At 39.3% G+C, this 72,089-nt stretch overlaps 1 protein-coding gene and 1 non-coding gene across 2 annotated transcripts; both read left to right on the top strand.

Annotated features, from left to right (window-relative positions):
* Positions 1-8,919: 8,919 nt before the first annotated feature.
* On the top strand, positions 8,920-9,026 carry LOC129085810 (U6 spliceosomal RNA). The gene has a single exon (XR_008530748.1). It is a non-coding gene; the product is annotated as a U6 spliceosomal RNA (small nuclear RNA).
* A 34,489-nt stretch (positions 9,027-43,515) lies between these two features.
* Positions 43,516-64,496, top strand: STMND1 (stathmin domain containing 1). The gene is made up of 5 exons (XM_054592070.1): positions 43,516-43,596; positions 50,833-51,010; positions 54,732-54,883; positions 63,467-63,598; positions 64,212-64,496. Exons 1-5 carry the CDS (start codon positions 43,516-43,518, stop codon positions 64,494-64,496), a joined length of 828 nt encoding a protein of 275 aa, XP_054448045.1.
* The last annotated feature ends 7,593 nt before the right edge of the window (positions 64,497-72,089 follow it).

The raw sequence follows: 72,089 nt of genomic DNA, 5'->3' as shown, positions 1-72,089 counted from the left end.
AGTTCTTATAGGCAAGTCAGGAAAATGCTTCCTCTCCCTTGCAATTACTATCTCTATTAAGCCTTGAATTGATTGACCAGTTTGCTACTGAATTCTTTTTTTAAACTAATTTTTTATTTTAAAGATTTTATTTATTTATTTTTAGACAGAGGGGAAGGAAGGGAGAAACAGAGGAACAGAAACATAAATGTGTGGATGCCTCTCACATGTCCCTTACTGGGGACCTGGCCCTCAACCCAAGCATGTGCCCTGACTGGGAATCAAACCGTTGACCCTTTGGTTGACAGGCCAGCACTCAATCCACTGAGCCACACTAGCCAGGGTTACTACTGAATTCTTTTGATATGACTCCATTAGTCTTTGATAACTCCCCTTGCCATCTGATATGACAAGATATTCCAGGAGCAATTTATGCATCTTCTGTTCTTAACCTAGAATCAGCCATTTCTCCAAGAAGCTTTGATATTCTTCAGTGGAAAATCAGGTGATGTTTCAACACCATAACCTAGGTGCCAAGGGAGCTATTGTTACTGGGTTCATCATTGTTTTTAAGGCATTTTTAGTAGATAAAGCTAGAAAAAATATATATGAGACAAAATATGTAATGAGTTCACGATAATACTTTCTATTTAAATTCAAGAATACAGAGTTTGTACTTAAACTTTTCTATCTTACATCTGTATCTCCTTCCTCACTAACAATTCTGGGAATGATAGAATTAAATATATATAATACAATTATTTCTTTCGGCTATATAGCATACACAACAGTCTCAGAAAGGCAAGCTGTCAATTTAATTACTGAAAACATTTTTAAAAATTTTCACTCACTTTCCTCATTTTTAATAGTTGTCCAATATCTAAATTATCATAGCATATGTCCATTACTCACTGTACTCTCTTCCTTTTGAGCCTCATTTAGTCTTGGTTCTAAAAGTAAAAATACACTTAATGTTCGTAACTGTTTTTATGTCAATGTCTCTGAGGTGGTTTTGGTTTACTGAAGATCATTCTTTAGTAGATTCCTCAGAAGGAGCTCATGTGCACAATATTAGTTGTGTTGTAAGCATGTTGATTAGTTTGGTCCAGTTAAGCTTGAAAGTTAGTTCTTCTGGATATAAAAATTCTTGGGTCACATTTTTCTTTCTTTAATACATTATATTGTATTATTAATTTTTATTTGCTGTTGTTAGAAAGTCTGGTGATGATCCAATTGTTTTCCTGGATAAATTGCATGTTTTTTTTGGTTAGATTCTGAAAGAGTTTTTTCCTTCAAAGTCCAGAAATTTTATTAGAATAGCTCTTGATGTAAGTCATTCTAGGTATACAGTATAGCCTTTCAATATGTGGTTTCAAATATTTTATTTCAAAAGAGTTATCTTGAATTATAGGACTTCTTTTGTTTTTAATCTTTTTATTTTTTTATTCATAAATCATGTTTATTTTATTACAGTTGTCTTAATTTTTCCCCCTTTGCCCCCCCTCCACCCATCCCACTCCCACCCCCCACTCCCACAGTCAGTTCCCACTCTGTTGTCCATGTCCATGCGTCATTCATACATATCCTTTGTCTAGTCCCTTCTGCTTTCCACCGTTGTCCTCTTTCCCCCTCCCCTCTGGTCACTTTCAGTCTGCTCCATGTTTCTGTGCCTGTGGTTTATTTTGTTCATTAGTTTATTTTGTTGAATAGAATCCACTTATAGATGAGATCATATGGTAATTGTCTTTCATCAACTGGCTTATTTCACTTAGCTTAATATTCTCCAGTTCCATCCATGTTGTCGCAAAAGGTAGGAGTTCCATCTCTCTCTCTTTCTTTCTTTCTTTCTGAAATGTAGATTGATTTTATTTATTTATTTTTTTAAATGTCAAAGTTAATTATAAAATATTTTTAAAAATTTAAAACCATTATAAAGTCTCAGCAATTAAAGCAACATAACACCAGCACGGAAATAATCAAGTAGATCAATGAAATATAATGAACATTCTAGAGACAAATGTATATATCTGATTAATATATGTATGATTAAGTTGATATTTCAAATCAATGTGTAAAATAAGACTTATTCCACAAATAAGGTGCATGGACCACTATTACTTTAAATAAAACAAATATAGAGCCCTATTTCACACATTGTCTTGTACAAGACATATTCAGGTGAGTTAAAAATCAATATGTAGAATTTAAGAAGTTTTAGAAGAAAATAGAACTAATATTTTTCATGACCTAAAGTAAAATATCCAATCCCAGAAGCTATAAAGTAAATATTGACAATATGACTATATTAAACATTTAACTATATAGTAATATACATATTTAAAAAGTTAAAGGACAAGGAATAGAATAGAAAAGTATTTGTAACACATCTAAAACATGGTTAATAGGCTTTTTGTTTCCTTTTTTTTTTTAGGGAAAAAAGTTCTACAAACCTTTAATCAATAAATGGATAAAGAATACCAAAAAGTCATTTAAAGCTTTTTTTAAAAAAAATAATAGAAATAGGCAAGAAATATACTAAAACAGGTTTAGTTTCAACAAATAGTAAAGGAACAATTATAATAACATCATTGTCACGATCAGATTAATGAGTATTAAAAATATTGGTGATATCAAGTATTGGCAACTCTGAAAAGAACTGAGTATTCACAGAAACTTTTTCTTCATCTTAAAGCAGTCCCTTTAGCAATTTTGCAGTGCTGGTTTGGTGGAGATGTATTCTTTTAGCCATCTTTTGTCTGGGAAACTCCTTATTTCGCCTTCCATTTTTATTGAGAGCCTTGCTGGGTAGAGCAGCCTTGGTTGCAGACCTTTGCTTTTCATGACTTGGAATGTTTCTTGCCATTCCCTTCTGGCTTGCAGTGTTTCTGTTGAGAAGTCAGATGCTAGCCGTATCGGGTCTCCCTTATATGTTACTACCTCTTTCTCTCTTGCTTGCTTTAGAATTCTCTGTTTGTCTTTGATATTTTCCATTTTAATGATGATGTGTCTTGAAGTGGGCCTCATGGGATCCCTCTTGAATGGGGTCCTCTGTGCTTCCTGGACTTGTGTGACTTTTTTTCTCCTCCAATTAGGGAAATTTTCCATCATTACTTTTTCAAACAGTTCTCTATCCCTTCCTCCTCCTCTTCTCCTTCTGGTACCCCTATTATACGGATATCATTATGTTTCAGGTTGTCCTGTATTTCTCTAAATGCCTCTTCATTCTTTTTGAGATTTTCTTGCTCTTTCTGGGAGCTGTTTTCTACCTTGTCCTCCAGCTCACTGATTCAGTCCTCAGCTTCATCTAGCCTGCTTTTAATTCCTTATACTGTGTTCTTCAATTCAGAAATTGTATTCTTCATTTCCTCTTGTCTCTTATGGACGGTTTCTATGTCCTTTTTCATGCTGATATAGTTTGCAGTAAGTTCCTCATAGTTTCCCTGTAGTTTTTGGTAATTCTCTCTGAGCTCACTGAGCTCATTGAGCTTCTTTAGAACCGTTGTTTGGAATTCAGTATCTGATAGTTTACTTGCTTCCATTTCATTTAGTTCTCTTTTTGGGGATTTCTCCTTTCCCTTCCACTGAGGGTTGTTTCTTTGTCTTCTCATTATTTGTGAGACTCTTCTCTTTTGCTTCTTCTTCTTAAGTTGATCTGTCTATTGAATTATAGGATTTAAGAAAATGGATGAAATCATGTAAAGTATTGAACACATTGCCTTACATACGATATATTAACATTCAATGTTAGCTATAATGTAAATATTAAAATTCACAATATCCTTGAGAGATAAAGAACATTTTCAGCTTCAGATTTCTAAGAACCTGAATACATTGTTTGATGGAGAGAGAGAGATGGTAGGTGAAGTGGTGATGCTCACCACAGGCTGCCGGGAGCTGATGTCTCCTGCGTAGGCACAAGATGGTGAATAGGTCTCTGTTAAGATGTGCTGTGATTTTTGAGCTTTAGAGCCAGAAATCCCCTGTAAATTAGCATTAGCCCTGAGAAATCTGAGACAAAGTAGAGTCGTCATGTGTAAAATGTATTGCCTCATTACCTCACGTAGGACTGGTCTTACTTAGTTGGAAATTAGAATCGATTAAGTCTATATGAGGTGCTGAATGTTTTGTCTGCCCCAACATGTCTCTCACTAAACTGTCCCAACATCTGAAATCACCGTGATCTTGCCAAGGATAGCTCAGATAGCAGACACACAGTTAGGACCTGAATCTTTTTAACTCTAATGACAAAATTCTCAGCATTCTGCTCTACTTAGTTGCTTTCACATAGTTTCAGGCACACATCAGAACTGCAGTGTCTTGACAGGACATGTTTTCCCAGACTGTCTTGGAGAAAAATCATACATTTGTTCCAAGCACTTTGCCTTTAGTTCCCTGGTGCCAATCTCAATAGTAGTTAGTTCTAAGGGTGCCTGACATTGCAACAACATGTCCTCTATCAACTCAAGCTATATTAAACCTATAGGAATCAATCTCAGATGGTAGAAGACTTTTGCCTATGTTGTCACTTTTGCCCTTAGTCCTATCCTGCTGCTTCGCTCCAACACTTAGAGTCCTCTTGAATGTTTTTCCTGCCAGGTTGCCTGGGTTGCAAAGGTTGCTACCCAGCATTACATAGTCAGGCAGCATTTTTTGGTGGTAGGCTCCAGTGTTTACTTAGAGTGAGGGTGGGGACATTTTCATGTAGAAAGTCACTGACCATGGGAAAAAGTTGCTCAGAGGTTACAAAAGTAAAGAGCAGATAAATATCAAATGTAAGCCTCAGTCAGTTTACGTATTAAAAATTGTTAACAGAAAAACAAATAAAAATTATTAGGCTTTATAACATGGCTCTGCTTAAAGGAGAAGCTCAAAGACAAGTGGAAGGAAGAAAGAAAATAATGTTGAAAATTTTAAAAAATACTGATGGGTGGAGTAAAATCCAAAGACTTCAAGAGAGTACATATATATATTTTATATATATACACACACACACACACACACATAAGTATATGCATACATATATACATATATGTATTCAATTGAATACTGTGATGGTTAATTTTATTTTCTATTTATATGCTGTTTATAAGAAACACATTCAAAACATAAGGATCCAAAAAGGTTGTAGTTGAAGGATAGAAAAAGATACTCTGTCAAAATATTGACTGTATTAGTTTTCTGTGCTGTATAAGTTACCACAACCCAAACAGCTTATAGAACGTCAAGGTTTCCTTGGGTCAGGAGTCCAAGCGCAGCTCACCTGGGTCTGCTGCAAGGCTGCTATCAAGGTGCTGACTAGAGCTGAGCTCCCATGTGGAGGCTCGACTGGGCAATCTGCTCCAAGCTAACCTCAGCTTGTTGGCTTGTTGGCAGAATTTATTTCCTTGTGACTGTAGGATTCGTGGAAGCTTGCTTTTTCAAACCAGGGAGAGAGAGAGCACAAGAGGGACACTAACTAGAGCAAGACTCCTAGGAACATGGAATTTTAGAAAAGGTAAGATAACCACAGGAGTGACATCGCATGTGATGATTAATTTTATGTGTCAACTTGACTAGCTCACCAGGATACCCAAATAGCTGGTAAAACACATGTCTGTGAGGTGTTCCCGGAAGAAATTAGCATTGGAATCAGTAGATTAAGTAAAGAAGATCACCCTTACGAATGCCCACCTGCCCACTCACAGCTGAGGGTCTGAATAGAACAAAGGTGGAGGAAGGGCAGGTTTGCTCTTCTGTTGAGCTGAGCCATCCATCCTTTTCTGCCCTGGAACATCAGTGCGCCTGGTTCTCTGGTATTCAGACTCCGGCCAGGACTTACACCATCGGCCCCCTGGCTCTCAGGCCTTCAGACTGGGACTGTATCACAGCACCAGCCTTCCTGGTTCTCCAGCCTGCAGATGGCTGATTGTGGGACTTTTTGGCCTCCATAACCACATGAGGCAATTCTCATTTAAAAAAAGCAAAACTCCTTTTATATCTATTTATCTATCTTATTGGCTCTGTTTCTCTAGAGTACTCTAACACAAATACATGTATTCAATACACATATTCAAATATATATTCAATTGATTATAATATTCAATATGCATATATGTAATCTACACTAACTTACGTACAAATGGTATTCCTCACAGTGTCCTTGATAGGTTCTGTGACTTTAAATGAAGTGATGTATGATGAGGGTGACTTACTGTAAGCTAAAAGATGTAAAGAAAAGTTAAGTTTCTACTGCATCTCATCATCATTATAGTAAAAAGATGTTACATGAGGTCCAGCTGTATCTATATGAACAGAGAGGGAGAGAAGAGAGAGAGAGACTCAATCAAAGGGGATATGCCCATTTCTCTGCCCCCACTTTGTTTTCTCTATTTCTCCCCTCTCTCGCTTTTTGGCTACTGTCCACTGATGCCCCACCTGCCTCCTAAGATTCCATTTGGCCAGGCTCCTGGGCAAGTTGTGAAAGCGAAGATAAGAAAGCCGCAACCTCATTGTTACCACTTGGTGGATCTCAGAATTGAATTGCAGGACTCAGGCGTCGGTTTCAGCTGCCCAGCCTCATCTGTTTGGCATCCCTGTGGCTCAGCAAGTCTCTGTGACTCCCTGGAAACCTGGAAGCTTGGGGAGGGGGAGAAGAAACAAGCCCTGGGTCTCCATGGTGCTTCTCCTCCCCACCCAGTTATGGACGGCACCAATATTTCACTCTGCCAGAGCGTGTTCCTTTGGATATAGTAGACTTCCTCCTTCAAGAATCAGACTACAAAGAGTTAATGATGGGGCAAGAGCTGAGGATTCAGAGGCAGGCCTTAAATTAAAGAGAATGTCCTCCCCTCTCCGAGGCCCAGGCTCTGAGATCTGGAGCAGTCTGAAGCTCTCCTTTCTGGGAGCTGACAAGCCATCTGGGGGATGGCTCAGACCCGAGCTGTGTGGTCAATTTCTCTGTAACCTGAGCAACTGCTGCACTGCTCTATTTTGTTCCTTCACTTGCTATCTTCGGGATCATTATCACAGCTCTTCCACAGTCCCTGGTCAAAGTAAACAGCAGTTCCTGAAAGAAATTATTAGCATGCCACAAGGCTTTCTTCAACAACGAGGAACATATTAAGGTCACATTTCAGTACAAGTAAGCCTCTAATTCAGATACATGATGTTTAAACAGCCTCTAAAGATGGACCTTGAAGAGCTTTCCTTTGACAAGAAAACATAACTCAAAAATATTGGTTTTAAAATATATTTACATAAGATGCAATATATACCATTATTCTCTCACGTTGAACCCTTTCATTTCACATTTATTTGAGTCATTCATGTCACTTTGATTTACAATAATTTCATGAGATTCTAGCAGAGAGATATACATCTTTACAACACATTACTTGCAGTAGGGTAAGGGTACTTAACTACATTAAAATTGTGACAGTTTTTTACACATTTTAAGCACCTTTAAAATGAGAAGAAAAACCACTCCAAACCCAAAATTGCAGCCCTATCCTCTGCATGTGAAGCAGAAGATAATTTGGTCATTTGTCCTCGTGCAGTGGGTTTTCCAAAGTTAAAATTCATATAGCATTTGTGTGAGTGTAATCTCTCAGTTGTCTTGCTCTCTCATATTGCAATCTTATCACATTTAGGTGGAAAAAACAATCAAGTCAAACAAAAATTATCCGGGTCCCCATTATTAAGATGGTAATTAGTCCTTCATCTAGATGTTATGAAGGGTAACAAAATATCTTCTCCTTTTACCAAGTCCATGCTTAGCACAGGTGATTGAGATGTAGGATAATACAAAAATTGCCTTTATGCCACAGGAACAAACTTAAAAATAGTTTATTAAACTGGTGTAGAAGAATTTCCCTCCTAGTTTTTATTGGTTAGTTTGTTTCTCTTTGCCCTGTCCTGGGAGGAATTTTAGGCAGCTGCTTACTACTGCCTGTCTGATATGATGTCCCAGATATTATTAATAAAAATCCTTCCAGTGCACACTTGGGTGGCTTGAAGTTGGGGATAAAACAAACATTTTTGAGTTTTCTTAGTACATCATTAAGATACCTCCAGAGCCTAATTCTGACTCTTGCTGCCATGTCTAAGTTTTTAACCATTACATATGGATTTAAAAAAATATTTTGTATTGTTGCTCAATTACAGTTGTCCCCATTTCCCCCCCATTAATCTCTTCTGCCCTGACCAACCCCCATCCCACATTCAGTCCTCTCCCCCTTTGTTGTTCTTGTCTATGGGTCCTTTATACATGTTCCTTGACTTGACATGTTCCCCCCGCCCATTTTCTTCTTCCTCCCTCCCTTCTGGTCACTGTCGGTTTGTTCTTTATTTCCATGTCTCTGGTTCTATTTTGTTCACTTGTTTGTTTTGTTGATTAGGTTCCACTTATAGGTGAGATCATATGGTATTTGTCTTTCACCCCTTGGCTTATTTCACTTAGCATAATGCTCTCCAGTTCCATCCATGCTGTCACAAAGGGTAGGAGTTCCTCCTTTCTTTCTGCTGCAAAGTATTCCATCGTGTAAATGTACTATAGTTTTTTGATCCACTCATTTACTAATGGGCACTTAGGTTGCTTACAGCACTGGCTATTGTAAATCATGCTACTATGAACATTGGGGTGCATAGGTTCTTTTGAATTGGTGTTTCAGAATTCTTAGGGTGTAATCCCAACAATGAAATTGCTGGATCAAAAGGCAGTTCCATTTTTAATTTCTTGAGGTAATTCCATGCTGTTTTCCACAGTGGCTGCACCAGTCTGCATTCCCACCAACAGTGCACTAGGGTTCCCTTTTCTCTACAACCTCACTAGCACTTGTTGATTGTTGATTTGTTTATGATGGCCATTGTGACTGGTGTGAAGTAGTATCTCATTGTGGTTTTAATGTGCATTTCTCTGATGGCTAGTGATGTTAGCATCCTTTCTTTTTAAATATAGATCTTGTGTTCACTTTGGCAGCTCATATACTAAAATTAGAACAATACAGAGATTATTAGCATGGCCCCTCTGCAAGAATGACATGCAAATTTATAAAGTGTTCCATATATTTGGAAATATGGAGCAGATTGAAAGTGACCAGAGGGGATGGGGAAGGAGGACAACGGTGGAAAGAAGGGGAAGGGACTAGACAAAGAACATGTATGAATGACCCATGGACACGGACAACAGTGTGGGAATTGACTGTGGGAGAGGGGGCGGAAGGGGTGGTGGGATGGGTGGAGGAGGGCAAAGGGGGAAAAATTGAGACAACTGTAATAGACTAAACATGATTTTTAAAAAAAAAAACAGGAATGGTTTACGCAACATCTATATAACGTGGCAGCCAAGGGGAATGGACTGGAATGCGCATATGTGGAAAATGATGACTTCGCTCACTAATCAGTGGGGGCAGTAGACTTTGTTGAGTGAGCATATGCACTGTGTGGCCATCGCATTCAAAATGACTGAGCGACTAGAGCAATGAATCTGCATCAAATTTTGCATTAAGATGGAACATTCCACTACGGAAACTATTTAGATGATTCAGAAGGCTGCAGTTATAGACAACTGGTGATTGGCAGCTTCACATCAACACATCTGCTCATGCATCACAACTTGTGCAGAGATTTTTGATGAAACATCAAATCACACTGGTGATTCAGCCCCACTGCAGCCCAGATTTGGTGCACTGCAACTTCTGGCTTTTCCCAAAACTGAAATGATCTTTGAAAGGGAAGAGATTTCCCACCATTGATGAGATTCAGGAAAAAATGACAGAGCGGCTGATGGCGATTGGGAGAACTGTGTGAGGTCCCAATGTGCCTACTTTGAAGGGGACTGAGGCACCATTGTCCTATGTACAATGTTTCTTGTATCTTTTCTTTAATGAATATTTCTATTTTTCATAGTAAATGGCTGGATACTTTCTGGACAGAAAAAATATAGAGATCCTACTGTTTTCATTAAATGGCTAGGAATTTTTTCATGTTCACAGGTAATGCAAAATATTAGGCTGAATATGGGAAGGTATTGATGGAGGTATTCTTTGTAATTCTGTCCCCTGGGCATATTCACCCGAGGGGAGCATAAGGAAACTTAGAAATGAGGAACAACTTATTTACCCAATTAATGAAGACCAGGAAATGGTGATTTATGTTGCATACACTTTAGTGATAATATAGCAGCTTCCATTGATTAAGCACATATTCCCTATCAGACTGCAGTAGCAGGTGTTTTATATACATTTGCCCTTTACAGTGATCCTATTACTATCTCCAACTTACAGAAGAGGAGATGGAGGGGAGAGGAGCTGTGGACGCTGCTCTCGGTGCTTCAGCAAGGTCAGGCTTCCAACCCAGGCTAGCCTGGCTCCAGTCTCTTTCCACCATGGTGATTCTGCCTCCCACCCGACGCTATGATAACACACCCTTGGCATCGTGAAGTCCTTGTCTGACTTGGAGATTGCCAAAAGAAGCTAAATGTCACTCACACCCACACCATAGCTAATTTAGGTCTCCATTTTTTGTGGATAAGCCTGGAGTAACTGCAACCCTCTGCGCTTGCCTGATTTTCATATGGATTATCAAATATTTCAAGCTTCTTAGAGAAAGTGACTAAGTCACAGATATTGTCATGCAGGACATGGCTGGCAAATATTTCCCTTGCAACTGCCATTCAGTAACAGAATTACGAGGATTAAAATTGAGGAGGCCGACACTTGGGATATTTGGTAGAGAAGATATTTCAAGAACAGGACCTTAAAAACAGCAACAAGAGCTCTCTGTCACAGTCCACCCCTTTGGCTAACCACTATTTTTATGTAATGATAGTGCACATTTATCCCATCTCCTTGAATATGTCTCATGAAATTCTGACAACAAGCTCAAAGCTAAGTTTCTGAAGTATCAAAGCTTCAGTTACGCCTATTCTGGTACAATGAAGAGAGGTGTGATGAGACAGTTATGAAATTCCCTTGGAAAGTAGAACCACAGGAAAAGAAAAGAGACGTGTTTTAGTAAACTTAGTAAATTTTAGCAGACCGAAGAGAGAGATAAGAGAGGGCAAAATGAGTGGAAAAACAGCAAGACCCTGACCAGAATATGCTAAAGGGTTCTGTTTGCGGCCACGGACACTCAACCCATCTGCAGGCAAAACTTAAAAATAAGGGGCATTGATGTTTCATAAAATGTACTTTAATATATTAACTCAGAAATAGTAACTCTTTATTCTGTATTCTTTATTCTTTATTCTTATGGTCTGGAACTCTTTCCTATGCAAATAAGAATCTTCTTAAGACTAAAGGATAAATTACTATGGAAGAATATGGTAGCAGACAGTGCTAGTTAGCCATTGAGTCTTCCTCCTTACTCGCAGAATGTTGTTTATCTTTGGGCATCCACCCCCTCTCTTTGTCACTCAGGAGTAAATCTTTATTAGCCTCAGACAATCATGGCGATCCCATTCCACCTTGTCAATGACTGATTTGGAGGTGTGCATGTCACTCAGCTCTAGCTCAAGGAGACATGGGAAGACATCTGCTAGAGGCAAGGTGGTTTCTGGAAAAACAGATCATTAAATAGGAAGAAACAGTCCCTCTTCTGATTCATGTTATAACAGTATCTGGATATAAATACCTTGAACAGAAGCAATTATCTTTTGATCGTGACGAGGCTAACCAAAGACAAGGTTGACCCTCTGAGGAAGTCAGAGCACAAAGGCATAATTTCACCATTGAGTTAGCCAAACACAAGATTTGCTCTATCTAACAACTTCTTGTTATATAAAATATATTATTAATATTTGAGGCATTTGAGTTGCTGTTCAATTTTAATGGTACCCAGGATTTGTTTTAATCATGTGTGTTAAAATATGCAGGCATGGAAATGATTACTGTGAAGGAAGAAATTTTTATTATGCTCACAGTCCTCTAGAAACAGTAGGCACAGCAAGCAGTGCTGGGCCACACAGGGAAGCACAGAGGCAAGATGAGGGGGCCGGCAGGGCTGGGGGGAAGGCCACAGCGGGGAAGAAAGGAATGGGCGAGGCCAGGTAAGCAGTTTTAGGATTGGCTGGTTTGAGTAATTTCAGTGCCCCCCAGGGCATGTCCCTAGATGTATAGCATCTGGCCCTGGGGTGTTTAGAGCAGGGAGTAGTGGCCTGGAGTATAAGAACAGATCCCAGGAGATGGTTGTGGGTATAAGTACTGGATTTGTTGGTTTGTATAGCAAGGTCATACTCAACAGGCCAATTGCTGTCTTTAGGAAATAGATGCCCCTGGGGGAGGCAGTGCCTCCCAAGTCAGCAAAGAATACAGAGCATCAAGAATACAGAAAACAAGAAAAATAGTTAATATATTTTCTAACTGATGCAATCATTTCCAAAACATTGTAATTTAAAAAAGGAAAAAACAGTGATTGTTTATTGGATTATCTCAGGAATCCTCAAAGAAGTAGAAAAAGTTATTTAGTTTTACCCAAAATTATCTCTTCACACTTCCTCAAACATTCCATACAGGTAGTAATACATTCTGCCGATGCTAAAACCAAACCAAAGAAAGAAAGTCAAACTTACAGTAGGTTAACCTAACATCATTTTATGTTCTAATATATCAACTATCTCAGAAGTAGATGTCCAGGGCTTGTACGGTAGCTCTGAAATGACATCTTTCTTCTCAATCATCCTTAAATGACTTCAGCCTCATGCTCATTGCTTCATGGTCATGAGAGGCTGACTCATCTCCTGCACGGTGTTTGTATTTCAGGCCAAAAGAAGGGAACAAGTATCTGCTATCTAAATCTTTCACCTTTTCAAGAGCTTTCCTGTAATACATCCAGCAACTTCTACTTACATGTCATTGGTCAGAACTGCTTCATATGGCTCTCTCTCACTGCAAGGGAGGCTGGGAAATGTATGTTTTTAGTGGGGCATGCCATTTCAAGCAGTGCTCAAATTCTGATATTAAGGAATAAAAAGAGGATGGATATTGGGTAAGCAACAATTCACCCCTTTGACTAACCAATGTTTTTATATATTTATTGAAAACATTCATCCCATCCTTATGAAGATTATCCCAAAGTCTCTTCAAATCACAGCAACCCACTCAAAGTCCAGTTTCTGCAGTGAATTAAAACATTAGTTCTATACTTCCCAATGCAGAGAGTATGGTGACCTTAATCTTTCATATCCAAATTGAGCTGAGACTCTTGACCGATAAATACTGAGACATTGCATTCTTTTAGACCAAACCTATATTACTGATACATAAAGGAAAGTATGTTTTCACCATGAATCCCTTTTTTCAAACTTCAAAAACTTCCTTAGAAATAAATCATTTAGTCTAACCTATTTCTTCTTCTAGGTCAACAACAAAATGAATACAAAAGAAAATTTCTAAGGGCAATTTAGATGGAAATGCAAAAGTCTCATATTCTCTATAAGTAATGTGGTTAATATAATTAGTAGTTAAAATTTACTAGCAATTATGAGTAGAGAGGGTTTTGTGAAACTCCAAAAAGGGCTCTTTTCTGTGCAAACTAGCTTCATGAAACACATATATATAGAGAGAGAACACTAGCTTCCATGTAGATAAGATCATTCTGAATATTACGGGCACAGACTGGATTGTCTTTCAATAATAGGATTTTACAGGTAGTTATAATGGCTGCTAAAATATCACTGGTATAGTACAATAATATTCCCTCCCCCCCCATCCCTGTCCCCACCCCAACCCAGGGCCAGCTTCAATTCCTCATTTCCCAATATTGTATTCTGCTACTTTAGGATGCAGAGTCAAATGATAACAGCAGTGCCAATAATCATAACAACGACAGAAGCTAACATTTATCAAACATGTGATCAGTCAGGCAATGTTCTTAGCACTTTACATGTATTAGCTAATTTATTCCTTGAAGAAACCTCAAGAGGTAGGGGTACATACCTGGGTTGAGGGTTTGGTCCTCAGTCGGGGTGCATGCTAGAGGCAACCAGTTGATGTTTCTCTTTCACATTAATGTTTCTCTCCCTTTCTTTCTCCCTCCCTTTGCCTTTCTCTAAAAATAAATAAATAAAATCTACAAAAAAAACATGAAAATTGATGAACATCACTAAATATTGGGTGAGCCAAAAAATTCTTTTGTTTCTTTTTCATAAGATGACTCTAGTAGTGCTTAGTTGTCTTTAATGTCATTTGAAGCAATTTTTGTTAGGTTATACTGTGACAGCTGTCATAACAGTGTGCATTTAAAAAATTATCAAAATTTTTTTTTTGTAGCCATTTTAACAGTGAATTTTTGTGTAGCCATTTTAACATTGAAGGTAGAAGAAAATATGCAACATTTTCAGTATATTATGGTTTATTATTTCAAGAAAGGTAAAAACACAATTGAAATGCAAAAAAAAAATCTGTGCAGTTTATGGAGAAGGTGCTATGATTGATCAAATGTGTCAAAAGTGGTTTTTAAAGTTTTGTGCTGGAGATTTCTTGCTGGACGGTGCTCCACAGTCAGGTAGACCAGCTGAAGTTGATAGCGATCAAATCAAGACATTAATTGAGGACAATCAATGTTATACCATGTGGGAGATAGCCAACATACTCAAAACACCCAAATCAATGAAGTTATTTGTGAAAATGAAGGCTGTGTCTTTTATTTTACAGAAAAAATTAAATGAACTTTTTGGTCAACTCAATATTAGGAAAAGGCAGGTTAAAACCAAAATGAGTACTACTAAATACTCATTAGAATGGCTTGAAGTAAAAAAGTTAACAATATCAAGTGTTAGCAGGAATATGGAGGAACTGTAATTCTTCTACATCAATGATAGATGTGTGGGATACAACCAATTTGAAAAACTAGCCATTTCTAGTAAAGTTAAACATGACCTAGCAATATGTGTATATTTAAGGTAAGTAAGTGGGCAACACTAAAAGTCTTGTACAAGAGCGTTCATGGTTTTTGTAATCATATAGCCCCAAAGTGAAAGAGCAGATGCCCTTCCTTGTACAGGAGAATAAATAAACAAATTGTGGTATATTCATAACATGGAATATTATTCATCAAAAAAGGGATAGGCTACTGGTGCATGCAATTATGCATGATACTCAGAAATTATGTCAGGTTAAAAAAAAAACAGACTCAAAAGAGTGAAACTGAATATCCCATTTATTTGGAGTTCAAAACAGGAAAAACTAGTTTAAGTTGATAGAACTCAGAAGAACTGTTTATTTGGTAGAGGAGAGACTGTTAACTGGAAAGAAGCATTCATGAGGAAACCTACTAAGGTGATGGGAATGTTTTATATCTTGATAAAATAACTATGAACAATTTAAAAATAAAATAAATAATTCCATTTACACTTGCATCACAAAGAATAAAATAGTAAAAAGTTTAACAAAACAAGTACAAGCGTTGCATGCTAAAGACTAAGAAACATTGTTGAAAACAATTAAAGACCTAAATAAATGGAAAGAAGTCCTTTTTTTTTTTTAACAATATTAAGAAGACTTAATATTGTTAGGGTGGTAATACTTCCCAAATTGCTGGTAATTGCAACATAATCTTTATCAATCCTTATCATCCTTATCAGCTGGTTTCTTTGCAGAAGTTAACGAGCTAGAATTTATACAGAAAGGACTCTCACTTCCCAATTTTAAAATTTATTACAAAGCTACAGTAATCAAGAAGTTGTTCTTTGCATAAGAATAGATATATAGATTAATGAAATAGAATTGAGAGTCCAGAAATAAAATCTTACATTTATGATCAACTGATTTTAGACAAGAGTTGTAAGATCTTTCAGTGAGTAACAATAGTCCTTTCAACAAATGATGCTAGGACAACTGGATATCCATGTATAAAAAAATCAGGTTAGACCCTTTTCTTACACCATACATAAAAATTAACTCAAAATGGGCAGAAGACCTAAGTGTAAGAGTTAAAACTATAAAATATTTAGGAGAAAATCTAGAAGTTAAACTTGTGGCTTTAGGATAAGCAACACTTTCTTAGATATGACACTAAAGCACAAACAATAAGAGAAAAATAGATGAATTGAATTCCACTAAAAGTAAAAACATTTATGTTGCAGGGGTATCCAACCTGTGGCCCGGGGCCACACTCAGCCCAAGATGGCTGTGAATGCCGCCCAACACAAAATCGTAGATTTACTTAAAACATTATGAGATTTTTGGGGGATTACTTGTTGCAATGTATTTAACGTGTGGCCCAAGAAGGACAACTCTTCCCCTCCTGGTGTGGCATAGAGATGCCAAAATTTGGGACACCCCTGCAGTTTAAAAGATACCATCCAGGAAGTGAGAAGACACTCCACAGAATAGGAGAAAATAATTGCAAATCAGATATCTAATAAGGGGCTTGTATCAAGCATATATAAAGAACATTTACAACACAATAATGAAAAGACAAATAACTCAATTAAAAAGTATGCAGCAAAGGATTTGACTTAGAAATTTCTCTAAAGAAGATGTACAAACACCCAAAAAGCACATGAAAAAAAATATTCAACATTATTAGAATTAGGGAAATACTAAGATACACTTCAAACAGGTGAATTTTATGTATACTCATTTTAATCTCAATAAAGCCGTTTTTTGAAAAGTACAAATAATGTCTGAAATATTTATGGATAAAATAATACACTGTCAGGAATGTGTCACAAATAATCCAGAAGCAGTGGAAAGAGGATGGGGGTAAAAATGAGATAAGGTTGGATGTGAATTGATAATTGTTTTCAAAGTTAGAGGATTGATACACTATTTCCTCAACTTTGGTGTATGTTCGAAATTTCTCTTAATATTAAGTTAAAAATATATACATCAGAAAAAGTCCAGACTTTGTTAATATAATGAGAATAGTTTGTGCAACATCAGTGTAACCTGGCAGCCACAGTGTGTGGACTGGCATGTGCGTGCATGGACAAGGATGACTTTACTGTACTAGTCAGTGAGGGCGGTAGATGCCATTGAGTGAGCATGTGTACTGTGCGGCTGTCGCATTCAAAATGACTGAGTGAGTAGAGTTTTGTTAAAATTTTTTTTCTGCATCAAATTTTGTGTTAAGCTTGAACGTTCCTCCATGGAAACTATTTGGATGATTCAGAAGGCTGTAGCTGTGGGCAACTGCTGATTGGTAGCTTCATCATGACAATGTGCCTCCTCATGCATTGAGTCTTGTGCAGGGTTTTTTTGGTAAAATAACAAATCATCCAGGTGGCTCAGCCCCCTGCAGTCCAGATTTGGGTCCCAGTGACTTCTGGCTTTTCGCAAAACAAAAACTGCCTTTGAAAGAGAAAAGATTTCAGATCATTAATGAGATTTAGGAACTCAATGGGACAGGTGGTGGCAATTGGGAAAACTGTGTGAGGTGCCTACTTTTAAGGGGACTGAGGTGTCATTGTCCTATGTACAATGTTTTTGTATCTTATATCTTCCTCAATTTTTCCTCAAATGCCTCTATTTTTCATAGGACACGGCTGGATACTTTCTGGACAGACCTCCTATGTGGGAAGTTCCAACATATGCACAAAATCTTGTACACAAATGTTCATAGCAGCATTATTCATAATATCAAAAAAGTGCACACACTCAAAACATCTATCCATTGATGAATATATAAATAAAACACGGCACATTCATATAATAGAATATTATTTTGCCACAAAAAGGAATGGCGTTCTAATAAATTCTACAGCATGGATTAACCTTGAAAATGTGCTAAGTGAAAGAAGCCAGGCACAAAAGCTACACATTATATGATTCCACTTACATGAAATCTCCATAAGATATAAATTCACGGAGACAGAAAATAGAATAGCGGATGCCAGGGTCTGGAGCAGGAATTGGGAGTGACTGATAATGGGATGATGAAAATGTTCTACAATTAGACCATGATGACGGATGCACAATTTTGTGCATATGCTACAAACCACTGGACTGTATACTTTAGAAGGGTGAACTTAATGGTATGTGAATTACACCTCAATAAATAAGTTATTAACAAGAAAACATCAAAGCAAAGAGGAAGTCTAACTAGACCTTGAAGATAAACTTGAAATAAATGCTGAATCCAAGTTAAAGATAAAATAGCATTTAAAAAAAAAAAATTCGAGGGGAAAAAGCACAGAGAAGTGGTTTATAACTGCAGAAGGTAAAATGGTCCTGCTCTGGAGCCCTCAGGATAATGCTTAGTCCAAGGGTTTTGTCTGCTTCTACGTTAGGTTTTGGGTGTAACAGGTAATCTCTACCCACCCCCAATACATTAATATCCCTAACCATATTCTTGAATTGCCAGTTGATTGTTGGTTTCCATTCACTCATTAAATATTTTAGGATTAAGACACTGAATTCCTAAACAATATTGAGGAACTCTGCCTCTTTCGATCAAGCCTGATAGGCTTCCTCGCAGCGGGAGGGCGCCTGGGGAGGACAGATAGTAGACTCCCTGCTGCAGCAATGTGGCCAGACTTCCTGAAAAAGGTGGCCGCAGGGTGGTGATGATGTAGCAACCCTGGGAAGCCTCCTAGAGTTCTAACATGTTGAAAGAGGAAGCCTAGAGTTGCTTGAGATTGCAGGAGCCATAGATTGGTTTCAAAAGGAGGCTGATAGCAAGTCAAGGTCAGGAGTTCACTAACAGAGTTAGCAGTCAAGTTCAGGTCATCCAGTGGAGGTGGACATATTGAAGCAATTATAATAGTTCCCTTTGACACAATGTGAACTAACGTCCTTTATGAGACAAACATCACTGAAGATCAATCCATGAGTCTTCAGTTAGCATTTGTCTTACATTTGTCTTAGCATTATGCTAACTTGGCGAGATGCTGTTAAGCTAGCTTGTTGAGGGTGGATACAGAGGACTGAGCTGCCAGTGACAAGAGGAAGGTGAAAAATCGTAATGAACACTTGTTACTTCCCAGACTCTGTACTAAGGGCTTGAAATGTTTTAATTCTTTTAATCCTCACAATGACCCTACAAGAGAAATAGTATTATTTTTTTATAGATAAGGCAAGTGAGGCTTAAAGGGGTTGAGTCACTTGACCAAAGGGGAATGGAGCCATAATCTTGAACCAATGTCAGGCACCTGCAGTTTCATTCTTGCTTCCTACACTCCATGACCCCAAGGCAATATAAAGACCAGAGGTAACCTATAGAGATCATCTGTTCTAAAACTCTGACATTTGTATGGGAAGGGTCAAAAAGACAAAATGAGTTATGAAAAAGAAAAGTTGAACATGAATACGTTACAGGTTCTAGTACTTTGTGACCTATAGGAGAAATAAAATTTGGAAGTAAATCTGAATTCACATGACAAAACATGCATAAGTTATCAGATGAAGTAAAGACAAGTAGGGCCTATCAGCGATCACTGTAATTAACCGAATAAACAGAGTATACTCCATAAGAAGAAAGACATTCCTGAATCATTAGCGGGACTCAGTAGGTGAAGGTACATGCTGCTGGACCAATCAGAAGTTAGAAAAAAATATGCCAGTCATTGTTTACAAGCATATCCAATTTTAACTACAATGAACACTCGTTAGGTTGATGCTATTGTTTTGGAAAGAGAGCAAACTTTTAAAAAAGATTTATTTCAACCTTTTTTGAGCCAGGGTCAACTAAGAGCAATAAAGCATTTCATAGCACCAAAAACTCTTGGGTGGAAATATCAGATTTCTATTGGCCACAGATTGGCAGTAGTTATCAAGACCAGGACTAATCAAAGTTGTATATCGTAGTGAGGTCACTATTAGCTTCCATGCAAAAATTTACTAGGGCCCAGAGATGTTGAAGCTGCATATGTTTAATTGACAGTTCATCCTAGGAAAGGCCATCTGCCTACCGACATGCAAGTGCCCCGCTTATCCTAGAGACTGGCACAGGCTGCTGGGTTTTCTTCTACCCAGTACCTACCCTGTTCCTAATAACCTATTTCTCAGAGCTCAACAGCATGTTTTTTATATAAAGAATGAAAATAAATGTGCAAGATATAGTCCCTAGCTTTAGTATGTTTCAGTATCCTTGCTGAACATAACTAATACGCATGGAAGAGAGAACCACAATAAAAAAAAGTATAATCGAGCAGTAAGTATGTTATAGGTTTTAGATAAAGGAGAAATTAATGAGGACTACCATCACTAATGAGAATTTGACAGGGAAGCTTGCACCTAAAGGGATTTAGTTACGTATAGACCAAAGTTTGTCCATCAGTTCACATTATATCTTTTAGTCCCTTAGTTTTCATATTTGAAAAAAAGTGGAGATAACACTAGTCCTGTCATAGCTGGTAAGGGATAATTACTAAGATCCTTGGGATGAAGGTGTCAGAATGTAGAGCAATCCGAAGGAAGGGTGTCATCCTGTTAACCAAATAGAAATGGCAAGGAAGTGGGAGAACGGCATCAAAATCTGAAGTATTGTACCTTTAATATGACCTGGACTTGCCCAGTGGCCCAATATTAAATGCTTCCTGCATGATGTTTCTCTAGCTTTTTGCTGGCCGCAACTTAGCATGTGGATCCCTTTTCACACATTTCTTATTATTTGGCAAACTTTGGAATTTTCAACAAGAGCAAGTGGTTATATAGTGCCAGGGACTATTTCAAGAGCTTTAAAGACATAGCAATACACTTAATCTTCTTGTAACAACTCTGCGTGGTGAGTGCTATTATTATCACCTGTTTTACTAATAAAGAAAGTGAAGCACAGAGAAATAGCTGGCCCAAGGTGTCACAGCTAGTAAATGGAAGCAGTGGATTTGAATCAAGATAGTCTAACAAGAATTCATGTACCTAACCTCCAACCTTTAAGGCAATCAATACCCCCAGCATTGTGAGGCTTTGTCACTCGCTGGTATTGCCAAGCAAAGAAAGAGCCAGAATAAAGGTCTCCTAGACAGAAGTGCTGCAAGAGATATTATGCAGGTGGTATCCACAGACTGCAATTTCACCAGCGTACCAGGGAGGGCAAAGAGGCCACCTTTACCATCCAGACGCCCAGACATAGCCCAGAGTGGGGGCCATGGCGGGGCAGAGTTGGACAACAGGGAAACAAAAATGATGGCAGGAGGCGGGGTGTGGAAGTGAGGCAGCAGAAATGGATGCAAAGTCAGATGATAGTCTGGAAAGGGCTGGAATCCAGGGCAGTATCTTAGGCATCCCAGGCTCTTTCTCTTTCACGGAAACAAAATTTCCTGACAAAAATTTTTCCAGTATCTCAGGTCTTTTATCTCTGCTAAAATATTCATGCAATGGACTACAGTGAGTGTGGTATTCAAAATTGGGAGGCCAGCAGCACAAACTGAGAAATCTTTTGCTTGTTTAAACTTTTCTGACCATGGGATTTGAGCAGGGTGACTTTGTGATCCTTGGCATATTCACAAAGGCACAGTCTGGGTGTTTTTCTTTCAGAAACTGTTTATCCATTGGCAGATATTAATACTGTAAACACTTTGGGGTAGACACTCTGGTGGATGCTGGGGAAATAGAAGGAGAGGTACAATGCCTGCCACCAGGATCCCATAGTCTAGTGAGCAGTCAGACCCATACGTGATCGATGACAATGCAGGAAGCATGACAAGAGAGGGCACAGGTGCCAAAAAAGGCACAGAGGGGGGAAACCTGACCATTTAAGAAAGTTTCAGGTAGTGAATGCCATGGCCGACTATTGCAAGAAGAACTGGAGTCTGCCTGGTGGAAGGGAAGGATGAAGAAGGACATTCCCGGCAGAAGAGACAACTGGGCAAAAGTATGGAATTCAGAGAGACCATGATAAACTCGTGCACTTTTAAGGTGATAGTCCCCCAACTGAAAGAGCACACGTTTATTATCTCACGGTTTCTGTGGACCAGGAGTCTGAGCATGGCTTATTGGTTCTCTGCTTCAGGGCCTCTCACAGGGCTACAATCAAAATGTTGGCCTGCAGTGGGTCTGATTTCAAGGCTTAACTGGGGAGAATCCACGTCTAAGTTCCCGTGGTTGTTGACAAAATCCAGTTCCTTGCAGGCTATTCGTCTGAGGGCCTCAGTTTCTTGCTGACTGCTGGCCACATCCCTTGCACGTGGGCTTCTCCCAAACAGCAGCTTGCTTCCTCAGAGGCAGCAATGGAGAGAGTCTGCTAGCAACTTGAAAATGTCAGTCCTATGTAGATTAATAACTGAAGTGACATCCATCATCTTGCTGGGTTTTATTAGAGCAGGTTACTAGGCCAGCCCACACGCAAGGAACAAAGATTACACAAAGCCATGTATACGAGAAGGTGGAAATTTCGGGGTAGGGTCGCTTAGAGTCTCCCTGACACCAGAAGACAGCTCCGTATCATGATTTAGGATGGTATATGGAAGATCCCATACATCGCTATCATTTTCCTTTTATTCCCACCTAGGGATATGTGGTGGGTGGTTGGGAAAGGAGGAGAGTAGAAACCATCTATCCATGCCCTGCATTGTAAAATACCCTCCCAATTGAAAAACATGATGTAAATTCTGGCTGAATCTGTATCTGTCTCCTACTTTGCTTTTTCTTTTTCTTCTCAGTGACTGCAAGGAATAGGTGCACCTCTACTGCACCCATGAAATCATGACCTTTCCTGGGATGACAGAGGCTCTGGCCCTTGTCTCCTATTTCCTGTCCATGGCAAATTTCTCCCGAATCTAATTACTACTATATTATTAGACTCCATGATCATGTTACCCTTTTTATTGTATAGATAAAATTTTTAGTTTTCCTAAATGCTTAAAATAATTTTTACTCCCTTAGACACTGTTTAAATTCTTTTACAATGAATGTTACTCATTACCGGCAAGATGTATTCACCTCTGGCTCTTCTCAAAAGGCACAGCATTAAGGAGGTAACAGGTTTTGACAAGTTATTTAAAAAAGGGTTAAGTTCACAGGTTTCACTATAATTCCCAGCACATAGTTTGAGGTAATATTTTACATTTATTTTGATACATGGGCTTTATAATCCCTCCACCTGCCACCTGCACCCAAGGGCCTTACTAGGTGAGAGTTTCTGTGACAATACATGGCTCTTGAGTTCCTGAAAGGGATCAGAGAATATCATAGAAACAAAGAACTTGTCTCTCTCTGATCACGATAACCAGAAATGGAAAAGAACACCGAACCAAAAATAGTAGCACCATTTACTCTGACAGAATAGGAAACTAGCAGCTTCTGCTTAAGAGTTTTAGGATCTCGAGCAAGCAATGTCTCTGTGACTCCTTTTACTCACCTGTCAAACAGCAAGGATGATGGAGATGCAAATGTATTTTCCTAAATAAAGTCCAGAATTAGTAAAATTTTGAACCAAATTTATACATCTTCAAATTTTACCAAAAGAAAGGCCCAAAATAGTTGAGTAGCCCACCAACAAAATGGCAGGCAGACATTGCCACGGGTTTTAATGAAATTCTATTTATAGCCAGAATTCTGGAGCTACATTCACAATTGTCTGTTAGCTAAAAGAAATACAAGATCATTGCATGCACCCTTTAGAATACGGTTTAAAAGAATATTCTAACACAGAAATAAACAGTCTTGAAGAGGAATCTTTGGATGTTATGTGGGAAGGTAGAAAAAGCAAATGCTTTGGAGTCCAAAAATACAGCCCCTAATCTCTGCTTGCTTCTGTGTGACTCCAGCAGCCATACAGCCTATCACTGGTTCTCAGAGTGTTTCACACAGGTATCCCTGTCTGCACAGGGCAACAAATAAGCCACTTGCCCAGGAATTTAAGGGAGATCCTGGAGCCACCTCTTACAATCATAACATCCCATTTAAAACGCTCTCATTTATTGTAAAAATCTATTTGGATTCATGTTCAAATGTTATGAGCTCTTGGTTTTTAAATAAATTTTTAAAGTTAATTATTGTCATGTAAAATTTATCTCCCAAAAGCTGTGCCATGCTTCTCCTTTTGCCTTGAGTGGCCACTCGGACTCTGCTATAAGTCTCAGGGTAGGAACAAAGGGCTGTACAGTCTCTGATTTTAAAAGCTAGGCCAAAGTGAGCATACAAATGAGAGAACTGATAGCATTATAAGCTTCCCGGCCTCACATGGACACCCAATGTGGTCCAGCTCTACAATGACAAAATCATCATGTCCTTACTCTCAAAGCTAAAGGCTCTCCCTCCCTTCTGAACAAATGACCTTTCTGTCACCCCAAAAAGAGAAAAGCAAGCCCATCAGATAGGAACTTTCTCATATTCCCTCTACAAACTCATCCACCTTCCTGTATCCATAGTAGTCTTCTCCTTCTTCATTCTTATCACACACAAGTGTCTATCCTCAAATCAAAGGTGTTGTGGTCCCTAATTCGTCTTCTCTTCTCAGGGACCACATTCTGGTTTATCTCCCTAATCCTCTTCTTGACATCACTCCCTTTTCTGACTCTTACCATTGAAACCAAATATGTTTCCTGGGGAAAAAAGTCAACCCCCTCAATCACATCTCCTGTCACAGCTAACGTACCCTTCTCCATATTTCCATTCAGCACCAAAGTTCTTCCCCCATATAATCTCCGTTTTCCTCACCTCTCTTTCATTTTAAAATTATTACTATATTTTTATTAAAATAATACATGTAGTTGAAAAAAATCAAATATTACTACAAGGTATATTGAAAATGTAACCTTCTGCACTATTCCCTATGCATAAGGCTGCTGACCAAGGGCAAATACTTTCATTCTTTTAGTTTTTTCTTTGGGTGTTTATATCCATGTTTCTAAATAATACTCTTGAGCTTTATATGACTGGGCACAATGCATAATCTTGTGCAGATCAAATTTTTGGTTCAATGTTATATGTGTGAAAAGCGCTCATGTACTTCAATCACTTTCATTATATGTTGTGTTAAGTAACATTCTGTACAATAAATAAACTGCATTTATGTACCAATTCATTTGAGATTGATTATCTGAACTTTTTTCCAGGGTTTTGCCACTATACGCTTTTACTATATACATTCATAAAAAAATATATATATCTTTATGTATATATTTTAGTCTGTCCAGAAAAAGTCAAGCGTTGTTAATATAATGGGAATGGTTTGCTTGATCTTTATGTAACCTGGCAGTCAAGGAGAGTGGACTAGAATGCACATGCATGAACCAAGATGACTTCACTGTACTAGTCAGTGGGGGCAGTAGACGCCATTGAGTGAGCATGTGTACTGCGTGGCTGTCACATTCAAAATGACTGAGTGAGAAGAGCAGCAAATCTGCATCAAGTTTTGCATTAAGCTTGAACATCCTCTGTAGAACCTATTTGGATGATTCAAAAGGCTATGGGCAACTTGTGATTGGCAGCTTCATCATGACAACATACCTGCTCTTGCATCACGTCTCATTCAGAATTTTTTGGTGAAACATCATCACCCAGATCACTCAGCCCCCAGAGAGCCCAGATTTGGTGCCCTGAGACTTTTGGCTATTCCCAAAACTAGAATCACCCTTGAAAGTGAAGAAATTTCAGACAGTCGATGAAATTCAGGAAAATACAATGGGGCAGCTAATGGCAACTGAGAGAACTGCTGCCTACCTTGAAGGGGACTGAGACATCATTGTCCTATGTACAGTGTTTCTTGTATCTTATATCTTCTTCAATAAATGTCTCTATTTTTCCTATTACATGGCTGGATACCTTCTGGACAGACCTCATATGTGTTCATACACATGGGTAAAATTTTTCTCTACTTTCTAAATGTTGAATATGGAACAAAGTTCTTACTATTAAATTAATACTCACATAATTAAGTTTATCAGTCTTCACTTTTATGATTTATTATTTTTCCTGTATTGTTCACAAAGTTGTTTCTTGTTCTGAAATCATGAAAATATTTTTCCACATTTTGTTCTAAAAGTTTAAGTGTCTCACTTCTCATTTAAGTCATTTATGATTTATTTTTGAGTATTGGGTGCCCTCTAATCTGGCTTCCTTTTCCATTACTTAACTGAATGTGCTCTAGGGAAGGTAAGCAATGGTTTGTATATTGTTTAATCCGATTCTCCCTTTCAGGCCTCATTGTGCTTCATCACTCAGCAGCATTTGATACAATGAATTATTCCCTCCTCCTTGAAAGATACTCTTTTCTTGGCTTCCATGACACCACCTTCTTCTAGGTTTTCTTAAACATATCTCCTATCTTTTCAAGTGGCACCTTCAGCCACTTTTGCATGTGTCCGTTCCCTGCCTGACCTCTAAATGTGGGCACCCTCCTGGGATCAGTTCTTGACCCTATTCTCCTTCTACGTTATTTTCTTAGGCAATCACATCTACTCTCAGAGTTTTATGCTGATGATCCCTAAAATTGACTGTCTAGCCTACTCTTTCTTCCTGAGCTCCAACCTTATATCCCTATTTAGATGTCTCCCTGACATTTCAAATTATCATGTCTAAAACTGAATGTTTGATCTGTTCCTCTTCCTGCCTTCCCCATTTCAGTAAATGTCACCCACCCACCCTGTCATATGCCAAATATCTGTAAGGCCATCTTTGATCCCTTCTTCTCCCTTAACCTTAACATCCAAGATAACAATAGACCTTACCTAGTCTCACTCACAATACATCTGGAATCTACTTCTCTTTGTCTTTATTACTCATTGTTTTCTACCTGACGACTATAACAGCCTCCCAATAATTTTCTTTGCTTTAGCTCTTGTTCCCTTTCAATTATTTTCTCCAATTAGAAGACAGACTTATCTTACAAAAACATCATTGGATCCAAGTCATGTCTCTGTTCCAAACACTTCAACACTTATTCTTGAGCTTAGGATGAAATCCCAAACCCCTTACATGGCCTAGAGGGTACTTTGCATTAAATGGCACCAATCTCTCTTTCTACAGTCTGGTATACCTAAGGGTCAGCCTGGAACACTCATCCAAGTTTTTTGTTTGCCTCTTCCCTCAAGCCTCAGGTTAAGGATCAGTTTCTGAGCCTCATGCTGGCCCCAGTATATGATCTCACACTAATTTATACTTTTCTTTCTATCATCTAAGACAATTCATGATTACATTTGTCTGACCATTAACTCATTAGCTGTACCCCAGGTTCCTGGGGGCAGGGATCATGTCTGTACAATTATTATTATTATTATTATTATTATTCCTCGCAACACACCCCAGACCCTACACAGTGTCTTTTTCATATTAGGAACTCAGTAAGTTCATGTTAAATCTGAGGGCACACCAAAGAGATGATGCCCCTTTCCTCGCTTAGAAGTCTGCATAGTCTTGTGGGATTCCTCGTACATGGGACTCAGGACCTCTGGACTACAACCATATTTCTCAGAGGAGGATTTGGGGGAAATGCACTCTTCTGTCTCTGGCTTCATTTTCCTTATCGGAATGGCTTCCTGCTAGTCTATGCCTACCCACCACGCTTGTTTCCCGTCATAATCCCTTTAAGGCTGATTTCCTTCTAAGGGGGAAGAGAGCAGAGAGGAATAAAAACATTCCTCGAAAAGCACTCTCAGCTGTACAGGCTACATTGGCTAATTATTATTGTTACTTTAAAACAGAAATGTAATTAGTGTATCACTACTTAGTTGTATTGTAGACAATGAGTAGCACAAAATTTATTCACCTAAGATTATTCTTGTACAATACTTTGGAGGTAATAAAGAAGTTTATTACTATTCCACCATCACTGTGGTATTATTGCCCCCTGGTGGCAATGTTAATTACTTAGCCTTGGATGTTTGAAGATGCTGTTTAAGCAGGGGGTCCACAGATTTTCCCTGGAGATTGTGGTGTTCCTTCCTCTCCAAATGAAACTAGAATCAAGGGCATGAGAACATTTTCTTGATGAAAACCTCTGTGTCTACCCCACCTGCATCTTTTCATTAAGGATAACCACTTCATTTATTTTACTCCCTTTCCCCAAAGGATATATTTGTCCCCTCTTAGGCACTGTCCAGAGAGACAATGACCAGGGCAATGAAACCAATGAACTGCTTGGGGACCCTCATTTTAGAGAATATCTGTGCAATAGTCAGTGTGCTAGGCACTAACTTTTCCATAGGACTTAGACGTTCAAGGGAGCAAAAAATTTTCAAATGTGTAAAATAATAGAAATGCTGCCAACAATCAGATATGTGAAGTTATGTATAATACTTGCATAAAATAATTAAATTTTAAGGAGGTGTCACCTGAATGCAGGCTTGCATGCTTCCAAGTGCATTTTCACTCTCCAAATGAGAAATTCACCCGTGAAACACAATGTAACTACTCACAGTTGTCCGACCTTGTTCTAGCCTTTGAGAAAAAGTAGGAGACAGGGGGGTGTAGAAAGCAGTGTTTCTAATTGATAGAAAATGCTTTAGCAGAGTTGAAATATAGATATATCTTTGCTATATGTTCTTTCCAACTGAGAGAGCATTTCCCAAAAGCTGGCTATATTTATCCTTGATGGAAACAATTCGCTAAAGAATGACTAGCTTTCACAAAGCCTAACTAGCAGTAAAAACAGTTTTCATCTCTCTCTGCATTCCCGTTTTTTTCCTATGGTGCCGGATTTAGAATCATACAGCCATGGGTATGAACTTTGACTCCTTCTTTACTAGCTATGTTACTTTAGGCCAGTTACTTAAGATTTCTAAGCTGGAAGATCTTCTCTTCTTCTAAAAGATGGGTGTATGGGAAGATCAAATGTGATATTATTGTATGTAAAATACTGTGCAAAATGCCAGGCACACATTGAGTATTTAAGAAACAGTAACTGTTATTACCATAATTATTATTAAGGTTATTCAAAACCTTATGAATGGTCTTGAGACAGAAAATAACATAAAACCAATAAAAACAAATTGTTTGCATTCAGGAACAATATTTAGTCACTTTGAAGAGATTATGAACACAAGTAATTGACAAATAATATCCTTTACCTATGTTCATTTTCTCCTGTCTCCCTGGGACAGACGAAATTCTAAGACAGTCCCTAAAATCTCAGGGCCCTGGTGTATGCCCCCAGTATAACCCCGTCTTCTTGAAGTGGGTGGACCCCGTGGCTGTGATGGGGTGTCACAGTCATGCTTATGTTATAAATACATTAAAAATGAATGTATTTGCAGATATAATTTATGTTTCACACTAGTTGATTTTGAATTAATCAGAAGGGATATTACCCTGGGCGGGCCTGAGTAAATCAGGTAAGCCTTTTTAAAAAGAGTCTAGAGGTCAGAGATGAAAGACACAGCAAAGAGTCTCTTCTGCTAGCCTTGAAGAAGCAAGCCACAGCGAGTTCCGCAGCTGCAAGGAAATGACTTCCGCTAATAACCACATGAGCTTGGAAGAGGATCCTGTATCCCAGATGAGACCCCAGTCAACCCTGAGATCTTGAACAGAGGACCCATCTAAGCCATGCCTGTTCTCCTGACCCAAGAAAACTGTGAGGTACCAAATGTGTATTGTTTTAAGCCACTAAATTTGTGGAGATTTGTTACACAGCTATAGAAAATAAATACAGCCCTGGCCAGGTGGCTCAGCTGGTTGGAGCATTGTCCCATATACCAAGAGGCTGAAGGTTTGATTCCTGGTCAGGGCACATACCTACGTTGTGGGTTTGATCCCCGGTCGGGGTGCCTATGGGAGGCAACCAACCGATATTTCTCTTTCTGTATCTGTCCATTCCCCTTTCTCTAAAATCAATAAACATATCCTTGGGTGAGGATTAAAATTTTTAAAAAAGAAAATGAATACACTCCCCAATTACTGTTATTTATAATTACTATTATTGATTACTCCCTCGAAATACCATCATGAAAGTCATTGGTGTTTTAATTTCCCAAAGAACTGAAAAAAGAAACCAAGTGTTATGGCTCTTTCAGTTATTTAGCTGCTCCTTTGACTCATGGATTTTTTAGAAGAATACATTTTAGTTTCCACATATTTGGGATTTTATCCAGAGATGATATTATTGTTTTTTTTTTTGTTATACTTCCAGTATATTCCATGTCTCTCTTCCTGGACTTTGTGCTATTATTGTTGTCACCCATTGCACTTTCAAATATGTCAGAAACCTCATAGTGCGTTGTTATCATTTGTGTTGAAATAATCAATTATCTCTTTTTTTAATTCAGGTCTTTTTATTGTATTGTATTGTATTTTACTTTTAAAGTGTATTTTATTGATTATGCTATTACAGGTGTCCCATTTTTTCTCCCCTTTGTCCCCTTTCACCCTGTCCCCCCCATCAGCATTCCCCACCCCTGAGCTATCTCTTAAAGAGCTTTAAATACTAAGAAAACTGTCATTTACTTACTTACTCATGTTGTTGCCATTTCCACTACCCTTTATTTGTTTGTGTAGGTCTGTATTTCCATCTGCTATCATTTTCTTTCTGCCTATAGGGACTTTAATATTTCTCTATATGTGTCTGCTGGTAATAAATTATTTTTTTATTGATTTGAGAGAGAGAAAATGGAAGGGAGAAAAGAAAGGGATTTGTTGTTCCATTTATTTATGCATTTATTAGTTGATTCTTGTATGTGTCCTGACTGGGGATTGAACCTGCAACCTTAGCATATTGAGACAATGCTCGAACCAGCTGAGCTACCCAGCCAGGGTGAATTCTTTCAATTTTAATTTATTTTCCAATAACAGTTTACATTCAATATTATTTTGTATTAGTTTTAAATATACAGCATAGTGGTTAGACAATCGTATGCTTTACAAAGGGTTCCCCCCAGTATTTCCAGTACCCACGTGACACCATACATTTATTACAATATTATTGACTATATTGTCTATGCTGTACTTTATATCCCCATGACTCTTTTGTAAGTACCAGTTTGTACTTCATAATCCCTTCACCTTTTTTACCCAGTCTCCCAACTGCCCTCCCACCCCCAAACAACAAGCATCAGTCTCTGTATCTATGAGTCTGTTTCTTTTTTGTTTGTTAATTTCTTTAGTTCTTTAGATCCCACATTTATATATGTGAAATCATATAGTATTTATCTTTCTCTGACTTATTTCACTTAGCATAATACCCCCTAGGCCCACCCATTGAATATATGTACCATATCTTCTTTATCCAATCTTCAATTGATGGGCACTTGGCTTGCTTCCATATCTTGGCCGTTGTAAATAATGCTTCAATGAACATAGGGGTGCATATATTCTTTTGAATTAGAGTTTTGGGTTTCTTCATATATATACCCAGAAGTGGAATCAAAAGGTCATAAAGCAGTTTCATTTTTAATTTTTTGAGGACCTTCAATACTGTTTTCTATAGTGGCTGCACCAATCTGCGTTCCCACCAACTGTATATGAGGGTTCCTTTTTCTTCACATCCTCGTCAGCACTTGTTATTTATTGATTTATTGATGAGAGACATTCTGTCAGGTGTGAGGTGACATCTCATTGTGGTTTTAATTTGCATCTCTCTGATGTCTAGTGATGTTGAGCATCTTTTCATATATCTATTGACCATTGTATGTCCTCTTTGGAGAAATGTCTCTTCAGGCCCTTTGCCCTTTTTTAAATTGAAATGTTTATTAATTTTTTTGGTGTCGATTTGCATGAGTTCTTTATAAATTTTAGATATTAACTCCTTATAGAAATATCATTGGTAAATATCTTCTTTCATTTTACAGGTTGTCTTTCATTTTGTTGATGGTTTCTTTTGCTGTGCAAACACTTTTTAGTTTGATGTAGTCCCATTTGTTTATTTTTTCTTTTTTTCTCTTCCCCAAGAGATATATCAACAATACTGGTAAGAGAAATGTTAAAGATTTTCCTGCCTATGTTTTCTTCTAAGATTTTTATAGTTTTAAGGGTTACATTTAAGTTTTTAATCCATTTGGAATTTATTCTTGTATATGATATAAGAGGTGGTCTAGTTTCAATTTTTTTGCATATATCTGTTCAATTTTCCCAACATCATTTATTGAATAAATAGATTGTCTTTATCCCATTCTATGTTCTTGCCTCCTCAGTCAAATATTAATTGACCATATGTATATGAGCTTATTTCTGGGCTCTCTATTCAGTTTCTTGATCTAAATGTCTGTTTGTATGCCAGTACCATGCTGTTTTGATTACTATACGCTTGTAGTATAGTTTTATATGAGGTAGCATAATACCTCCAAATTTGTTCTTTTTTTCTCAGATTGCTGTGGCTTTTTGGAGTCTTTTGTGGTTCTGTATAAATTTTTGTATTACTTGTTTAGTTCTGTGAAGTACACCATTGTATTTTGATAAGAATTGCATTGAATATACAGATTGCTTTGGGTCAACTTTTGCATATCTGACAAAGTCTTCATTTTGCCTTTGTTTCTGAAATGTATTTTAAAATTTTTTAAAAATGTTATATATAATTATAATATAAAATTATAGGTTGCCATATTTTTCTTTCAGTATTTTAAGATGTTTGCTACTTTAAAGTTTCTTGGCACATAGCAAATATTTTTTCTGTCTGCTTTTAAGATTTCTCTTTATCACTGATTTTGAGTAATTGCTTTTCATATACTTTGTTGTACTTTTCTTTATGTTTCTTGTGCCACTGGTTCCTGATCACCTTGGATCTGTAGGTGTATAATTTTCATCAAATTTGAAATTTTTTCAGTCATTATTTTTTCAAATATTTTCCCTCTCTCCTCCCCACTCACTTCTGCTCTCTTTTGGGAACTCCAATTACAAGTATTTTAGGCTATGTGAAGTTGCCTCTCAATTCACTGATACTCTATTTATGTCTGGTTTTAGTCTTTTTTCTTGAAATAGTTCATTTGGGATAGCTTCTATTTTTCTGCCTTCCAGTTCACTAGTAGTTTATTTTGCAATGTCTAATTAATCATTGCAATGAACTGAAAGTTTGTGTTTCCCTGAAATTAATATGTTCAAATCCTGACCCCCCCAATGTGATGATATTAGAAGGTGAAAACTTGGGAGATGATTAAATCATGAAGGTGGAGCTTTTATAAATGGAATTTGTGCCCTTCCTTATAAAAGAGACCCTGGAGAGCTCTCTCACCCTCTTTCCACCATGTGAGAATACAGCGAGAAGTCTTCAACCTGGAAGAGGGGTCCTACCAGATTCTAACCAGGATCTCAGACCTCCAGAACCGAAGATATAAACTTCTTGTGGATAAGCCATCCAGTCTATGGTACTTTGTTATAGCAGTCTAAATGGACTTAAATGGTCATTAATTCCACTCTGTATATATTTTAGAATCTCAGACATTATAATTCCAAAAATTCAGTTTGGATCTTTTTCATATCTTTTGTGTCTCTACTTAATATGCTCAATCTTTCCTCTAGCTCTTTGAACACTAAGAATGCAGTAATAATAAGTTTTAATGACCTTGTCTTCTAATTCTAACATCCATGTTTGTTTGGAGTCAGTTTTGGTTTACTTATTTTTCTCCTAATTGTGGATCATATTTTCCTTTTTTTCTTTTTTTGCATGCTTGATAAGTTTTTTATTAAATGTGTCTGACATTATCAATTTTATCTTTTTGGGTTCTAGAGAGTTTTGTGTTCCTGTAAATGTCTGAACTTTATTTTATAATGCAGTTCCATTACTTGGACATAGTTTCAGGTATTGCTTTTATGGATTGTGAGGTAGGACCATAGTGATACTTAGTGAAGGGATCATTTTTCCCCACTGCTAATGACAAGTATTTAGTACCTTCTGACTACTCTAACCTACACCCCCTGAGGTGTTCTAGGCCGGTTGGTGAGAACAGGCACTGTGAGAGGTCTGGGTACCATTCCTTATCATTCTTTTGGGTGGTTCTTTCCCCAGCCTGGGTAGCTTTTTCATATGCCTGTGCTGGTCAGTCCTCTGCTAGGTACTCCAGCAGCCCTCTGAAATCTCCAGAGGGTTTTGTTTTTTTTTTTACTGTCTTCTCTCAGGTACTTTGCACTGTGAGTTCTAGCCACCTTTTTCCTCCCTGCATTCTCATCATCTTCTCCTCAGTTAAAGGAGTCCACTGGGCTCTCACAGGATTCTCTCCTCTGTAGCATTGTCTGGGAACTTTCTCAAGGCAGTTAGCTGGAGATCATCAGGCTCATTTCATTCGCTTTCCATCTCTCAGAGATCACTGCTTTCCACTGCCTGATACCCAATGCCTTGAAAACCATGGTTTCACATACTTAGTTTGTTCACTTTTTGTTCGTGCTGGAGCACATTGTTGTCTGAGCAACATCCACATTCCCCATCGCTACTCACACCACCAGTTTGTAAAGTAAAAGTCATTTGGGGAAAGAAATAGAGGAATTTTTTTCATGACATACTGTATTTTTCTCTGCCAAGTGCTAGAGAAACTCTATTAAGGGAAGAAGAAATAGGAGGATGCATGTGGACAAGATGAACTTAGGACCATCAGGTACAACTCTTATCTGGGACCCATAGCTTGCTACAGTATCCCTTCTCTGATCCTCAGGCAACTCCTATCATGTGTATATTAATACACGACCTCATCAAGAACAAGAACTAGATGCTGCTACTTCTCTTGAAATCCACCTAGTCCTAAGACCAATGATGCTGACATGAGCTGTTTTTAATTGTTTCCAGTGAGAGGGTAAATCTGGTCCTTACCACTCCACCTAGACTGAAAGCAGAAGTTTATCTGGACCATGCTACATCAGGGGAAAGGGAAGAAGGTTAGAGGCATCATTCTACTGAATTTTTAAAAGCTGTCTAGATATATGATATCATTCAATTCAGATTGGTTTTCTGTTTCACCTTCTGATTCTTTTATATAACAGATTGAGGAAAGACAACATGTGACATGTCTCTTTACTTCTCTTGGGGTAACTTTGAAGCATACTTTGCTTTTTTCCTAAGAGAATGGGAAATAAAAGATTTTTTAAATTGTTGCTAAATTTAATTCAACCCAAGCTAAATGTATAAGAGGATAACAAGCTGAATATTTCCCCCCAGGAGGTTGAAATGATACCACATCTGCTCTGAACAATTGAAAGTACAATTTTACTACATTGTGTAGTGTCCTTTGAAAGTTAGACTGTCCTTGCTAGGAGAATATCACTGCTAATATCATTGCAAATACCTATCACTGTTTCCCCTTTGGCACTGAGCTGGTAAAGAGTATAATTAATAGTCTGTTGGGATTAACTTTAGAGAGGAACAAGAATAAACTCAGCAGATGATGTGTTGCAGAAATGTACACTTGGAACCTGTATAGTTTTATTAACTACCAATGTCACCCCAATAAATTCAATTTAAAAAAGAATAAACTCAGCAGGAAACTTTTAGGCCAGCTCACTATGGACAGTTCTTAAATTATTCTTTTTAAGTCTTCGAATACTACACCGAAAGGAACTGATGGTGCTGTTAGCTATAAAGCCTGTTGGGAGAATAATGTTCCCGCTGCAGTGCATGCTGGAGCACATCGCTGTCTGAGCAACGTCCACGTTCCCCATCGCTACTCACACCACCTGTTTGTAAAATAAAAGTCATTTGGGGAAAGAAATGGAGGAATTTTTTTCATGACATACAGCATTTTTCTCTGCCAAGTGCTAGAGAAACTCTGTTAAGGGAAGAGGAAATAGCAGGACTCAAGGGCAAGATGAACTTAGGACCATCAGGTACAACTCTATCTGGGACCCATAGCTTGCTACAGTATCCCTTCTCTGATCCTCAGGCAACTCCTATCATGTGTATATTAATACACGACCTCACCAAGAACAAGAACTAGATGCTGCTACTTCTCTTGAGGTCCTACGCAGTCCTAAGAGCAATGATGCTGACAGGAGCTACTTCTCTGACATCATCCTTGCATCCTCCTAACTCCTGTGCAGCTGCACTGGCCTCTAGGCTCTCCTTCGCGCATCCCAAGCGTGCTCCTGCACAGAGCCTTTTTGCTTACTCTTCTCTCTGCTTTGACCCATCCACCCACTGACATCCATAAGGGTCATTTCCTCTCTACCTCTCCTGACTCCCCAATTTAAAATCGCATCGCCCTTCCAGTCACTTTCTATTGCTTTTGAGATTTATTTTTCTGCATGGCACTTTCTCCACCTCTCATGGTACATGTCCACTTTTTTGTTTATTCTGTTGCCCCTCCATAAGCTCCATGAATGTAGGATCTTTCTTTAGGTCTCTCCTGAGCTGCCAGCACCTGGGACAGTGCCTGGTGCACATTCAGAACTCAGTAAATGGTTGTTGAGTTAATAAGCATGTGGAACAAATGGCAGGCAGGAACAAATAAACGTGTGTGCATCATAAGAGAGGTGGCTTGGTTAGATGGAAGTAACAAGATGTCTGGCCATAAATTAAATTGTATGGCATCGAGTAATTGGAAGTTCTATAGGCATCTGTAGGTATGGGATCAGCTGGGATTCCTGGGTAGCACTCTAGGAAGTGATAAAGAAGGATTCACAAGAAAAAAGAGGTGGTTGGTCTGAGACACTCCATCAAGCCAGAATTAGTAAGAAGAACCCCTGGGAGGAAGGACCTCAGTCGTGGATCCTGCAAAACGTCCCACACAGCTGATGTATGCTCCCTGGAGGCTTGAATAGCACAGACTTTTTTTTTAACCCGCACAGTTACTTAATACTAACACCTGAAAGCAGGTACCGAATCACATATGAAAAAAGTAACCATCGACAGCTACCAGGACCACTTACAAAACGGAGCTGGGGTATTGTATTAGCACACGCCCCTTCTGAGCTGGCATCTCTAACAAAGACCTATTTCTTCTGAGGAATGAAGGACATTTTCCCATTCTACATCCACAGTGTCTGCTGGTTTCCTTCACTCTTTTAACGGCTGTCACTGTGAGAGCTCCACCTGCTGACACACAGCTAAGAGGTGAGTTTGAAACAGCTAGCATGGGTCAACTATGGGCCCCACAGAGCACCTGAGGTTTACGAGGTGCCCAAGCCATGTGTGGGGAATTGAATGGAATTGGGCCATTGCCGCAAGCGATGACGCTGCTGCGCCCTGCTCTGTGGATGCCCAGAGAAGGTGAGGAGCCAAGTTCCCCTTTTCTTGTGGAGGCTGGTCCAGAGTACACTTACACGCACTTATCTATTTGGAAAGGTTGATCCAGCCTTTACAGACAATTTCAATCTCTCTCTTTCCCTCCCTCTCGACCTCCCTCATGTCCAACCCCAACCACAGCCCTTATACCTGAGTTTCACAGTCTTCACACAGAGAGAAATCAATAGCAGCCTCACCGAGATGATCCTCCTAGCAAAACTCAACAGACTTCCTGCGAGAGGAGAGCCATCGCTTCCCTCCAAGCAATTCTGACAATCAGGCCCTCACTGTCGTGTGTTCTGAAGGAGGACAGGCAGCTCCCTGTGGCTGCTGTAAATGAGAGAGAAGACAGAGGGAAGGAAGGTGAAGCAGGGAACCGTGGGGCTACGGACCTCATCTGGGCTCAGACGGGCTTCTCCAAAGGAGAAAATAGCATCCACTGGGAAAGGGCAATGCCTGAGTCTGGCTGGTGGTATATGACACACAGTACCTGAACTTTAAAAAAAAAAATGTCCTAGAGAGTCAGGGCCTGATACACCAGGCTAGAGGTAAGTTGATCTATACTGGTATAAAATGACATGTAATCAAGCTTGTAGTTTAAAAAAATTAAAAATGTAAAACACTACATCTTTTTCAAAAGCCAGATTATTCAACAAAAATTATTTTTTCCTCACAGTGTTGTGAATTTGATGTAGTTGTGTACTTTACATCAGAGTTTTAGAATTTTACCTACCTAAAAATAAAAAGTAGGTTGACTCTAAATGTCAAAATATAATCAAAATCATCTTAGCTGCCACGTAGTGCATAATTACAGTGAGTGAAGCACTTTCTATGCCCTTTTAAAAAAGTTATTTAACCCTCTCAGTAACCCTAGGTTGTATAAAAGAGGTAGATACTATTTCTATGTCCTATTTTATTTTGTTTTTTAATCAAAAGCGTGTATAATTGTTACAGTCAATATTATTTTGTAGTAGTTTCAGGTGTAGCCATGCCCTAATTTAAAGATGAAGGGCCTGAGACTTGGGAAGGCGAAATAATTTCCCAAGGTCAAAGGTGAGCTGAGGTCCATCTCCCTCCGAAGCCCAGGTTCTCCCTGCAAAAGGGCAAGCATTCCGGTGCAGATGAATAACTTGAGACAATTCTTGAAAATACAGATTCCGGTCAATACGTTCATTCACATGGCTGGGACCCTGCATTTAGGACAAGCAGCAGAGATTATTCTAAAACGGATGCTACAGCTTCTCACTTTAAGAACTAGGGCTCCAGGGGCTGCTAAATACTCAGCATTTCTTACTCAGCCCCTTCATTAGAAGAGTGAGGGGCAGGCCCCCAGAGGTTAAATAACTTCCTTGGAGGCTGGTCCACTAGCTCAGAGCAGGACTGGAATCAGAATCGAGCCAGCTGGCTCAGCCTTCTTTCCACCACATTCCACTGCAGAAAAATCCAACTCTCTTAGAGAGCTTTGTTCTTCCCCTAGCCTTTCAGTTCTGCAAGCAGCCAAACTCCCCTGGAGCGTCAAACAATATGTTCAAGGCCAGCATGGAAAAATCACACCACTAATTTGAAAAGTCTCAGAGCTTTGTGCCCACATACTGCTGAAATTGGAAGCAGTGAAAATCATTTAAATATTACTTTTCTTTAATTGTGAGAATATCAGTGTGTGAAAATTGCCATGTGTAACCTTAGGAGTTGTTACAGCTTTCTAAAAAGCAAGCTTGCCTTTACAACTGCCATTCAGGAAGGATTGTTTCTCCTTTTACACATTCCCATTAAGCTCTTAGCACAGAATTAGACCCATATAATAATTTAAACGTGGTTCAGAACAGGTTCTTAAGGGTAGCTGTAAGTGGAAGTCTTATCATTCTGTGAGATTATTATGGCTAAATTCGCCATGAAGCTGCCACTCTCTGAGCTATTACCCTGAGAGTGGGGTTTTCTCTCTGTATTTACCCAGTTTGTGTTGAATGAGCAAACATCAAGTTGTTGGCTTAATTCCAAGGTTTGGCAAACAATTGCTCCCCTGTGTGTGGGCTTATTTATTTATTTCTGGTTGTTCTCTGCAAGAATCTGTCATATCAAGTCCCTTGAAGGGATACTGAAAATATGCTCTACATTTGGAGGCAACTCCATTAGTTCATCTCTGGTGTTACTGCAAGTGTTCACACATAGACTGCAAAATTCTTGATTATGCAAATATGTGCAAATATATTGTCATGTATGTGTGTTTTAATGACAATATTCTGGTACAATTTTCCTTTACCAATAGTAGTTTATCACACAGCTGCTCGTGGACAGACTTGTGAGCTTTCTAAACGTGCTTGGCACTGTTACTGAGGCAACCTGCCCCGGAGGATTCCAGGGATGAAAACTTGAGAGGCCCCTCGCATCTGAGCCACTCAATGTGTGTGTGAAGCAGAGCGCTGTTTTCCAGAAATACAATGTTTGGGTTGAAGTGTCTGACAAAGGAACATGAAGAACCAGAACAATATGGGGTTTTGAAATTAGGTCTTTAAATTCAAGATGACTTTTGAAATGCCACCCCATTTCTTACAATCTGGCGCTCTCTTTTCTTTCTCCAGAAGCTGCAATGCTTGCTGCACGCCCACTCGGGAGGCAAAGCAGCAGAGCTGCACAGTGAAGTTTTGTCCCTGCTCCACAGCCCTCCTGTTGAACAGGGTGCTCCAAGCAAAGTGTGGCAGGGTTTTAGCAGCTGAATGAAGCCACTTAAAATGTCTTACAGGCCCGTAGTTCAGTTAGCTAATGAGATAAATTCCCCCGTGCAGCCGCCAGTCCCTAACAGGTTGGCTTGCCCTTCTGGAAGCCTTAGGAGCTCTTTCAGCCCCTTAGAATTTCACATAGTTATTTAATACCCTTGCGGGAATTACTTTATCATTTTAAATCCGAGATCGGCAAACATTTTTGTAAAAAGCTAGATAATAAACATTTTTGGCTCTGCGGGCCATATGGTCTCTGTCACAGCTACTCGATTCTGCTCTTGCAGCACAAAAGCAGCCACAGATAATGTGTAAACAAATGAACGTCTGTGTTCCAATAAAACTTTATTTATGGACACTGAAAGTTGAATTTCATATCATTTGCATGAATCACTAAATAATATTCTTTCTTTTTCTTTTTTTCCAGCTATTTAAAAACTATAAATTCCATTCTTAACACATGTGTCAGACAAAGGCAGGCAGTGGCCTGGAGTGGGGGCATCGTTTTCCAATCCTTGCTAAGCCAATAATTGACTGTTCAAATAAAAATGCCAACATAGCCTCCAGCTTCCCTCGTTTACTTAAATGTTGGCAAGCATCAAAGATGTCAGCTGTTACTGTAATAATTAGTCAGTTGAGACATGTTTGGGATTAAAGGTCAGCATATAATATTTCTATTCATAGGAAGAATGCCAGTAATCCCAGTGGATTTGGTGTTGGGTTCAGAACTGATTTCTTTGTGTGACTCCATCTCCTAGAAAAGCTCAGGGTCTGGGTCTGAAATTGAGATTGGAAAGGTTTCAGTGCGAAGTCTGACACTTGTCAGCTGTGCGGTGCTGACCGCGCCTGGATGTACTCACTGCCTGAGAGGAGACCTCTGTGCTCTCCGCTTTATTGGCCTCCCAGGAAGGGGAACCCCCTCTCAGAACGCAGCAGAGAGGGGATAGGGGCTCCAGTCCCTCACAAAGATCCCTTCTCCACCAGGGAAGCAGTACAAGAAACTGGTGTGACACTCAGTTTCCTTACACTCCTACTTATAATTTGATGCATCAAGTTGCTTCCCAGACTGAGAATCCCTTGATAAAATTCAGTGTCTCTTTTCTCCTATGCCCGACTGCCTAATAGACTTGATTTTAACTCTCCCCCATCATTTCCCTCCTCACTTCTTTCTTCTTCCATCCATATTCCCTTTTTCCTTTCTGTCTTTGGAAGTAATAATTTAATGTTCACACGTGTCCTATACTCTTCCTATGTAGTATGATCCTGTACCAACAGCGATGGCATCACTGGGAGCTTCTTAGAAATGTGGTATTTACCCCCCCAAAACCATTCAGAATCTGCATTTTAACAAGACCCCAGAGTGTGCACATTAAAGTTTGGGAGGCACTTTTCTTTGTAATATTCTTATCACACCAGAGAAACAAAGCTCAAGAAAAACTTCAGGCTTAAATAAATAGACTGGAGGGAAACAGAGAAGTAACCTGCTCAAGATTATTCAGAATTGCAGAAAAAAATCAAGATAGTAGTGAAACTTCAAAATGAGCGAGTGATGGCCTTGCTTTGGGAAGAAATCCAAGGACTTTTTCCTCCAGCAGTCTTCAAGGCGGAAACGGGTTATCCCATACCAGAGCATGCTAGTTAAGGACCCGGAGCACAGAGCACTGGTAGAGCACCCCACCTCCTGCGTGGAGGGAGACATGGAAATGATGCTCATCCCGTGGTGAGGGCTGGGGTGACCGAGGCCACTTCCCTGCAGAGAGAGGCCTGTAGGGGAGAAGGGTGAACAGAGCAGAGCCATTCCTTGGTGTTTTGGCATATAAGGGAAAAGGCAGTGTGAATTGGTAGGTATTTTATCACCAGCATGGGAGTGGGGGAGTGGGGGAAGAAACCCTGATTTGTAGCCTTTATTAATTTTCGTGGTGCACATATTCCCACCCTGGCTGACTTCAAACTACCAATGTGATACCACTGAACATGGACATGGGAAGAGACACAGAAAAGCGCACCATTATAGGACAGTCCCACTATATAAATACAACAGATGTAAACGAACTAAAAAATATAATAATACTAAGCTATAGTAAAATATTTAGAAACTGATGGGTTGTATTTGGTCCCTTCGTTCTTAATAGAACTCACTTAATTGTAAGTGTATATAATCTAAATTTTAATAATGGTTGTGTTTAATGACCAGATCCAAATATTCCTGACAACCAGCATTCATGAGACAGCATAAGCGGGCTCTAGCTCATCCGTGGAAAAAGGCATTTGCATGCCTTTGGACTGCAGTCATAGTATGCCTCAAAAGATACCTGTACCATACACTTGGGTACCACCCCATATATTCACAGGGATATTCCAGCAAGCCCGTGTTTGCAGTTTGCTTTAAAAGAGGGGGAAAAGGCCGTTTGCAGTACTTCACTCATATCATTCATCCTACAAACTTTCATTAAACTTTCTCAGGAACGTGTTATAGGTGTCTTCTGTGTTAGGTTATTGTAGTTGAAAGTTTTCCAGTTTCCAGTTGGAACATTTCATGTGACTTCTTACACCGTGAGTTAATTTCTTCTGAGCTGCTCCCCAAACACCATTTAGCCTTGTTTCAACTCTTCACTCACAAAATGGGAAAGTGTGTTGTTCAGTAATTATAATGCTTTGACTTGAGTTTCCTCTTTCCTCTTCAATTTTAGTAAAGAAAAATTGGCACACATCATCCAAGCCATAAGGGGGGAGAGTGAAAATGAGTTTAAATGCTATAAAGTAAACAATCAGCTTCTTATAATAGAGCTGACCATTAATTTCCTGGGAAGGCTCCAACAGTTTCACATTTCCAAGAACTCTTACCAATTTTTTTCTGGGCGGATACCTGGAGGGACTGAGTCAGGCCACCTGGTTCCTCATCCCAGACTCCTCATTAACGAGTCAGCTCCCCGCTCCCCCCACATCGAAGTCACTCAGTCTCCCTAAGTTTGCAGCCTGTAAAATAAGCGGTTGATCCATGATCTGTAAATTCCCTTTTAGCTTCTTTTGGTTTTAATTTTCCAAAATAAAAATTAATCGAAAATATAATAAAGGGGAAAATATGTTGCTCATTTGAGAAGCCAGCTTGGCCTGCGTCTTTTGATGGATTACACCGTTTTAATTTAATTCTCTTAGGGAAGTAGGATATCCACGCTCTTTCCTAACAGCTCATAAAATACGTCTTCCATAAAAATGATGTGCAGAACCCATTTCTTGGCTGCTGAGCTGTTTGTGATCCTACATGTCTGGATCTCTATTTGTGTGACCGTCCTCTCGCGTGGCCATCCCCACCCGACGACACTGCGGTCCGGCGCTGTCCCGGGCGCCTTCACTGCCCACCGGTCCTCAAGAGCTGCTTCCGCCGACTGGACTCCCACGTCGCCTTCTCACAATCACAGTCCCCACGGAGTCTGCAGCACAAAAGCCAACAGCTGGAGTGAGGGTCCCGGGCACCGAAGGTGGCGGTGTATGCCGCTGAGCCTTAGAAAGGAGGAAAGAAGTCCACGCGGGATGCTTACATTACGGTCCTTGAAACTCTAACGGGGCCATCAGCGGGCCTTCCCCTCCCTTCGCTTCGGAGAGGGCTGTCATTTGCATCCCGGTTGTGAATTAGACACCTCCGATCTTCCAGCTTTCAGTTACAATGTCCCAGGGTTGGGTGATTCTGTTTATTGTGGCAACAGTTTCCGGCAACTGCCCAGGTGCCAGCGCCTCCTGCCGAGCCTTTCCTGGCCGGAGGTGGGAGAGGCGGCGGCTCTGGAGCGCAGGGAAGGAGGTGCAGGACGCGGGGCTCAGGGAAGCGGCTGCGAGCGCGCCCGGGGCGCACGGGGGAGCCCGGCCCGAGAGGAGCGCGCAGCGCGCAGCGCGCAACATGGGCTGTGGACCTTCCCAGCCTGCAGAGGAGCGGAGATTCGTCCCGGCGCCCAGGAGGGGCTGGGAAGAGGGATTCAAGGTAAAACAGGCAAAACAGGCATAAAGCCTTAGCCACGCGTGGGGAAGGCTGGAGTGGGCCGGACCAAGGTCGTTGGGGCTCACGGTGGACGGCGTGTAGGGTGGGAAGCTTAGAAACAACTCTATCTGTCCAGTGTTTAATTGTTTTAACCGGGATTCTTGCTGCTACAGGACCAGCGTTGAGAGTCTTGTTTCAAGAGCTACAGAAACTGATCACACCCCAGGGCAGAGGCAGAGGGAGAGGCAGAGGCAGGAATAGCGGGATGAGGGGTGCGTTCTGCACAAAGATGGGGTTGGAGGTCATTCTCAGGGGCGGGTGAGGGCGCCTGGGAGCTGCCATATATTTGCTTCCAGTAAGTGGGCCCTTTGGGAATTACTTAGAGCTGGAAGAGATCTCCCTGGCCCCTTGAGGGCCCTGAGGCCCAGAGAGGTAGACAACTTACCCAAGGCTGCACAGCTTGTTTGGGGGGCAGGGCTGGAGAAAGAATCTAATCTTCAAAAGTCTCATTCCAATACTCTTTCCACTCTGCCTCAAGATTACATCCTCCTCAGTTCTTCTGGAGAGCTGCAGGGGAATTTTTTCCAGGGTGGGGAATGGAGGGATGGGTTGGCGCAAGCAGAAATGAGGTCCATGATTTCTCCCCGCCCTCACATGCAAGACTCCACAAACAGAACTAAGAACCCACAGGAATCTCCTCGAGAGGAGTTTCCCAAAGTTAATGTTACCACATAATTTATCATCAAAAGCAAGGTACTTTTAAGAATGAAAGAGAACACTGTTAATAAGTTTGTCCAGGTATTCTGAGTTAAGCCCGTATTGTCACTTTTCCTAAAGGGCATTTTTTGGAACTACAGTTTAAAGAGCACACCCTTTCTGTCCTCAGGTGATGTGCAAGACACTATTCAGTGCCAGTTACAACACCTACTGTGTGAGAGGAACATTGGCTGGGCTCTTGGAGTCAAAAAACAAACCAGGGTCTCGTGAAGGCTGAGACTCAGGCTTAGCACCTGCTGCCCTGGGGGACAGCAGCAGAAAACATCTCCTTTCCACCCCAGCTGCCTCGGCCTACACGTGGGGCCTGATCGCCTCATCCCAGGTCTTTCTGCCTCTCCTGGTACCGCTCTAACCAGTCTGCTCCCCGCGCTGCCACCTACCTCCCTAAAAATACGTTTTCTGGAGTATGCAAAACCCTTGACGTTTGGTCCCACCAATCCCTCTAATGTCATCCTCTTCTCTCCAGTCCCTCTCACTCATGGACTTTCTTGTCCACAAGCCAAGAGCTTGCAATGTTATGCCCTGTCTGGTGTGGCTCAGTTGGTTGGAGAGTCAGCCCATAACCAAAAGAAAGGTTGTGGTTTGATTCCCAGTCCAGGCACATGCCCAGGGTGTGGGTTTGGTCCCCATCTAGGCAGTTACGATCTTCAGTTTGGGAGTATCCAGGAGGCAACCAATCAATGCCTCTTTCTCACGTCAATGTTTCTCCCTTCCTCTCTCTCCAAAAGTAATGGAAAAAAAAAAAAGTCCTCCCTAGTTCCTCCCACTCCTAGTGTCTGCCTCTCTCCTGGTAACATAACTAGACTAAGGACAGTCAGCAAGGAGGAAATCCAGTATTAAAATAACCTGAAAATAGGTTCAAAGTCGACTCACGCATATGTCTCTTTCCCCACCCTAAGTACTTGACTTTGGAATTCAGATGGAGAAAGGTATAATTATTAATTAAATACTAGCTATCAGGACAGTACCGCTTCTGCTACCTTCATAAATTCATGGGACTGTGAGTTCAGTAGTTCAGCAGTGTCTTTAAAATCAGATGGACATGTTTACTTGCATGAAATATGTATGTTTCATGGTGGCACAACTTTAAAATAGTCTGAATCAAACTTCTTGAGATCTGCCTGCACACTTTTTCTTCACTTTACCTTAGTCTAAAGTGATGAGAAGTCACTGAAATAAAATAATGCATAATAAGAAATTATGGGAAACTTTTCTTCATTGGGGAAATCTCTTTCTATATGATTAACTTGAAGTTTCTGCCTGTTATAAAACAGACAGGCTACATTGGAATAGATGACCTCCAAGGATCCTTCATAGTTTCCCCTAATATTTGACAAGAAAATTTTCGCTTACTGTCAGTTAAAGGGACTAAATATTTCTTAAAGTTCAATTTTTAGAAGAACATATTTCTGACTGGCATTTTTTTTTGAGAGTTGCCATTTGTTATTTCATTCATTAGAGTAAACTATAAAAAAATAAATTTTGAAGAACAAACTCTTCCTATATGTCTGTGGACAAATATATTTATAAAATGTATCTGCCAGTAATTGATTTAAGAAGGTTTAAGCTCCAGGGAGCCTTGACAAATGACTCCCTCCAAGTTGTTTGGAAAATTTGTTTCCCAAAACTTTGGAATACATATGATACCTACAAACCAAACCAAACAAAACAAAATCCTATAGTTAAAATCAATATCTTTTTTTGGAATGTTGATGACTCTTATGCATAGCTGTTAGCTTGGAATTCCTAGTTTTTCAATTTTGTGTAAAATTGATCAAATTTTATTGCCAAGACAGTGAAGTATAAAACAAAATTGATACAAAATGCAGAAATGCATTGAGTCAGCGCTTCTGCTACAACTTCATCTCAAGGAAAAAATAAAACCTCCCACCCACTTCCCTCCCCCTCCCCCAGTCCCATGGCAGATAGACTTATTGGTGTGAAAATATAAACTCAGCATGTACAGAAAGGACAAGAAAACTGTCTTTGACATATGGCTGAAAGGCATATGTCTAATTAATTTGTAAATATCTCTAGTCTTTGAACTATATCTATTCCCAAATCTAGATTATGAAATTGCGTTATAATTTCCAGAATGTGTTGCACATAGACAAGATATTTAAAAGACATTCTTAGTTTTCAAAAGAGAAAAATCTTAAATTTCTGCTCTGGCTACTGAAGGCTGGTATATGTTACTTTACCATATAGTAAAGATTGTGTTTCATCTGCTACCATTTAAGTTTTGGCCACTAACAGAGCTTGAAGGCAGATTGTATCCAAACAAGCATAAGTGGGAAAAACTTGCTAAGGCCTGGATTGGTCACTTCCATGAAACGATTGGGAGGTCAGTCATTCAGGGTCATAGCATTTAAATCTATTCCAATTTGTAGTTGACAGAGTGGTTGTTAAAAGACACCTTTTAGACTGAAAATATTCCAATTTGCTTTCAGCTCCAATGTGGGTATTTTGTTTCTTGTTGTTATTGGTAAATCAGTTAAATTTTTCAAGGTCTCCACTGGGAAACGTGACATGGCAAAGTTAATCCCCGTGTGTTAGTTGGTTTTATAATTCAGTACAAGATAGACCTGCAAAACAAAATGAACTTGTGAAAATATCCGTCTTACTATCACTGCCGAAACAGGGTTTGATAGTTTTTTTTGGAAAGAAGGAGAAGAATGCCCAACATGGTCTTTAACTCCAGTAGGAACTGAGCACCCCTGGAAGGTTAGCATCAGATAGGCTCTCCTTTTCCTTTGTTATGTGTAACAACAACATCAACAACAACAAAACAAACCAAATATACACAGGGTGGGTCAAAAACAGGCTTACACTTATTCACATGGAACATAATACAATAAAAATAATAACACAATAAACTGTTTCACATGCTCACAACTGTAAACTACTTTTGCCCCACCCAGTGTATGTTATACATGATAAAGGAAAAGGAGACCCTGTCTGACAGAATGATAATTATTACCTAACGATATAATAGCATATAATACGTTCTCCGTAAAGACTTTTCCCAGTGGGCTCTCTCTAGAGGGACCGCCCAGCGGTAACCATGTCTGTGAAGAAAGACAGATGGTGAGAGGAAGAGAAAAACACATAGCTGCTCTCAGGCTTTCTCTTTGTGCCGATTCTTATTTCAGATGCGCAGAGTTTCTGTTTGCTTACTTATTTTGTTTGTTCAGTTTGTTGATTTTTTTTTCCCCAGCTTCCCAGGTAGTCCCAGACACAGAACTAATTAATCCTCAACCCAATAAACTTGCTGTTGGTTTAGCTGGAGTGATCATGTTATGTAAACACAGTGATAAGGAACTCTGTGAGTCTCCGGACACACTAGAGCCCCTCACTGAACTCAGAGAACCTGAGGGTGGCAGGGCCTTACTTAGCTATTGTGATTTCTACTTAGCCCCTCGGGGACTTGACATGTTGGAGTACTTCTAGAAAGTGGTCAAATGGCTTTAGATTTTAAAGAAAGTTGTCTGATTTTTATTGTAAAAATATCAAGAGTTTCATGCTAGTATCCTAGTTTGAATTCCATTTTCCTGTTTTATAAAGGAATGTTTTCTCTTTAGTTCTGGAGTGCTAATTCAGAGCCAGAAGGGACCACCCTCCTTCAAACTGAAGCTCTGCAAGGTCTGTTACTACCTTTCTAGTATTTCCGAGGCCACCTCTTTTCCTCATTTTTACTGACTCTGTCCTAGGTGGTGTTTAATCAAATTTCACATGGACAATAATACAATGGTAACTAGCTGCCTTGTTCTGTTTCTTCCTTCCTTCAATTCTTGCCATTGCACTATTTCAAGAGTGATCTTTCTAAAAAACACAACTGATCATTTCTTTTACTTCCATACATGACAGTCCTACAAAGGATTACTGTTGCATTCAAAATAAAATCAAACTTGTTTACTTGCCACAAAAGACTTCCCTTCCCCACCTCAGCACCTGACACTTTCTACTTTGGCCTGTTTCTGATACAGTGGAATAATTCAGGTTGAATTCAAGTTCATAGACACACAATATTGTCTTATGTTTGTGTGTGCTTTTTCTTCTAATTTCCTCTTTGCTCATTGGAAGTTCAATCATTAGGCCCAATTCAGGCATTCTCCTCTTTAACACCTTTTGCTCTACCCCCCAAAAGATACAGACTTGTACCAGTGTATCAGGGCTGTGCTACAAAGGGCAGGAGTTAAGAGGGCGGAATCCTGAGGCCTCTAAAAGACTTTGGGGAGAAGAGGAGCACCTGTTGGGTCAAAAATGTGAAGTCAAAGACTTAAAGAAGAATAGCCAGAAGGCAATATTCTGCAGAAGATGCTTATGTTCTTGTGTCTTCTGAGGATACTGAAGAGACTTTCTCTGCCTTGTGTCTTAGATAAGAGAATAGGTTGGCTTACTTATTAGAACTTCTAGAAGCTCCTAGTGGATGAGAAGTGGGAAAGCTGCAAACCAAGCAAGGAAAGAAGGGCCAGCAGCACTGGGAGAGAGGGGATGTGGCATTAGAGGAGGTAGGAGGAAGGTTTTCCTGAACATATTTAGTATTTAAAATATACTTCTTCTAAAAATAAATGCCCACTCTTTACAGTGAATTAATTGAGCTTTTTCTTATTTTTCTTCTTTTGCTGTAGAACTATGAGACACTTGACACCAACCAGCGTTTTGGAGTCACTGGTTTACTAAATCATACACAGCCCCTTTTCACACTGTGCTTTGACCTATTTACAAGCAGTAGAGTTGTGGTGCCAAGAAATAGACATCCCTAAAAGGAGAAGGTGGGACTGTACGTCAGGGCAGGGTTTAAGAAGGGCCCTCGGGAAACACATATTGATATAAAAATGAGCATATCCTTTGATTTGACATATCCATATCTAGGAAATTATCCTCATGGGATGACTCGGTAAATTCAGGCTGATGCATATGCATAGATACTATGCCAGCACTGTTTATTATATTGATAAGTTGGCAACAACCAAGTTGTCCTTCAGTAGGATTCTGTTAACTAAATTGCAATACAGTTACATAATGTACTACAATGCAAACAGATATTGACTACCTTCCACCATTAAATATTATTACTTCTATGACTCCATATTATTTCTATCGTCAGCAAAAACAATGAAGCTAGTATCATTAAAAAAAAATATTTAACCCTGGTGGGTGACTCAGTTAATTAGAATCAAAAGGTTGTGGGCTTGATTCCCCATCAGGGCACATACCTAGGTTGCGAGTTCGATTCCTGGTCGGGGTGCATAAGGGAGGCAACAGATCTATGTTTCTCTCTCACATCAATGTTTCCTTTCCTTTCTCTAAAATCAATAAACAAATCTTCTCATGAGGATTAAATTTTTTTTTATTTTTTTTACACAGCTTTTACACAGAGTATTTTTTTCTTTACTTTTTACATTTGATTATTATGAACTTGTTAATTTGTCTGTCTTTCAGAATGCTCAGCATAACAGCTTGTACCTGATAGATTCATATTTGATATTACAGTTGACCCTTGAACAATACAGGGGGTTAGGAGAACCAACACCTCTTACCGTTGAAAATCCGTGTATAATTTTTAATTCCCCCAAACTTAATTAGTCATCCCTTGGTATCTGTGAAGGGTTGGTTCCAGGACAACAACCCCCATCCCCCTTGCAAATATTAAAATCTGAGGGTGCTCAAGTCCCTTATATAAAATGGTGCAGAACAATGCATAGAACTGCCCTCCAAATCTGCACATTGACTGGAAAATACTGCTTTTGATCCATGGTTGGATGAATCCCCAAATGCGAAACCCATGGCTACAGAGAGGGCTGACTATTGAAAAAATTATGTGTATAAGTGGATCTATGCAATTCAAACCTGTTGTTCAAGGGTCAACTGTCTATTACTTTTCTATTTCTGCTATAACAAATTAGCATAAACTCAGTGGCTTAAAACAATATAACTGTGCTCTCACAGTGCCAGAGATCAGAAGGACAGAATCAGCTTCACTGGGCTAGAGTCAAGAGGACAGCAGGGCGGATTCCTCCCAGAGGCGCAGTGGAGGGGGCTTTTTCTTGCCTTTCCCGCGTTTAGGGCTGCATTTCCTGCATTCCTTGGCTGGCGGCCCCTCCCCATCTTTAATGCCGAGATTGTAGCATCTTCTAATGTGCTCTCTGCTTCCACTGTCCCATCACCTTCTCTGCAGTCCAGTCTCCCTCTGCCTCCCTCCTGTAAGGACCCTGTGATTACTTTCATAGTCCACTTGGACAATCCAGGCTAATCCTGCCATCTGAAGGTCTTTAATCACACCCGTAAAGTCCTTTCTGCCAAGTAACGTAGCATCTGCAGGTCTCGGGGTACTCCTCAGCCTACCACAGATAGCAGTTATCTAAACATTCACAAAGCCAGTCTGGCGACAGTGTCTTCATTTTCCAAGAATCCATTTTCTAAGAATCTTGACTCTTCCAAACAATTCTCTTTTTGCAGGCTGATGTGGGTGTGACTCATTCTGGGGAGAACCACAGAGCGCAGGCTGAGGCCGCGCTGTGCACGAACTCCGCAGGCACCCCCAAAGGCCCGGACACACAGGCCCAGTTGGAAAGCTTACCTGGAACCATTCCAGAAGGTTCCCCGTCTCCTGCTGGAAGAAACAGAATACATTTAGGTAAAAGACCCCTCACTCATGTTAATCTCAATAAAATACTGTCTCTCTAAATACATTTCGTAATATGTGCTTGGTGGCCCCTTTATCACAGCTTTGTGGGCAAGGAAGTGCTCTAAGTGTCCAAGTCCCTATCTCTAAGATGTCAGAAATTAGCCTTAGGCCTTCATTGTGTAGGCAAATAATGCTGACCATTACTTTCCGGACATGCAGTAATTAAACCATCTTTTTTCCCCCTTAACTGAGAGCCTCGTAGGCTTAAGAATAGAAGTTGCACAGGCTTTGGTTAAATTCCTTTAAATTCCTGCTATGTTAACATTTTTACAAGGGAAAATTCTACTTTTGAAAAAATAAACAAAACCTGCATCAGACTGTCTCCCTCATTCCTCCCCATCCAAAATATCAGCAAATATACAATGAAAGAATCTTTTAAAAACATAAAAGAAGTAATTATGACCTGGTGTGCCCCTTGAAATTGTATTTCTAAATATTTTTCTTACGGTATGTTTTTGCTTCAGTTATCCCCAATGTTGATATAAGAACTCTTATTTATATTTTATCAGCCTTTGAAACAAACTTGAACTTACCAGACCTCAAGGAAAAGTACTCTTTTATTTGGAGCGAAGGCTTTCATTTCATTCTTCATCACTATAGATTCTTCCCTAGGTACAAGTTAGAATTAGAAAGTAGATAGGTTATAAATGAGTTGGTTTTTTTTTTTCTTGGACTCTCGTGCACACTCAGGTTGTCACAGATTTCACGTTCATCCTTGACTGGCGCTCCTGGCGGGTGCAGACGTGACCTCTGAGAATGAGGGAGGAGAAGGGATGCAGCGCAAGGCGGCCTCTCCCTCTCTGTGTGTGTTGGACGTTTTCTCTCTGCAAATTCTGTCGATGGGAATCTTCCCTACAGCGCAACATGAATGCTCAGCATCTGCGGTGTTAACAAAGTAGAGAGAGCCCGGTGGGCAGGGGCCCGGCTGTGCCCTGACCGTCAGCCCTGTTGGCCCCACACTGTGGAACACGGGACCGGGAGGGCCCCCAGTGAGCACGACAGTGCTGCAAGAGACCGGCTTGGGGAGGGAGTGAACTACCGACGCACGTGTTTCCAAAACAAAGTGTAAATTAGTTTTCAAGAAAGCTCTTACCACAGGATGAATGAGAACGAGTGTCCTGAGCTTTATATTTTTTTCTCTACCCAATTTCCCCTCTGCTTTCTGCAGAGTATATTTGTTAAAAATTTCAAATTTCACACTCACATTTCCCAAATATTTCCTTCTGGAAAAAAAAAATTTCTTATTTTGAATAATTTTAGATTGAAGAAACATTGCAAGAAAAAAAAAAAAAAGAATGCCTATATTCTTTTACCCAGATTCCCCAAATGTTAACATTGTACCACAGTTGCAATTTCATAGTCTTCCCCCTTCTCCATCCCTCTCTCCTTCCCTCTCTCATATACACGTATATTTTTTTCTGAAAGTAAGGTACAGATATGGTCGTTTACTCCTAAATACACCAGCTTGTATTCCTTAGAAACAAGGGCATTCTTGGTAAAATCCCAGTATGAGGATCTGAATCAGGAAATGACCATTGATGCAGTACTATTATCTCATCTAAAGACCGCATTCAGATTTGGTCAGTTGTCTTACAAATGTCCTTTGTAAATTTCTGGTTCAAGAGCTAATTACATAAATTAATATGTAATTAATATGAACATAAAAATGTTCAGGATCACAAGTTTAATTTAGTTGTCATGTGGTTTTAGACCCTTCTAATCTGGAACAGTCCCTTGGCTTTTCTTTGTCTTTTATAACCTTGATATGTTTAGAGATACAGACTATTTATTTTGTAGAGTGTCCTCAGTTTGGGTTTGTCTTATATTTCTTCATGATTAGGTCCAGGTGATGCATTTTTAGCAAAAATGCCAAAATTATATTGTATCCTGCTCAGTACATCACAGCAGGAGGAATGTGGTATCTCTATTTGACTTTTATTGTGAGGTTTATTTTTGGCCTTGCAAAGTTTCTTTAATGTAGTAAAATTTATCCGTTTTTTTTCTTTTATCAAATCTGGATTTTGAGTCAGTTAGAAAGCTCTTCCTTATTCCACAGTTAATGACAAATTCACCCACGTTTTCTTGTATGACTTCACTTTCTAGACTCATGCTTGTGAAGAATTTCTAAAGGCAGGAGAAAAGGCTGATGTAAATGTTTCACTGCACAAGAAACAAAACTATATGTTCAGTGTGATAGCACATTTATAAAAGTAAAACTTGCTATATTAAAAATGGTGACCTCTGAATAGTAAAAGAATGGACATTTTTGTTGTCTTTTTTATCCTTTTCTATATTTCCAGTTTATGATGTATTACTTTTATAATCAGAAAGAAGTACAATGTGATTTTTAAATATTTCTCCAATATTCTCCAATGTCCCAGAAAGGATGAAAATTAGTCAAAATGACCGACATAGTCCCAGGATTTATGTATAGGTTAGCTACTGTAAATGTGAAGCCAAATATTTCAGTAGATTCAGAAAAGAAAGGATCGAAATGGTTAAAATAATTTTATGGTGTGACAGATGTCCATAATGACCTTTTTTTTTGTAGAAAAGTCCTTAGAGAGAAGTCAGCTGGGACCAGGGGGAGCCAGGTACATGTCATGTTTGGGAAGAGGACAGTGAGGTGGCAAAAGAACGTGGCTGGGGAAGTCACACCTGGGTCTAACCCCTAGTTAAGTTGCTTACTGTCCTTGTCACTGTAAGCAAGTTAATGAGCCTCTCATATCAGGTTGTTTATTTATAAAGTGGGGATAATAATACCTCTCTTATAGAGTTTATGTTTGATTTAGATGTTATAAAATATATAAAGTACTTAATATAGTGCCAGGTTAGAAATTTTCATGAGAAGACTCTATCCACTAGATGGAATGGATTTGGTTACTGTCCAGACTTCCTGATGATTACAAGATAGAAGAGAGCTCATTTCTGAAAACTCCCCTTTGCATTTTTTACCTTACAGTGTAAAGTTGTAAAAATGGATGCTTGCTTGTTTATTTATGTAATTGAGTGATTTGTAATAGGGGAGGCCTCTCAGTGCAGTTTATAAAGGTTCCCCTGTAAACTTGCTTCAGTGCCCTTTTTAGAATCACGGAAAAAATTTAGCTGATGTCACTTGACTCCAATTCTGATTTGGTTCAAAAACTCTTTTCAAAAAGGCATATTTTTACTTATGTAGATTTAGCAGATGGCGTAATTGTAAACTCAAGTTTGCACAACTAGAAGTCTCTTGGCAACACCACACTGTTTATCCTTTGTATACAAAGCATAGTAACCAACTGCAACACAGAAGAGTCACCAAAAGAATATCTCATTCTTAACTGTGGTTTAGCTTCATAATTAGTGCAGAGAACCCATGCAGTTGTACCCAAGTGTACAAGTGTTGTTACAACAAAAATCTAGTACATGGCAGAACATGAAAGACTTTTTGTTATGTTAATGTGGGTCTGCTTAGTAAACAGTGTTTTATGCTGATGTGTACCCTCTGTTAGAATATTAAGAATTTGAATTTCAAAGGATTCAAAGCTTTATAATAGAAACAGGTATTTAGGTAAGAGTGTTGAGTGTAAGATTTAATTAAGAAGCATGATTTAAATGGCATCCATTTGGCATTTGATTGACAATATTTTCAAGCTTAAATTTTGCTTTCATGTTTCTTTTCCCTTGGAAGACTTAGCGAACAATGGATTAATCCATAAATCCCAACCTCCACAGAATCGAGAGCGACAAAAGTCATCAGACATCCTAGAGGAATTAATTGTTCAAGGAATAATACAAAGCCACAGCAAAGTATCTAGAAATGGAGAATCATTCGATGTCATGGCAAGTAATTTTGTAATTAACATTATCTTATAGTTAAAAATAGCAATCAAATATGATTGATCACAAGTTATTTCCAACATATACATCTTAGAGTCACAATACAGACAGCATTTATCTAAGCCAGTTTTTTCTCCCATAAATTCTATCACCTCTCTGTACACCATCCTTCTCTACGGACTCAAAATTGTGCTAATCATTAATGACTAATGAATCCAGCAAAACCTATCTTGGGTTTTACCAAATTTGAGACACAATAAATCCCATTGAATAATATGCCTCGTTCTTCCAGCAGTTCTTATTATGCATTGCCTATGTACTAGAAACTGTGAATGTAAAACTGAACTCTGACTTCACCAATAAAAAAATAGGCCTAAATGGCAAAGCTGAAATGGATATGCTTATACATTTATATACACACTATGAGGTTAAACATGAAGAAACAAATATAGTTATAGAAATTGTTTCACACTTATGTTTCCTTGTTGAGTCATCTTTACTGATCTATCATTGTTTTTCCTTAGTGTGATCAATATATTTACTCTGATTTTAATTTATTGTGGCCAAAGTCTTGAGGTCTTCATATTTTAAATTACATTTATTGATTCTACTATTAAAGTTGTCCCAATTTTTACCCCTTTGTCCCCCTCCACTCAGCACCGCCAACTCCCTCAGGCAATCTCCACACTACTGTTCATGTTGGTAAGTGATGTGTATAAATTCTTTAGCTACTCCATTTCCTATACTCTACTTTACATCCCCATGGCAATTTTGTAACTACCTATTTGTACTTCTTAATCCCTTCACCTCTTCACCCACTCCCCTATACCCTACTCCCATTTGGCAAACATAAAAATGCTCTCCATATCCATGATTCTGGTTCTACCTGTTTGCTTAGTCTGTTTTTTAGATTCAATTGTTGATAGGTTTGTATTTTTTGCCATTTTATTGTTCATAGTTTTGATCTTCCTCTTTTTCTTAAATGAGTCTCTTTAACATTTCATATAATAATGGTTTGATGATGATGAATTCCTTTAGTTTGTCCTTGTCGGGGAAGTTCTTTATCTGACCTTCGATTCTACATGATAACTTTGCTGGGTAGAGCAATATTGGCTGTAGGTCCCTGCTTTTCATGACTTTGAATATTTCTTGCTAATCCCTTCTAGCTTGCAAAGTTTCTTTTGCAAAATCAGCTGACAGTCTTATGGGAACTCCCCTGTAGGTAGCAGCTCTTGCTGCTTTTAAGATTCTTTTTTTATCTTTAACCTTTAGCATTTTAAGACTTGTCTCAGAGTGAGCCTCTTTGCATCCATCTTATTGGGACTCTCTGTGCTTCCTGGACTTGTTTGTCTATTTCCTTCACCAAATTAGGGAAGTTTTCTTACATTATTTTTTCGAACAGATTTCCAATTTCTTGCTCTTTCTGTTCTTCTTCTAGCCCTGCTAGGATGTGAATGTTGAACCTCTTAGAGTTGTCCCAGACGCTGCTTACTCCACCCTTGCTTTTTTTGGATTCTTTTTTCCTCTTGTTGTTCTGATTGGTTGTGTTTGGTTTCATTATGTTCCAAATTATTGATTTGATTCTCAGCTTCATTCACCCTACTGTTGTTTCCCTGTGAATTGTTCTTTATTTCAATTCATAACTGGGTCTTTTTTATGCTGTTGAGATCCTTATTAAGTTCCTTGAACATCCTTATAAACAGTATTTTGAACTCTGCCTCTGACAGATTGCTTATCTCCATGTTGTTTTGTTCTTTTTCTGGAATTTTGATCTGCTCTTTCATTTGGGCCATGTTTCCTTGTCTCTTCACTTTGGCAGCCCCTCTGTGTTTGTTTTTATGTACTGGTAGAGCTGCTATGACTCCCTGTCTTGGTAGCATGGCTTAATGTAATTGGTGTCCTGTAAGGTTCAGTGGCACAGCTTTCCCTAGCATCCAAACTGGGTATTTGAGGTGTGCCCTTTGTGTGCTGAGTACATCCTCCTCTTGTAGTTGAGCCTTGATTTCTGTTGGCATGTCAATGAGAGGGGTTTACCCAGGCCAGTCTGCTGTAAGGATTATCTGTGACCACTGACCACAAACCTCCACCCCCCATGGAGGATCAGCTGTGTAGGGGCAAGGTGGTGGTAGTCCAACATGGTCTCTAGCTATCCACTGGGTGCACAGACCCTGGGATTTTCCTGCTGTTGCAGACCACACGTGCTTTGCCTGGGGCCACTCTGCACAAGCTATAAAGCAATCTGAGATGACTGCTGCTTGTGCTGACCTTTGTGATATCAAGGTGAAGCCAAACTGTCAATCTAGGCTGGTTGCTGCAAGTGCCTGGCCAGGGGCCACTTAGCAAGAGGTACAGGGGCTGGGGACTCACTGAGGCTTATGTGATAGGATTTAGGAAGTTGTGAAGCATGAGCCAAGACCAGCTATTCATATGGAAAAGACACAATTAACAGCTGTAAATTGGGTGGGACAGAGCCTCAGGGGATCTCCAGGGCAGGGAAACAGTGTTAGCCAGGTTGATGGAGTCTCAGATGTGGCACCTACCCACCAGCTCTGTGGCTTTGTTGGGGGAACACTCAGAAAAAGGACAATGGCCTCTGCCTGCCTTTCTGTCTGGGAGAAAGCTGTCCCCCAGCTTTTGCCTTGATGCCAGACACTTCAATTCCTTGCTGTATGCCACTGGTACCTTTCAAGCTGCTGGCTCAGTGTTGGAGCTCAGAAAGAGTGAGTCTGAGTAAGTCCATGTGTGGGTTCTTTAAGAGGAACTGCTTGGGACTCGAGAAGATTCTTCTACTGCCTCAATCCCCGCTAGTTTTTGCAGCCAGAAGTTATGGGGACTTACTTCCTGGCACTGGGAACCTTGACTAAGGGGTATGATGGGGATCAGGGCTCCTTGTTCCTGAGATATCCCTCCCAAGTTTTTATCCAGCACACATGGATATGGGATCAGCCCATTCTGCATCTCCACCATTCCTACCAGTCTGGATGGATGTGGTTTCTTTAATTCCATAGTTGTCAGACTTCCATTCAACCCAATTTCTGACAGTTCTGAGTGATGGTTTTTCTATAGTTTAGTTGTAATTTTGATGTGGTTGTATGAGGAGGCGAGCTGTGTTTACCTTTGCTGCCATCTAGACTGGAAGTCTGGAGTCCTTAATTTTTTAATAAGTTCTGTGTAAACTTGTAAAGAGGATAGCAGGTTTTGTTTTGTTTTGTTTTGTTTTAAGCCAACACACAGAAGCAACACCTAAATCATAGGCAGAAGAAAGAAGATAAAAGAAGAAATAAAGAAATAACAAAAAAAGAACACTGAGGAAAAAATGGATGGGAAAGAAAAAAGAGACAGGAAAGGTGGAAATAGGGACCAGAAATTATATCTGTCAGCTGGGAATAAAAAGGTACTGTATTTAAATCAGGTTTGCCACCTAGACCAAGTCACTTAGTGTTTGAATAAAGGTAACTTCCTTTTCTGTTAGGAAATGCTGAGAACTCATTAATAAAATCTAAAGTGGCATTTTCTTTTAAAGAAGGAAAATAAGTCCTGCAGAACGTATTTGAGGAGAGGGGGAAGGAGATTGCTCAACCTTATGGATGATATTATCAGGCTGCGAAATGAGAGGATGTGAGAGAAAGGAAAAGGTGAAAATGGACCATATAACGGAAAAAATAATGCCAACATAATGACAGTTCACATTTGTACAGTGGTATACAAGGCACTTTGGAGTACTTTGTCTGAAAGTACTAAAAACAATGTGTCTTTAATATGGATAGGGAGATGAGAGATATAATTCTAGTTGTAGGTGAGTCTCTGGTGTGACTGGGTGGTGGTAAAAAAAATGGTGTGTCAAAAGAAAAAGACAGGAGAGCAATCCAGAGGAGGATAGATATTGGAAACATTGAGTATCTAAGCAATACCTTCTTAAGGGAAAGTCTATGGAACCTTATATAATATCATATAACATATTATATTGCCATGTTAATGCCATTGGGAATAACAAAATGTTTTCCAGTGATTCAACTACAAGAGATAAGTGAGTTCAGACTCAGGCCTTGCAAGGGCACCAACAAAGTTAATTAATATAAGCTGCATTATGAAAGGGATGTCTCTTTTTAAAAAAGAAAAAAAAAAAAAACTATGGGCTTGACTTTCATAACATCATTAAGTGAGCCAAAGATGAAGGCTATTTTTATACTCTAGAGAGGGAACGCTGTCAAGAGCCAAGCTGAGTGTTCTCAAAAGGATTTAAATGTGACCGGATGGCAGAGGTAGGCAGGAGTAACGCAGCTCTTCTGTGTTGCGTGGGAGGTTTTTGTTTTGTCTTGGTTTTGCTTTGGAATTGGGCCAAGATACCCCGGCATGAGCCAGACTTGCAACAGGCCAGCAGTATCGCAGAGCTGTGCCTTCCGTTGCCTAGCACAGGAGCCCTAACCTGACCGCACCTTTGAATCACCCAGGAAGCTTTCAGAGCTCCCAGTCGCAGTGTGTTTGCAAGCTCCCACGTGATTCCCAGGGACAGCCCAGACTGAGAGCCACTGCCCAGAGTTTCAACAAACATGTAAATATATGAAGCCTTCAAATTCATCATAAAGCTGGGGAGGGTTAAAACTTTGGAAACTGAAATCCCCCATTCATTGTGAAAGAGAATTCTAAAGTATTCCTGAAAATATGACATATTATAGGTATAAGTCTTATACCTAAAAGACTTAAGATTATGCCCAGGAAGCATATGGAAATGAAGGAGAGATATAATTGCTCGTTGTCCCAGGTAAAATTTCTTTTAATTCAGGTGTAGTTGAGAACTTAAGTGTGTCAGACACCAGGGGTCTTGCATATTTCAAGAAAAGCTATAAGGACACTGTGAAAAGATGAGAATGAAACCTGAAGATCTGAAAAGGGAACCATATTAAGAATAAAAATGTTATTAGACAGCTAGTACTTTTAATCATTATTTAAAAATGTTTTTAGGCACCAAAAAATAAAATAAGCTAGAAAATAAACCAGAGTAAAGGGAAACAAAAAGAGGATGGTCAAAAAGAGATGTTAATGTTTACAGTTAATACAATGTAATAAATTCAGTCAGACATGTAAACACTATTTCTTCCTTACTAAAAAACAAAACAAACAAACAAACCTTTAAATATTATGGGGAACCAAACATAGTAATAGATGTGAGAATACATTAAAAACAAGACTCCCTATGCAGACCAATAGTATATTTAAATACAAGGGCATTTTAGATATAAACCTGCCTCCCTCCTAGCCAGGTTGTTACCTTTAATTCGGTTATCATTTAAAGTGATATATAATAAAGGATGCTGAAAAGTGAGGGTTCCTCATTCACCTTCTGAATCAGGGGACTGCTCTGTGAGCCCGTCTCCCCCTAGGAGTCCGTGGCAGTATCTGAATCCACCACAGGGACTCCCTTCGTCTTTTTCACTTAATTTTTAATCATTTGCTCATCGGCAAGCACTTACTGTAGCAATTCCATAATGCCCTGCTTTCAGGCACATTCATACTAATAGATGTTATGTTCACTTAGGGAGAATATAACATGATATGTAAGAAATATAATATTAAGAAGCTAAATTCCAGACTAAGTGAATCAGTACATTTTAAAATATTCTAATGAGACTTAAGTGGCTGTATTATAAATGTGTGTTGGTTTTATGCACACATGTAAATATGTGTATGGATCGGGATGGATCTCTTGAGATAGATGTGACTGGCTGTCATTTATCCACGTAAGTATTAACCAATTTAGGTGACTTCCATCCCGAAGTTATTTCTCCCTGTCTCTTAGGGTGTCCTCGGTCTCCCTACATAAGACTACAAATTCCCTTTTGACTCCTCCTGTCTGCTCAAAGTTTATTCCCTTCTCCAGCAACTTCTGTGCTTGGTAACCTTTAGTGCAGTTAGGGAGTTTGTTCACATTACATCAGTCTCACACTATTTGTTGAACCTCCTGGGGAGTTTGCTGAGGAGGAAGTTACTGGGTAAAGACCAATAAGGCCAGTTAGCATCCGGCTGACCTGCCCCAGGGGGTCTAACAGTGACAGCGCAGGAATGACAGCTCTCCCTCTGTGCACAAGACTCCGGTGAGGGGGCACAGCCCAGGCAGGTTCATTTGTAGGTCAATAGTTAATTAGGGAAGCTCTGAGGAATACACAGTGGATGCAAGAAGTAACATACATATAGTTAGGTTGGCTGGAAAAATAGACCCAAATTTTATCACAGCATCTTAGGGCATGGCAGTCTTCCCACAGTGTTCTTAAAATCATGGAACTAGTAACTTCTATAGGTTGTAATGTTGATTTTTTTAAGTGTTTCTATGGGTAACACCTCTCTAAGTATGATGTGATCCTTGTTATCATTTTTAAGTGCCAAGAGTTGATAAATCTTAACTTCATAAAACCCAGTGGTAAAGAATGCAGGTATTTTTCCTCATATCTTGCAATATTTTTACTTAAAAAGTTAAACTCAAGAAAGTATGTGGGTTGCACAGGTAGGATTAACCTCTGAAATGGGGAGAAAGTACATGATATTACAGGCCTCATTTTGGGATAAAGCCACAGGAAAAGTCCACCCAAACAGGAAATCCTAAATTCTCTCAGAACTACCAATCTAATCATTCTAGTCAAGGTTCAGACTCTTCTGTGAAGCCTAATTGAACCTCCCTTTATGGGATCTTGGATTACCATTCCATTTTCTTTTAGTCCTCTATGAGTGAATTTCCCTAAAAACCTGTTTTCATACCGATTTCACAGTATGTCTAGTTGAGCCTCAAGAACAAATATGTCCCTTTTTCAGCAGATGGCTTTTGTCAGTTGGAAGCCTACAAGCCAATTGTCAGAAAAATAATACAATGATGGGGGAGGGGCAGTTGCTTTGACAAACATTCCACAGCTTTTTTTGTAATGAACAAACTCACTGCATAAAACTGCCTCAAGGCTGTAGCTGAGCCAAAGCTTCAGACGAGTATTTTCCCTTTTAAAGGCTTTCTGAGAATCATAGATCTTAAAGCTACAAGGAAGCTTAGCTGCCATCAGTCCCCTCATTATTTTTACATTTGAAAAAACTGAGTACAAAGAGAAAAGGTGCCCTGTCCCAGGTCACATCACATTAGAGGTAGGCCAGCAGTTAAAGCCCAGACCCTGCCTGTTAGCTCCTGTGATAACGGAGGAGTGAGAGCTGTGATTCCCAACTCTCACTCCTCCGTTTAAATGATATGGATTGGTTACCATTCTGTGTGCTGTCGCTGAAAAAAATCGCTGCTTTCACCAGATTCAAAGTAATTGTCATTTACCGAGTGGCTACCATCTACTTCTCCCCACTTAAAACAAACAAACAAACAATCCCATGCAGAAGTATTATTAAACCTATTTTACAAACGAGGAAGAAAAGTGTTACAGAATCGAATGGCTGAGTCAGGATTCAAACCCAGGTGTTTCTGCGTGTGGATCTGGTGCCTTTTTCTCCTATGCTAAATTGTCTCTCTTTGATTTATTTTCTTGGTACTTACAGTATTATAGTCTGATAAGAGAGTCTTTATATATTACAATGGATATCAATATCTCTTTTGTTAATAAACATCTTTAGAGAAATTATCTAGAATAATACTCAAGTCACTTCATAATGAAGCCTTGAAGTTCATTAAGACCTTCCCCAGTTGCAATAAATCCACGTATAGGGAGCTAGAAATATGTCCATATTAAATTAAGTGAAGAAAGCAAATTGCAGAGTAGTGTCTCTGGTATAATCCCATTTATGTTTGATTAAACGTTACAGATGTGCTTTAAATTGGTTCATGATCAGGAGCCAGATGGCCAAGCAGAGTATTAGGAGATTATTTATGTATCATTTTAATTTTTCATGATTGATGTATATTATTTTAAAAACCTAATTTTTAAAGAAGTATGTGAAAAGATTCTTCATAAATCCTGTACAATGTTACTTTTATTGCAATTAGAAATTAAAACCAGAAAATCATTATTACTGCTTTGAACTGTTTAAAATTTGTCAATCATATGAAATAGGGTAGCTTTTTCTGCTGTTGTGTAAACACTTGTAAAGCAGCAGCAGCAGCAGCAGCAAAGTGCAGCATGGAGCTGCTGCCCAGTAATGGTTAATTTTCCCTCCACAAGACCGGAAGTACCGAAAACGAACCTGGATTCCAAATGAAAGTCCTTGCAGCTTAGAGCATATTATAAGATCTTCGGGTTTGACTTTTTACCTTGAATCACAAATTTATTGCTCGTCTGCCACCTTTTTCTATCTTGTGTCTATTCTTAAGTTTTTTTCCTTCTCCTGAGCCCTTGCCCTGTTTCAGGATATCTTTGCATTCTTTCATGTTTTTGTTTTTGTTTTTGTTTTTGATAATAGCCTGGGGTTTTTTCTAGGCACCTAATAGATTTTTTTCTTTAGGACTAAGTTCTGTTGTTAACAGTTTTCATGTTGTTTTTTTTAACTCTGACACTGGAAAGTTCACATTTTTAGGATTCACATTTTAAACTGTGTTTATTTTACCTTCTGCCTTTCTTCTCTGCCAATGAATACATTTGTTTCTCCATTTTAAAAAGTGTCTTCCTCCAGGTGAACATGACTGAGAAGCCACTGAGAAAGCCACCAGCCAGGCTAAAAAAACTCAGGATCAAGAAGGAGGTAAAGGATTTCACGAGAAAAGACCTAGAGGAAAAGATGCAGGCGGTGGCCGAACGCAGGAAGGTACCTGAGCTGGGCCGGGGGCAGGTCTGCCTGCTGCCTTTCATATCAGCAGCTTTTATACAAATTGCATGGATTTATATTAATTATTTTCATGGTCAGTATGCTTCTTATGCTGTATGTTTAAATTTTTTTTAATGTGTGTCATGAAGAAATGAGACAATATCTTGAAGTTGGTTGACTTAGTTTCATCCATATAGCCTCAGGAAGCAAAAGCCAATTCTCAACACTCAGTTAAGAATGGAGTTTTCTTCATAGGGGAAAAGAAAAACGTTATTTGAGGCTAGAGGGGAGGGGAGGTGCGGGGGAGGAGGATGGGAGCTGAGAGAAGGGTGTGCAGACCATCAGCAGCTCCTGCAGCACCTGTGAACATGGTCCCCAGATCCCTGTGACAGCCTTCATTGCTTTCTCTCTTCTGGGCTTTTCCAAATAGACTAGGAGCTCCATGAGGGTAGGGAGTGCATCTGTCTTCTTCAACAATACTTCCTTAACTTAGCTTTGTAAAATGACTGAATAATAAAATTGAAGAGCCATAAATGTTAAATACAGGCAATGTTAATGAAAACTTGGAGAACATTATTTGGATTCTTTTTCAATATTTAATACTGCTTTTCAGATGAAAGAAGAAGAAATAAGAAAAAGGTTACGGAATGACCGACCTTTGCCCCAAGTCAATCTCTCAGATTCAGGTGAACCAGGTGGGGCTGAGGTTCCATTTGCCAAAAGACTTAACCCTGTAGGTTCTCCAGTGTTTGAACCGTCAGACTTGCAGGGAGGAAAGGTTTTGAAAAGGAAAAAGAGCAAAAGTGACACGACCTCAAATGATAGAAACTACAGTTATGAAGATATTGGCGTCGTGGAGTCAGACATGTCCTACAACCAAGAAGATGACATATTCTAATAAGCCATTTTATGTGAACTCCTTGAAAAGACATTCATTCCCCCAGCCGTGACATGCTTAATAGGTCTCATCTTTTTCTTTGACTGCCTGATCTCATGGACTCGAGGTTAGTTGAGAAAATTAAATGGGTAATGGCTATGCTACCTAAAAAAATAAATAAAAGGAAGATTTGACTACTTTTGGTATTAAAAGTTGGCAACCTCTTTGATTGTGGCTTCAGATACTGTGAAGACATCTTATGAGTACCTCCCAGTTTACATTAACGTGTTTCTGCTGAATGACACTGAATGAAACCCTGCTTTTTCACTCCTGCCCCTTGGCTGTGTCCATCCTCTGAGCATCCTTTAAGACAAATTCCATGGATATTATCAACTGATAGTCATTGGTGCCCGTATAATGCCAAGATGAATCTCCATTTTGGGGTGCAGTGAATAAGGAAACTTCATTCAGTGCAAAACAGTTCAACTGTGATAGAACACAGCTGTGAAAACATCATGGCTACGAGGTAGCTCTGGGGCCAGCCTCCCTCCAGCTAGACAACCCTGCTCCACTCCTTGCCAGTCTGTTCTGCTCTGTTCTGATGAGACATCTTCGGTATTTCAGCCAGGCAGCCTCCAGTCTTCAGTGGAAAGGAAAAACTTGCCCTCAGAGCCATCGAGGAGCTGGCTTATATGGACTGAAGTCCTCACCCTTGCCTCTGATTGGTCTATCCTCATGCAAATGAGGGCTACAAATCTATTCAGTTTGATTGGTCCAAATGGCACTGATTCATTACAATAGAGCTGCGCTGGTTGCTTGGAGCTGGACAGCTTCAACTGGGTAAGGAAAGCCTCAGTCCTATTGGTTGAAATAGGATTCCAGGAACTCCTTTATAAGGGCTTGCTCAGGTGGTAGAAACACACTGAAAGCAGCCAGTTCAGTGCAGAGGCAGGCTTCTCCCTGAAATGCAGTTTTCACGAGAGGACCCTGTATAGAAATGGTTGCTAGACTTCGTTTCTACAAATTTGAGCCCAGTTAGCCACCAAGAGCCTCTCTTAGCAGGTATCATTTTTCTCAGGGTTCACAATCTATATTATGTATTTTAATTATCTGTATGCTTCATGTGCTGTCTATCTTTTTAAATTATCTTTGTGTTGTAAAGGAATAAAGCAGTATCTTGAAGTTGGTTAAATTACAGGTTTATTTATATACCTTAAAGAAGCACTATGCAATTCTCAGAGCTAAGTACAGTATAGTTTCTTTCATGTAAAAAAAGAAAAACTTCAATTGTGTCTAGAGGGTAGGAGGAGGCCCCGGGGAGGAGGTAGAGAGCAAGGAAGCCTTAACTCCAGTGCCTTACTTCTCGGCAGGCGCTCTGGGCTAAAGAACTGGGGGCCCTCATCCCATTGGAATTATACTTTTGTTCTTCTCCCTGACCCCTCCCCGCACATCCAGTCAATCACGAGTTCCATGAGTCTATATTCTGAGGATCTCTTGCATCTATTTTCATGCTTTTTCCCTGCCACTACCTAGTTTAAACCACCTTGTCATCATCCAGCTGGATTACTTCAACAGTTTCCTTGACCTTTATACAATAGTTCTCCGTATAAAACCCTTCCTTGGTCCCTTACATTGTCAAGATAAAGTCCAGACTCCTTTTTGGGATTGCTAAGGATCTTAGTTTTCCCAACCATACTAAACACATACTAAATAATTCAACCATACTAAACTTCCAGATCCTCAAACTCACCACACTTCCCCTAGTCTCTGGGTCTTTGCACATACTGTTCCCTCTTTCCCCTCTTCTCCACTCACTATTTTAATTCACTACTGCCTTCTTGTTGTTTATGTCTCTACTCAGGGGCCACCCAGACCACTTCCTCCAACGGCCCCCCGCCCCCAGGCAGTGTTGGTGCTCCTCTGTCGTAGTTGCCTTTAAGCACCTTGGACTGCTCATCTTTGCACTTATCACCCTGTGTGGAATCGCTTGACATGCTTTCATCTTCACCACTATATACTTCAGATCTACCAGGGCAGGAAAGGAGACTCTTGTTCATGGCTGCATTCTTGTACCTCAGAAAGTGATGGCATATCCTAAGTGCTATGTAAATATCTCTTTAGTGGATAAATCAGTGTACGCACATCTCTTCCAGAAGCAGGGGGGCAGTCCCAGGAGATGGTTCGTTGTTCTGGGAGCCGTGGCTGGGGGAATGCCCATTTGATCTGAGACTGAGGGACTCTCATCACCTCCTGATTATACATTCCCTTTGGGTTGTTGCAAATGGACATCTTGGGTCCCGTCCCTGTAGCCCATAAGACTGAGGACTCCTTCAGCCAGAGAGGTAGGATAGTGGTGGTGAAGCGGGCTCCTTTCAACACTTATTTTAGAACCAAAGCCTTTAAGAACCAGAGTTTACTTTTTTCTTTTTATTAAATTTATTGGGGCAACATTGGTTAATAAGATGATACAGGTTTCTAGTGTACATTTTTATGACACATCGTCTTCATATTACATGTGTGCCCACCATCCAAAGTCAAATCGCCTTCTCTCACCATGTATTTGAACTCTTCCTCTTTACTATCCTCATACCCCCTTCCCTCTGGTGTTCACCATACTGTTGTCTGTGTCTATGAGTTTTTGGTTTTTTGTTTGTTTTTCTTTTTTCACTTACTGCTTTCAGTTTTATATCCCGCGTATGAGTGAAATCATATGGTTCTTAACTTTTTATGTCTGAATTATTTCACTTAGCATGATATTCTCAGGGTTCATTCATATTGTTACAAATGGAAGTGTGTCATTTTTTTCTTATGGTTGAGTAGTATCCCATTGTGTATCTGTGCCAATCACCTATTGAAGGACACTTCCGTTGTTTCCATGTCTTGGCCACCATGAATAATGCTACAGTGAATACAGGGTGCATATGTTTTCCGTAGTTGCTATACCAGTTTACGGTCCCACCAGCAGTGAATGAGCGTTTCGTTTTCTCCACAGTCTCTCCAACACCTATTATTACTTGTCTTGTTGATAATAGCCATTCTAACAGGTGCGAGGTGGTATTTCACTGTAGTTTTGATTTGCATTTCCCTAATAGCTAGTGAAATTGAGCATCTTCTCATGTATCTGTTGGCCATTTGTATGTCTTCTTGGGGAAGGTTTCTGTTCAGGTTCTCTGCCCAATTTTAATTGCATTTTTTGTTTAATATCGAGTTGTATGAATTCTTTATATATTTTGGACATTAACACCTTGTCAGAGCCGTTGCTTGTAAATATCTTCTGCCATTTGGTTTGTTGCCCTTTTGTTTTTTTGGTGGTTTCTTTTGCTGTGCAGAAGCTTTCTAATTTGATATAGTCCCTTTACAGCATGGCATTGGCAGAAAAATAGACACGCAGACCAATGGAATAGAATTGAGAGCCCAGAGTTTACTTTAACAGTGTGACCTGGAAAGTCCTGTAAGCTCTCTGTGTCTCATTACCTTATATGTTAATTTGGAAGAGCCACCTTCGTGGAATGTACCAAATCACGTAATGTGTTTAAAAGTGCTGTGTAAACTAGAATATGCCATAATATTTATAGACTGTTATTTTTATAAAATCTTATGTGAGCAACATGATGTTTTTCATCTATCCTGAGGTTTTTCTATAAAGATTAACTTGTGGTGCTTATGTGCCAATCTCATAAAATCTTGGAGTAGCTAAAAATGATTGCACTCAGACACTTAGGAAAAGATTTGGATAGCATTCAGATCACTACAAATAATAAAATTTAAGTGACCAAAATATATTAAATTTAAATATATAATAATTATTATAAATTAAATTCCCAGATTTGATAAATATCCAAGTAATATTTTCACTTGAAATCTAATGCTCTTGCCTATTTTTATAGTGGCTTGGATGGCATGTTTGTTGAGTTAAATATAGATGTAAACACTATCCTCTGGCTTGATAACTTCTGTACATGTATAAACATGCTAAGGAGTGACACTCTAAATGACAACTGTGTATTTTCTTAGCGAGACCATCCACTTTCACAGGATGGGAAGTGAGACAATGAAAATGTGGAATACTTGCTCTAAGTATATTACTACTCACAAAGCTACCTGAGGGCTGGGGACAAAGGAATGGAGGCTGAGGGACTCGAAGCTTTCCCACCGTCAGTCACACAACACCAGCACCGACTGGAAACGAAGCTTGTGTTTGGACCTGCTCTGCCTCCAATGAACTACCAACCACATTCTTGCAACATTTAAAAAAAAACCCACTTACAAATGTAAATGTGACTGCTTTTCATCATCATGATTGTCTTTTCTCTTTTCTTTTTTTAAAGGATGATTTTCCTTGATTATAATGGAAAAGAAAGATTGAGATTTTTAAAACAGAGCCTCTGCTTTCATGTTAATTTTGTGGAGAAATAACATAATTGGTTTTCTCATTCTTAAAACATAAAGTTTTGAACAACCTCTAGGGTATTTCAACTAAAATCAAACCACAACCTTCAGGAAGTTTTGAGTAAAGAAGACAAAATTGGGTAACTGTCTCTACAATCATTTTAATTGAGGGCAACTGAAAAATGCCTGTATAGATTTTTTCATGAAAGGTGGTCTTGTTGTGTTGAATAGGAAATAATTTGATGTCTAGTAAATCCTCTATTTTGGGGGGGGACCTTATGGATAACTTATTGATGTTTACAATAATATTTAAAATGTATATTTAAAAATATTTCACATATATTAAAAATAGTACACATCATAAGATTCTTATGTTAGCCAAAGTAATTTTGCAATCACAGGAACAAAAACAATTTATCATAAAGTGTTGCTATAGTGACTACCAGTAATTTATGTCGATGCTTATTTCTGTGTTTGTATCAGGAAACAGCTAATATTTGAAGAAGTCATTATACAATAAAGGCTGCATTCTAAAGCTGTGTAATGCTACCATGCGTCAGCAAGTAGATCACTTTAGCACCCACGTAACCTATACGTGTCCGCCTTCTTTAAGACGGTGGAATTTACATCTCAGGCAGGTCGGTAAGGGCATTATTTTAAAATAAACTGTGGGAGATGACAGTGTGGTCCTTCTGTGTCACTTGTATTTGCTTTTTAGAAATAATAGCTCCCTTTCTGTAAATTACATAACTAATATGTAATAGGAAATACTGAAAAATACAAGCAAAAAATACCAGGAATCCTACATTTTCCCCTCCCACCAAGATAACTGCTGGGAACATTTTGGTATGTGTACTTCCTCACAAAAATGGACTCATACTAATAAGTTCTTTTAGTAACTAGTTTTTTTTATTCAACAATGTGTCTTTCCATATAAATAAATCTACTTATATGGTATAATTATGTAACATTGTTTAGTTTCCCCACTGTGTTTCTAAGAAGTTCCCACAGTTAAAAACAGTCAGAACACATTCCCATTTCTGTTTCGAAAGCCATGACAGAATGCTAGTGCAAATGAACACTGAAGGTCAGAGCCAACCGGTTTTGCAAATCCATCTCCAGAATCTTCTCCCGTTCAAGAAGTGGAATTCATCTCATCACACTCGAGATCTCAAGTGTGCTTCTAGTCCATGTAATAAAGACAAATGAAGAGTGGTAGTTATTATATTCTGTGTCCGCGTTGGTTTCTTATTGATCAAAAATAAAGACTAACCACATTTGCAAAGTGATATTTACAGGAAAGTGTTAGCAGTTGAGGACCTGAAACCTTTTCACTTATTTAGAAATAATTTTTTTAAAAAAAGAAACAAATTATAGTCAGAAAAATAAAGTGATTGTCTATTTTAAGCACAAAATGGCGTCATTCTAAATACCAGGGTTGTGAAAGCAGTAATTTAATTCTTCATAATTAATACATAAATTACCTCTCTGTGTAATACATTCCAATTCTTAAACCAAAAATAATATACGTACCATTTAAAAATGCATATAACAATTTCTGCTTTTCCTGCTTAACTTAAACAGCAGGGTTTATTTGTTAAATGGAACAAAGAGGATTATCACTTAACCAAACATCATTGACTAAATTGTGGGATGGGTCTCTGCTGGTGGTGTTTGGAATGTGGTCCCCCACAGCAACATCAGCGTCCCCTGGGGACTTGTAATCAACACAAGTTCTCAGGTTGCCCCCAGACCTTCTGTATCACACTGTGAGGCCTCCTGCTTTAGGTTTTAACAAGCCGTCCAGGTGGCCCTGAGGCACACTCAGCTTTGCCCTCAGCTTGGCCTCCCCTCTGAAGTCATGACCCCCTAGGAGGCCGCACTTTCAGCAGGCCTGGTTCTTCTGTTCCCAGGGTCCCAGCTGAATATTTACCAAGAATCAGTTTATTCCAAAACCTACTCATGTCATTTATACTGGCTATTATATTTAATTTTCAATAGCTTTTTCTTTTTTAAAATGGTCTATAAAGGAATAAACAAGACTATTTTTTAAATCTTTGAAGGTTCTTCACATAAAATGTACAAATTTCACCATCCAATTGAAGGAAACTTAAAACTACAACGGTTGATAATGCATTGTGGATGTGGTTTAGGTAGGAATTTTATTCATGCATTAGTATTACAGCAAAGTATTTTCACATGAAAGTGTACGAGGGCTGCCTGGAAAAAGTACAACCATTGTTAATATAACAAGAATGGTTTGTGTGACATCTATGTAACCTGGCAGCCAAGGAGAGTGGACTGGAATGTGCATGTGTGAACAATGATGACTTCACTGTACTAGTCAGTAGGGGCAGTAGGCGCTATTGAGTGAGAATGTGTACTGCGTGGCCATCGAATTCAAAATGACTGAGTGAGCAGAGCAATAAATCTGCATCAAATTTTGCATTAAGCTTGAATGTTCTTCCATACAAACTATTCAGATAATTCAGAAGGCCACAGCTGTGGGCAACTGGTGATTGGAAGCTTTATTACAACAATGTGCCCACTCATGCATCACATCTCTTGCAGAGATTTTGGTGAAACATCATATCACCTAGGTGACTCAGCGCCACTAAAGCCCAGATTTGACACCCTGTGACTTCTGGCTTTTCCCAAAACTAAAATCACCTTTAAAAGGGAAGAGATTTCAGATCGTCCATGAGATTCAGGGAAAATACAACGGAGTAGCTGATGGTTATTAGGAGAACTGTGTGAGGTCCCAAGTTGCCTACTATGAAGGAGACTGAGGCATCATTGTCCTATGTACAATGTTTCTTGTATCTTGTATCTTCTGCAATAAATGTCTCCATTTTTCATATTACATGACTGGATACTTTCTGGATAGACATTTTATATAAAAGTTTTAAGGTAAAATAAAATATTTAGGGTATATAAGCATTGTTTTTTTAAATTTTATTTTAATTTATTTTTTCAAATACATTTGTCTTTGCCTACCCCCCACCACTTTCCCTTGTCCCCTCCCTCCTTTCCTCCCTCAGCTCTTCCCCCTTGGTTTTGTCCATGAGTCCTTGCTATATGTTCCTTGACTTTCCCCTTCCCTTCCTTTTCCCCGCCCCTCCCTTCCCTCTTGTCTCTGTTGATTTCTTTTCCTTTCGGTATTGCTGGTCTTATTTTCCTTGCACCTTTGTATTGTTGGTTAGGTTCCACTTATAGGTGAGATCA

This window comes from Pteronotus mesoamericanus, unplaced genomic scaffold (assembly GCF_021234165.1).
Source record: "Pteronotus mesoamericanus isolate MK-2021 breed Mesoamerican mustached bat unplaced genomic scaffold, CSHL_Meso_final scaffold_31, whole genome shotgun sequence".
Classification (NCBI taxonomy): Eukaryota; Metazoa; Chordata; class Mammalia; order Chiroptera; family Mormoopidae; genus Pteronotus; species Pteronotus mesoamericanus.
This window is presented reverse-complemented; position numbering and strand designations above follow the sequence as displayed.

Excerpts from the sequence above, each read along its gene's own strand:
- STMND1 (XM_054592070.1), top strand. The coding sequence starts at position 43,516 with ATGGGCTGTGGACCTTCCCAGCCTGCAGAGGAGCGGAGATTCGTCCCG. Across the intron at positions 43,597-50,832 it reads GCTGGGAAGAGGGATTCAAG|GCTGATGTGGGTGTGACTCA; the intron begins GTAAAACAGGCA and ends CTCTTTTTGCAG. Across the intron at positions 54,884-63,466 it reads GAGAATCATTCGATGTCATG|GTGAACATGACTGAGAAGCC; the intron begins GCAAGTAATTTT and ends GTCTTCCTCCAG.